The 60,948-nt window shown below is 33.1% G+C and overlaps 2 protein-coding genes, 2 long non-coding RNA genes and 1 other non-coding gene across 5 annotated transcripts; 1 reads left to right on the top strand and 4 right to left on the bottom strand.

Annotated features, from left to right (window-relative positions):
• Nucleotides 1–1,693: 1,693 nt before the first annotated feature.
• On the bottom strand, nucleotides 1,694–7,366 carry LOC122295753 (TMV resistance protein N-like). The gene is made up of 6 exons (XM_043104925.1): nucleotides 6,808–7,366; nucleotides 4,647–5,736; nucleotides 4,179–4,451; nucleotides 3,031–4,086; nucleotides 2,185–2,928; nucleotides 1,694–2,077 (listed from the first exon to the last, which is right to left on the bottom strand). The coding sequence occupies exons 1-6, from the start codon at nucleotides 7,329–7,331 to the stop codon at nucleotides 1,928–1,930; spliced, it is 3,837 nt and encodes a 1,278-aa protein (XP_042960859.1). The 5' UTR covers nucleotides 7,332–7,366; the 3' UTR covers nucleotides 1,694–1,927.
• A 3,692-nt stretch (nucleotides 7,367–11,058) lies between these two features.
• LOC122296876 lies at nucleotides 11,059–17,097 on the bottom strand. Its single transcript, XM_043106672.1, has 2 exons — nucleotides 16,055–17,097; nucleotides 11,059–12,614 (listed from the first exon to the last, which is right to left on the bottom strand). Exon 1 carries the CDS (start codon nucleotides 17,095–17,097, stop codon nucleotides 16,300–16,302), a length of 798 nt encoding a protein of 265 aa, XP_042962606.1. The 3' UTR covers nucleotides 11,059–12,614; nucleotides 16,055–16,299.
• Nucleotides 17,098–18,115: 1,018 nt separating this feature from the next.
• Nucleotides 18,116–20,357, top strand: LOC122295605. Its single transcript, XR_006238176.1, has 3 exons — nucleotides 18,116–18,364; nucleotides 18,548–18,637; nucleotides 20,042–20,357. It is a non-coding gene; the product is annotated as an uncharacterized LOC122295605 (long non-coding RNA).
• LOC122295604 lies at nucleotides 19,993–27,516 on the bottom strand. Its single transcript, XR_006238175.1, has 2 exons — nucleotides 27,275–27,516; nucleotides 19,993–20,178 (listed from the first exon to the last, which is right to left on the bottom strand). It is a non-coding gene; the product is annotated as an uncharacterized LOC122295604 (long non-coding RNA).
• Nucleotides 27,517–51,112: 23,596 nt separating this feature from the next.
• TRNAL-CAG lies at nucleotides 51,113–51,193 on the bottom strand. Its single transcript has one exon. It is a non-coding gene; the product is annotated as a tRNA-Leu (tRNA).
• Nucleotides 51,194–60,948: the final 9,755 nt, after the last annotated feature.

Raw genomic sequence — 60,948 nt, 5'->3', positions numbered from 1 at the left:
ATTTTTACGTATTTTTTATACGTTCAACTGATATGATTGGCCAAAATATTTATTTTATATTAAAAAAATAATGTAATAAATCATATTAATAGAATGCGAAAAGGAGTACGTAAAAGTAATGACTACACAGAATTTTTTATTTATAAATAGGTGCCAATGACCCAATTTCAACTCCAAAAATTGAGACTTTTTATAGAAAAGATGCGCCAATTCTAGATTGCCACACTATTAAAAATGTGCAATGACGCACCATATCAAAATATTATTATTATTATTATTAAATATATAATATATAATCATTTTGATAATATTTATGACAAGTATAAATTGTCTTAGACCTTTGGGTCCTCACTGTATAAATTGGTCATTGATAATATTTCTATCAAATATATTTCCACATTGGATTATTCATCTACTCTCTATGTGAAAGGTCCACATACTTGAATCAGATCGATCCTGAGATTTTCTAGGTTGCGTTAAAGAGTTTGATAGCTAGAATTAAAAACGCAAACTTTTCTTCTAGTGTTGCCATATCAGCACCAAACATTCTTAAATGATGGACAGACTTTAAATGAACAATCTAGGCAGTACTAATCTGAACCAATGTTTTAAAAATCGTTCCGTTCCGGTCGGAATGGCCGGAATTTTTCGTGCCGGAACAGTGACAGGAATGGGATAAGTATCTATTCCGTTCCGGGTCAAATTCCGGCCATTTCGGTCAAATTCCGGCCGTTCCGGTCAATTCCGGTATTCCGGCCGGAATAGTAATTCCGGTTTAAAAAAAAAAAACTCTCTTGTAAATAAGTTGAAAAATAATGAATAAAATTGTACTTTTAGAATTCAAATACCCATTTCCGTGTACTAGAAGTTTGTTACTTTTAATAATCTGTCTATTCTTTAAAAGTGAACTCAAGTTTGTGATTTTTTTTCAATATATATTCATTTTATAAATCTTTAATTCTTCTATATATATACACATATACATATCACACACTTACATATATATGTATTTATTTTATTAATTGTTAGTTTATATATACATATAAATATTTATATATAATATATAATTAATCCTGAAATGGTATACCGAAACGTACCGATACCGAAATATTCCGTTCCAGTGTCTCAACCGGAATGGTCTCCGGAACGGATTTCAAAACTTTGATCTGAACTGCAGCTAAAGATGGCTCCTTTTCAAGCTACGAAATGGAGCTTGGCCCAATTCAAGATTTTGATGAAACAATTCTCGATTACTATGGATTATTAAGCTACAACCAAAGTATCCATAAAAAATCAGGTAAAAGATTTTAGGATTGCACTCGTTGCTCATCTAGCTCTGGTCTTTGTTTCAAAGCAAATACAGGGGATGAACTTGGGGACAGTTGAAAAGAGTTTTGAGGCAAGACAATAAAGATTTCAAATTGAACCAAAAGACTGGCAAAAAAGGGAAACAAAAAGAGAAGCATAAGCCAGCTAAAAGGTAAGATTGGCTTTGTTTGACCATTCATGTTAAATGTATGACGAATGGCAAAGTTAAAATGGTTTCACATCAAGATGCCAAAAAAAAAAAAAAAACGGTACAGGTATCTCCCGGAACAGGTACAAGTATCTACATAATCTTGGAGTTGGCTTGAACAAAATTCATCATAAGCTAAAGCAATAGAAAGAGGAACAGGTACAGAGGCAAGGCATGTACAAGTAATATGTAGATATACACAATTTGATGCATTGCATGACAGCAGTGTTATAATATAAATGAACCGTATAAAAAGAGCTGTATTACTTGTCTTGAACTTCATACAAAGATTTACCAGAAAATTCCAAGTAAATTACCAAAAGAAGAAATCAACAACACTTGCTTATACGTCCTCATCATACACCAATGAGTCGTGAAAGTCATGCCTCTGTCCTAAAACCCGCAATGCAGTTAAACCCCCCAGCAAACCCAAAACCATATCACGAACAACACCGAGCACACAAACAAGTCCATCAACAACACCACCCACACATGTTTCCCCCAAAGCTTTGACTTTTGCCCATCATTTGAGAAACCCTTTTGCACCAACAGCGTAAAATCCTTGTACACGTTATTAATATCATGAAACCAATCCAATAAAACTAATTCAATAAAAAATAAATAAATAAAACCAAACTGAGGAATTTTATCAATGCAAAGACACTGACCTGGTGCCTAGTAAGCCTTCTATGAATTCCCTGGTTTTCTTGGGACGCAGATCGAGAGGCAGGTGCTTCTTCTTCATTTAAACATCCCTCAAAGCCTCTTTCTGCTTCTGCGAAATCACCGTCAACTCTTGCGCAATCATTAACCACATTTGAATTGACCAAGTTTTGAGAGCGCCTTTTGTGTTGTGGATTCCTGTTGAATTCCAAGTTGTTGTCTACGTCATCTCGGCGTCCCTTAGAAAGTTGGATACCATTCGATGAATCTACTGAGCATTCCCCAACTATTAAACTCTCATTCTCTTCATGCTTATAGATTATGTGAACTCCACAACTTTTGATGATCTGATATCGTTCGCTCTCAAATATAAACCTTAGATTGTCTCCTCTTGGGTACCGTAGCCATTGCTCGATAGATTTCGGAAATGAGTAGTTTAGATATACATGACCCCAGTCTCCATCATCCCTGTTATCACAAAAGGAGCCACCATTTATGAAAAAATCTGTTTCTACAAGCCTGTGACCGTTTATAGAAACATAAATATTGGTCGACACCGCTCCAAATTCATTCGTGTGTTTTCCAACAGCAGCACAGAAAACAATTCCTATGATTTTATCCAAATACAAGGGCCCAATAATATCCAATTCACAGGAATGAGTATATGAAGTCTCCTTTGTATGGCTAAACCAATCTGGAATCTTATTCCCTCGAAATACAGTACCACATGAATGGTCCTGAATATGTTCCTGTTAAAACATATATCACATATTTTCATATATAAGCACAAGGCAACCCGCAAACACAAGCACCTACAAAAAAAAACACAGAGAGAAGTACTAGAGATATACCTCGACAAATGAAGGATTTGGCGCCTGACTCCCTATATTTGCATCCAATTTATGGCAATAGGACAAATTAATCCATCTTAGCTCTCGCAAGCCACATGATGTATAGAATTGAAATTTTGTTGGTAGTTCTGGGAATCTTTCCAAGGAGAAACACTGATTAGCATATAGCTCTTGTATATTTGGTGGAAGATGTAGAATTTCTTCAAGGTGGCGGCAACGTTGCAATTTGAGAATCCTCAATTCAACAAAGCTTTCGATACTTGGAGGAAGCTTGACAATACGACTTGCTGATAGATCTAACTCTTGCAAAGTGGATGAGCAATAAATTGAAAAGTTGTCAAGATACCAATTATGAAAAACCAGCGACCAACCATCATAGAATGGGGATGTTGTTAGGCGCAACTTTTTAAGCCTAGTGAGGTACCCAAAGGATGAATGTATTTCATCTATTGCAAGATCTGGATGATTAGCGAGAGAAAGACTCTTTAGATGTTGCAAGTGAGGAATTCTGATTGGGAGACGCACAAAGTCCATGAGGCTTCCTACTATAGATAAATGTTCAATCCCAGTGAAGCATCCATTAATGGATGAATCTGGTTCATCTTCTTTAAGCTGTATACAATAGTCACGGAAAGGAACCACATTTCCCTTTCGCATCTGACTAGGGCCTGATGGTATCAGAGATAATGAATTAATAGCAGGAGTGAGGTGCCCAATAATGGATGAAGGCCATTCTTTAAATGGAATGCCCCCCAAACTAATGGAACTTAAAACTTCCATTTTACACTCGATTTGTGGAAAGTTTTGAAGTTTTGAGCAACCGCTAAATGTAAGGTCTCTTAGAGATCTCAACTTGAGACTCCTTGGAAAACTCTTCAGGTTAGGGCATCCAGAAAGACCCAAACTAACAAGCTTATCGAGGAATCCAACAGAATCATGAACTTCAACTAAATTTTCACATATCTGAATATCCAATTTCTCTAAATTTGAGCAACTTGAGAAGTCCGAAATTCTGGTTAAGAACTTACACCTAGAAAATCTCATTATCTTCAAGTTCTGTTGAAAAACAAAAAAATATGTATGTTAGCCCTGAGGAAGTTTAGGACACATGAGTTGAAAGAATGAAATATCGATAGTAATAAGTATACCTTAAATCTCCAGGTAATGATTTCCTTGATCCAACCTGCATGCATTTCAAAAACAACCAGCTTCCCTCCATGAAAATTGGGTGGCAAATGTTGTAAATGATAGTTTGACCAATTAAGCACTCTTAATTCATTAGAAAGATAATTAAATTCTCCAGAAAAGCGTGCATTATGACTGATAAAAATTCTGAGTCTTTTCATTGCCTCAAATGCATTGGGACTCAGGCGTATCATGACAGGAAGATCCACTTTTATCCCCTCAATATTGTTTGTTCCCTAATGAGAAAATTCATAAGAGTGCAAGTAAAATCAAATCATTAAAGAAATATCACATTATCTATCGATACATATGATATTTTATTTAATATGCAGTTCTTTGCCATTTGTTATGAAAAGAAATTCAACACTTTCCACGTAAGTTTCACCAGTAAAAAGTGTTCAATTGAAAGTGCTTTTAATCTAAGAACTTACAGTATTTTCCTCTAGTACATGGCGAATATCTTCATAAAACCATAATCTACTACGCGCGCCTGGTTCTTTGGATTCCTTTCGGACAATTTCTCTCCCCATGTCTTGTAGCAAGTCGTGCATCCAAATATTATACCCAACAGTGATAAGACACTTGTCTATAAGCTTCGGGATACCATCATTAGGATGGAAATGACAACTCTCAAATATTTTAATGACATCAGCCAAAGGTTCTCCTTTAAAGAAACATGCAATATCAAGAAACATGTCCTTCTCATGTTCTTCCAATCCATCATAACTTACTTGAAGTACACTCTGAATATTTTTGTTGGGTATTTGTTTATATTTATCCAATGCACTTTCCCATTGACAAATGGTTTTACCTTTTAGATTTGAACCCAGCACTGTTAAAGCTAGTGGAAGACCTTGAGCATATTGCATTACTTCTTTAAAGACTTTTGCATAACTGTCAAGTGGTTCTTCTTTCTCGAAAGCATGCAAGCTAAAGAGCTTACGAGCTTCATTATGATCCAATCTCTTTACTTCGTATTTTGAATCAACATTAGAGATATTTAATATATGTTGATCTCTTGTTGTTAGGATAATTCTACTTCCTGAATGAAACCAATCGCGAGCTCCAGCTAATGTTTCTAGTTGGACCAAGTCATCCACATCATCAAGGACTAGAAGAACCCTTATAGAGCAAAGTCTATGTCTAATTTCATTGATGCCTCTATCACAATCACGAACATCCAAATTTTCTCCCAAAATCTCATAAAGAAGTGTATTTTGTAGTCGAATCAAATCTCCTGCTTTTGAAGATTCTCTAATGTTTTTCAAGAAACAACTTCTATCAAATTGATGAAAAATCCTGTTATATATCTCTTTTGAAATAGTTGTCTTACCAATTCCACCGGCTCCCCATATCCCTACCATGCATGTAATATCTTTCCTTCCCAAATTTAAATGCTGATAAATGTCTCGTACACAAGACTCTATTCCAACCGGATACTTAGCAACATTAAGAGGTGTACGATCTACCATTTTTGAGTCTACCCATTTAATGATATCTTGAATAAACTCTGATTCATCCCTATCAATATAAAAGACAAAAGAAATTTAAAGAGTTAAGATGTTTCATTGTAATACACACATAAAGATGATTTAGTAACAATATCGTTTTTTCTTTTTCTCTCCATATGTTACAAAATTACAGTAGTAGTTTACCAGGTTAAAGATAGCCTTTCTTCTTCCTCGTGCTCTTCTCATACTTAAACATTTTAACTACTTTTTTGTTCCGTTCTCGAATTTGCTCTCCCTTAATTCTGAGAAGATTTCAATTGTATTTTTTCACGTTCTTCTATTTCGTTTCTCCTATAAACTTCATGTGAAATTTATAATATGGTAGTACGATATTAAATCCCTTAGTAAGAAATTAAGATTTCTAATTTAAGTATGGTATATATGCATAAAATCAATGCTGAAAAAATGATAACTATCAAATAGTTTTGCATGGCACCATATGATCTTCATCAATTTGCAAACTCATTTGGGATTTGTCTAAATTTTCCCCCATAAACTTCTCCTGAACATCATTGCTATCAATATAAAAGACAAAAGAAACTTAAAGAGTTAAGACTTTTCACTGTAATACGTACACACATAAAGATGATTTACTCACAATATCGTTTTTTCCTTTTTTCTCTCCATTACAAAATGATAGTAGTAGATTAACATGTCAAAGATAGTCTTTCTTCTTCAACTTACATTTTTCATTCTTTATTTGAATTGGTAAACATTTTACTACTTTTTTGTTCCATTCATGTTCTTCTGTTCTGTTTCTCCTATAAACTTCATGTGAAATTAATATGGTAGTATGACATTAAATCCCTCAGTAAGATCAAAAGATTTCTAATTTAAGTATGGTATGCATGCATAAAACTCAATGCTGAAAAAACTGATAAATATCAAATAGTTATGCATGGCACCATATGATCTTCATCAATTAATTTGCAAACTCTCAGATCTGGGATTTGTCTAAATTTTCCTCATAAACTTCTCTTGAGCATCATATATAAATATATATATATATATATATATATATAAAATATATATATATATAATATATATATATATATATATAAGCACAGCTCATTAAAATTACCTGTCCCCTAATTCGAATCCGGACAAATTGGCTACTTTTTCTAAAGCTTCCTTCCACTTTGTAAGCTTTTCTTTATCAGCCTTGAACTTATGTTCAACTCTACCAAATGCTTCTCCAAAATTCCCTTTTTGATGTCGTACATCCGACGGAGGTACATCGTAAAATAGGGGTAAAACATGAATTTGTTTCACCGTTGCCTTGCACTCAAGGATCTTCAATAGCTCATCTAAACACCATCTAGAATCTGAATAGTTCTTAGAGAATACAACGATAGAAATCATGGATCCTTCAATTGCTTTGAAAAGTTCTGGCGAAATTTTCTCTCCTCTTTTGAGATTGTTGTCTATGTAAGTGTTGATTCCCCTTTGACGCAAAGCACGATAAAGATGAGAAATAAAGTTTTGGCGAACATCCTTACCTCTAAAACTCAAGAATACATCATGAATCCACCTAGGAAGGGAAGAAGAAGAGAATGAGAGAGAGGAAGAAGCTCCTAATTGAAAAGCCATGGAAGAAGTGCTCATCCTGATCGATCTGATGTATATGCGAGATTAGTATCGCCAAGAGGTCCAATAATTATAGATCGAGTACGTATTGCCAATAAATAATAATAGAGAAGTGGGTGATCAAACTTCTCGGCTACGTCATGTACCTACTCCAACATGAAGTACAAATTTAAATGAAGTTGCGTGGGAAGTTTCTTGGTCAAATGACATTATCAGCGTGGGGAAGTTTCTTGGTAAGCCAAATTGCAATACCCAAGCATTTACACAGTTTTGAGCTGATCAAGTCCGTCCACATAAAACAAAGATCCATATTGAATAATTTTTATATTTTTCATTGTATGCAAGGCCTCATAATACTAAATTTAATATTTAATACAATGAATTATTTATATTTTAAATAATTTTTTTAAGATTTTGCTAAATTGAGACACAAAATTTACATTGAGGTCTCATTTAAATTGTTATATTAAATATAAATTCAAAAAAAACTTTATTTAAAGATTAGAGTTTTGTTACGTTTAAACGAATTTTCATAGTAATTTGCGTATCAATATTGTTGTCTTTATATTCAAAATTCAAATTGATATAATTTTCATAGCGATCTGCGTATTATTGTCTTTATATTCATAGCGATCTGCGTACTAATATTATTGTCTTTATATTCATAGCGATCTGCGTAACAATATTGCTGCTAGAAGCGAGTGGAGTTGTTTTAAGTGTCTCTTTCCAATTTATCTCAATTTATCATTCTATATATGATGTTCCTTAGCATTTTCGAATACAGCAGGTAGGGTATGGGGACCCGATCCTCCCCCGGTATCTTTCATGATCAGAAATAAACAAATACGTACCATAGACTACTAGACCATTGGCCTATCTAAACTTTAATAATTAATTAGTTATATTATATATAAGTTATATTATATGAGAGTGAAAGTTTGAAAAATAATTTATATATATAAAGTAGTTGTATTATTATCTTTTTTTTTTTGTTTTTTGTTTTTCTAATTTTATGTGAGTGTGGTGCAACGCTGAAGTTGGAAGCTAGTTGCCAAGAAATTACTTCCTCATCATCGTTGGGAATTCATATTTTTTTTATTAAATTTATCTCCTTATTTGTTAGTAGAAGTTAAACCGGCCAGTTAATCCCGGCCGGTTTAACTTCGTGCCAACAAATAAGAAATTATATATATAGTGATGAACTAAAAGAACAATCTACAACATATTTAACTTTACTTAATTTTCCAGACAAGTTGCCTAGAAGTTGCTCTTGATCATTGATCATTCTTTAATTCGCCAAATGCATCTGACCAACTTGTTCAATTTTGCCTTTTTAATTTTCCAGACAAGTTGCCTAGAAGGTCGTCAAGATACACGCAACAATTGCTCATCTATAATATTGGAACTTTCCAAGGGAGGTCCATGCCACATATAAGAGTATTGGCAATGACTTAGTCCATAATTTGGGTAAAGTCAAAACTAATAGAAATATATATTCACATTGGACTAGTCATCTTAAAGTTAAAATAATAATATAATATTATATATTTTATAATAATTGTTTTAATAATTTAATTTTTCCTAAAAATTATTATTTCCTAACGATTTTTTTCCCAACCCGATTATCCAACAAACATATTTTGTCAACCCTTTTTACACCCACCAATCACATATATACTTAGTACATCCACATTTTATGGAGTCAATGATATATATTTCATGGATCAAATTACGGGTCCAACTATATATTACGATTTCTCTGTTAGTTTTAAAAAGCAACCTAATTCCCAATGAAAATGCAAACCCCTTGGTCTAAAATCTTTTTAAAAAGAGGCAGAGTGAGGTCTCAACTTTTTTCTCTTAAACCTTGGAACTCAAAAAATTAAAAAGACTATTTCGAAACTTTCCAATAAGATATCATGATATGCTTTCTTCGACATGATATACTTGATTTTATTTATTTGAATTTTAAAGTTTATAAAAAAGATCTATACTCATAAATTAATATGATTTGATGTGATAAATTAAAATTTTATTAAATTAAAACTAAAGTAAAAGATACTATATAATTTCATATACAACAAAAAATTATATATTTTAGTTTGTAAACTTTATTATTATGAGATTTAGATCTTAACTATATATTCTTGTACGGCTGTCACTCGTTCTTTCTGCCAAAATAGGAATTTTTTTGGTTTGTTGTTTTCTCTAATAAAATAAATAAATAAAAAATAGAGAGAGGATCGAGGGAGGGAGGGCAAAAAATTCAAATTTTAAAAAATTTCTACGATTTAAAAGCATTTTTCATTTTATCAAATAAGCGTAAAACCTTTTTAAAAAGGCAAAGTGAGGGCTTGCTTTTTAATGTCTACATGATGCCAAATTGTAAAAATATAATTTATAAATTTTTTCTTAAAAGCTTTTAAATAAAATACTGATCAAATTTCAACTTTAAACACCAAGAGAAATATAACATTAAAAAAGAGGTTATAGATTCCCATTGAAATTTATAACAAATAATAATTTTTCCCACCGACGGGATCAACGTCAGACATCAATGATATATTCACGAGTAAAAAGCTGACAGAAAGATGACAACTTTTTACGATGCAACGCGAAAGTCGCCAAGAAGTTCCTCCTCATGCAACGAGACTTATATAAGGTACTAAAGGAGCTCCATCATCTGCTCCGATCCATCTCCAATTAATTATACTTTACATTCATAATGATTTCTTCCATCGCATTCCCAGGACTCATTTGCTCTCATTCCTCCTCCAATTCCGATTCGTTAATCTCGCAATTAAATCACGATGTATTTTTAAGCTTTCGAGAAGATGATACTTGCAATAATTTTACCGTTCATCTTTACCAAGCTTTGGTTTAAAATGGTATCAAAACTTATAGAGATGACAAGGAAATGAGAAAATGAGAAAAAATTTTACCAGCACTTTTAAAAGTCATTGAAGAATCAAAGATTTCAATCGTAATATTTTTTGAAAACTATGCATCATCTATATGGTGTTTGGAGGAGCTGTTGAGGATCCTAGAGTGTAAAGAATCAAAGCAACAGAAGGTTCTAGCAGTTTATTACAAAGTCAAGCCATCGACAGTACGATACCAAAAAGAAAATTTTGAACGAGTGTTTGCTAAACATAAAGAAAAGTTCGATGATGCTAATGTTCAGAAGTGGTAGACTGCCTTAAATCAAACTGCCAAGCTATCCGGTTTTCATTTATATTTTTTTAGTTTTGATCTGATTACATCCTTTGACAGTATAATATATATATATATATATATTGAAAAGCTGTAATTCAATAGAAGGGAGGGAAATTTCAGCTCACATTCACAAGTTGTAAATCCGTACCATAATCAGAAATTCCAATACTCCTGACTGAACAACAGTGTGATCGAGAAAAAAAATCCCCTTAATAAAACATGACAATAACAAGATTTAATATATGAAAACACCACAACACTTCAAAAGCAAAATGAACAAATGGACAAAATTCTTCCAACACTCCAGGAGGCACTCGCCCACATAAATTACACAATTCATCCAAATACTTCGCATGGCACTCGGCCACAGCCACAAGACAGAATTTCATGAGCATCACACACCACACTTTACATATTTTATTTATTTATTTATTGTTAAATTAATTGAGTTGTTCTCATAATCCATTCACCACATGCTTGTTTGGAAAAGGTAAATAATAATAATAATAATAATTATAATAATAATAAATAAAAGAAGAGTGATGATATGATAAGAATTATTCGAATTTCACATATCACAATTCACAATTTACATAAAAAATTATTTTCAACGTTGGTCCAAGAGCCACCTACACATGAAGGGGAGAATCTCTGGATGATCACAAGCATCCCGAGCTCTACTGCTTCCCATGGTCATTCCCGTTAGCTGATGGCGTAGAAGTCTTTTGAATGGGTGTGGTGTGTCTCAGGTAGAAAGAAACAGATTATGTGTGTTGCGGAGAGAGAGAGAGAGAGAGAGAGAGAGAGAGGGGAAACCGAGAGGGTGAGACAGAGAGTGAGGGAGGGGAAACTTAGAGGGAAGGCGGAGGTGGGTAGTTGTCAGCCTGAGAGAGTGTGATAGAGACAGAGAGAATGAGAGGGACAGAGAGTAACGGAGATAGAGGTGGATGGAGGGAAAGTGAGAGACGATAGAAGGAGGAGAAGTACGCTGGCAAGAGGTTGTGGGGTGCTCGGCGGGTGGAAAATTTCAGAGAGAGAGAGTGTGTGTGTGTGTTTGACGAACACAGAGTATGCAAAATCCAGTTTTCATACTTTCACTTCTTACCTCAATCTAGTTTTCATAGTATGCAAAATCTCATATATTACTTATATATTGTCAGTAATCATCCTTCATGATAAAGAAGCACCCTGATTTCTTGATTTAATACTCTTCAAAACCTACTTGAGCCTATTTGCTAGTATTTTTTAAATAATTTTATACAACACATTTGACCCTTTTGATTCTTCATAATGTTGTTTGTCTTTGTTAAACTATATATCAAAAACTTAATAAACTCAATTTTCTCTTTCTCTACATATATATAATTAAATCCAATATAATCGGGCCTCTAACTTACTCTAAATCCCTCCATAACATTAGACTACGTGCAAGTTTGTTAGTTTTTTTTTTTTTAATTAAAAAGTTTTCAATTTCAATCCAAACATATTTAGTTTTTTTTTTTTTTTTTTTTGGATAGAAACAATCAACTTCATTGAAGATAAAGAATTACAGACATTTATCAAACTATAAAAATTGAGAAAGAAAGTCTAGAGTACTATCCCACCACATTTCAATATTCTCCACTCTCCAAGCATTTCTAGCAAGTTTATGAGCTGCCATATTTTCCTCTCTATACAAATGAGTAAAAGAAACACTTGTAAAGCAACTAGACAGTCTTTGCACTTCAGAAAACAGATTACCAAGCATAGAATTAAGCATGTTATTTTGTGTAAAGCTTGGACTAACAGCAAATGGTCGCTCTCAATTTTAATATGTGAAATTCCCATAGTGGAACACAATTGCATCCCTCTAAAAATAGCAAGCAACTTCATTGCTTCTGGTTCAGCCACCTCTAGTTCAAGCTTAGAAGCAACCATTAGGATTTTTCTAGCTGAATCACATAGTATAACGGCAATCCGAGCCTTGTGAAGATCTAAAAACATAGCTCCATCAGTGTTGAGCTTAAGTACCCCGGTATGAGGAGGCTTCCAACTGAAGTGATGTCGAAGCTGATTCTGGGATTTTATAGAAACAGATTTATATTTCTGCAACAGTCCCAAAGAATGAGAGATTACATGATGGGGACTTAAACAAATATTATCAAACTCCAATTTGTTTTGCCTAAACCAGAAACCCCAAGCAAGATAGAAAAATAAAGCTAATTGATTAAGATCTTTCCATCAACAACAGTCATCGCCAGCTCTAAAAAACTAGTAGATGTAAGTTTTGCCAAATAAGGGAAATACTGAATCCATGAGTCTCGTAGCTGACCACAACCAAATAATGCATGCAATAGATCCTTAACAGAATGCACACAGAATCAACATGTAGCTACTGGGATCACTTGTTTTTGCACCAATTTATCCTTTGAGGGTAGACTATCTTTACATGCCCTCCATGCAAACACTTTTATTTTATTAGGAATCGGTAGCCTCTACAAGAATTTCCATAATCTTTGTTGTCTCCCCATTGAAGAGCATTCTGTTGTACCAAAGCCTAACTTAGACATAATAAGTTTGTAGCAGCTTTTCATTGAAAATTGACCACTTCTTTTCTGACTCCAAATCAGTTTATCAACTGTACCTTGTGAAAAAACCATGACCTTCATAACGTCAACCATTAACATTGGATTGAAGAGAGTTCTAAGCTTGGAAAGGTCCCACCCCCTATTTTCCTCAAGAATAACAGAGGCCACTACATCATCACTCGGCTGCATCTCAGACTCTAATTCAACATTCAGCGGCCTATGACCTAGAACCCAAGGATCATGCCATAGTTTTGCAGTCTTCCCATCAACAATCCTCCAAATACACCCCTCCCTCAACCATCTCTTAGCCTCCTAAATACCCCTCCATGTATAAGAAGGATACTGCCCCAAGCTAGACTCCATAAAATTGGATTTAGAAAAATATCTAGCTTTGAGAAGTTTGTGAAGAACAGAATTCTCATTTTGCATTAGCCTCCACCCTTGCTTTGCAAGAAGAGCAAGGTTGAAATTTCTAAGATTCTTAAAACCCATTCCTTCTCTTGTCTTTCCTTCACACATGTTTTGCCAACTAATCCAATGAATCTTTCGTTCCTCCTGTTTTTTACCCCACCAAATTTGGCCATTAGACCCTCTAACTCTGAAAAATAAAAATAAAAATAAAATAAAATAAAAACTATTAGGCAGGAGAAAACAACTCATTGAATAAGTTGGGATCAAAAGTGCAACTGCCTTTAACAAGATCTCCTTACCCCCTTGAGACAACAAATTTTCTTTCCAACTTTGTAACTTTTGCCAAACTCTTTGCTTGATAGATTGGAAAGCCCTGGATTTTGATCTACCTACAATAGGGGGTAACCCAAGATACTTCTCATATTGCTGTATTTCACCATTTCTCCATAATAAACAAATCTCTAGTTGTAACTCTAGCCCCACATTACTATACCATTGAAGTTTTTTCCTTATTAATCTTCTGCCTTGAAATGCTTTCATAAACATCTAACACAGCTTAAACCCTCTTATTCTCTGCCACATCAGCCTTACAAAAAATTACACTATCATCCACGAATAGCAAATGATTAATGTTAGGCGCATTCCTACAAATTTTGAGTCCAAAAATTTCGTATCTTAAGCCAACTTTATTCAACAAACAAGTAAGACCTTTAGTACAAAATAGAAAGAGATAAGGAGACAAAGGATCCTCTTGTCTCAACCCCCAAGTATGAGAAATTGGCCCTTTTGGTTCTCCATTAACCAACACTGAAAAGGAAACTGTTTTGACACATAACATCACCAATGAAATAAACCCAGCCTGGAAACCCAACACCTCCATCACCTTTTGAAGAAAACTTCATTCAACTCTATCATAGGCCTTACTCATATCCAGTTTTAAGGACATATACCCTTGTTTCCCACTCTTCTTATGCTTTAAAAAATGTACCAATTCATAAGCAATTAATACATTATCCGTGATTAAACGACCAGGAACAAAGGCACCTTGACTATCCCTAATTATGCTAGGAAGGACAGTTTTCAAACGGTTCGCAATAACTTTAGAAATAAGCTTATAGGCCACATTACGCACACTAATGGGCCTATAATCAACAACAACAACAGGACATTTTTTCTTAGGAATAAGAGTGATGTAGGTGTGATTAAGAGATGGAGGAAAAGCACCTGAATTCAAGGCCTGAAGCACTGCTCCCTGTACTGAGGGGCCTATGACAAGCCAATATCTCTGATAAAAAAACTGGGGACATCCCATCTGGACCAGGAGCTGTGGAGGGGTTCATTTCAGACAAAGCACAAAGAACTTCAGCTTCAGTAAACCGCTAACTGAGTTCCTCATTCATAGCTGGGGTTACTCTACCAACAAGACATTCAAGAAATTCATTAGAACTCCTTGGATTTGAGCTCTCAAAAAGACTCTCAAAATAATCCAACAGGACCTTATCCCTTAGTGCACCAGTTCGCCAAATCCCTTCTCCATCCTTTAATCTATCCAACTTATTTTTTCTCCTCCTCTGAGAAGCTTTCATGTGGAAGTACTTGGAATTTTTGTCACCATTCTTAAGCCACAATGCTTTGGATATTTGCCTCCACATCACTTCATCTCTTTCTAACCATTTTTGAACTTCCTCTCGAGCCCAAGTATGATCTGTGATAAACTCTCCAACTGGGTCAGAAATAAACAGCATCTCCATATGTTGGCGAGCCCGACATAGTTGCTTTTGAACATTACCAAAACAATGCCTACTCCAATTATCTAGTTGATTCCCACATTCCTTAATCTGAGACATAACCCCAACCATGCTATTGCCCCTTTCACCTCTCCTCCAAGATGCCTTAATAATATCCTCACAGGCCTGCTCTCCTATCCACATCTCTTCAAATTTAAACTTCCTTCTAACCTAAGAAAACCCCCCTTCCCCTTCTGTACTAACCCATATAGGAACATGGTCTGAATAGGCCTCCAAACCATGTATAACCGCAACATTTGGAAAATTACCCAACCATGTTTGATTAGCCAGAGCGAGCTCTATCTAATCTCTCACTAGTGCAAAGAGACCCTTCCCTTCGATTAGACCATGTAAATCTATTGCCCTTAAACCCCAAATCCCTTAAACAACAGTCATTAACCACATCCCTAAAAGCGGATATTTGCCAATCTGGCCTAGGCCTCCCTCCCCATTTTTCATTATGGTGTAGTAATTCATTAAAATCCCCAATTACAATCCAAGCCTCACCACTATCTCTACCCAATTGTCGTAACAGAACCCAAGTTCTAAATCGTTGACACACTTCAGGAAAGTAGTAAATACCCATGAAAAACCAAGAACCCTCGACAGAATCATTCTTAATCAAAACATCAATACGACATTGTGAATAGCTAAGAATCGATAGAGATATATCCCTACCCCACAACAAAGCAAGACCCCCCTTCCTTCCCCGACAATCAACTACTAAAAAATTTACAAAACCTAGCTTAAATTTACATACCTCGAATTCGTGAGCCTTAAGCCGTGTCTCCTATAGAAACAGGATGTCAGGAACTTCCTTCTTCATCAAATCGCAAAGGGTTTGAAAGCCCCATGGGTTCCCAAGCCCATGGACATTCCAACTTAATTTTTTCATTGGGAGCGGCGGTGCTGTTGAACACCCACCGCTTATAAATTGGGAGCATTCTGAGAGTCTGCAATCATAGATCCCCCAACACTAGTGCCTCGCTTATTCGGTCTACCATCTCATCCGCCATCGATACGCAAAGCCTTTCTCTTGTTGGGAAGATAGAGCACTTTAGCAGCCTCTTGTTCGGAACTAGATGAGCAAGAAATGAAAGAGAGCCGTTTCCATTTCTTGCTCAAACACCCATCTGGTCTTTCCTTCTTCACTGAGTTCGACCAATTACTTTCTTTCTCTAGAAGACACCCATCTGATCTTTCCTTCTTCTCGGTGCTCGACCGAGTACTATCTTTCTCTAAAAGAGATCGAACTGCTTGGACTGGCCCATCTACTTGAACAACTTGATCATTGCGTTCAACTTGAACGCCCTTAACTGGCACATCCGCTTGAGAGGCCTGAATAGGCCCAAACACTGGAACGACTCGATCTGGCTTATACACTATAGGAACCTGATCTGGTCCATCCCCTTGAACTGCTTGATCTGACCCATCAAGTAGAACCACCTTCTCTGGCCCATTCGTTATCATTGTAACTGTTGGAATAATAGGAGTCGCGGCAGAAATAACTTCCGGCATTTGAACCTCTTCCGCAATAGTTCCTAACTTCTTTCCTCCTTCTGCAACCATTTCAACATGAGCATCCAAACCACCAGTAATCGTTACATCCACTTTTCCAGTCATCGCAATGCCCCCTGACCCTGAACCTTCCGATGGAGGATTATGTCTGCCAGAGCGAAAACTGTCCCGTCTCTCCCATGAACAGACATCGCGAAAATGATCACCATAACTGGTAGCCCGCAGCCATGCCCTTATGGAAGAGAAACTTCCATACCGTCCTGAGCCCCAACACGTACAAAACATATTTAGCTTTTAAAAATCATTTCTTCAATTGATTTTTCTCGGTTTTCGTGAAAACAAATAATACAAAAACAATATAATTTTCATAAAAACCTAAATTAAAACATAACTTTTTGGAAATTATATTCAAATAAATTTTCAAAACTAAATTCTAATTACTTATTTTCACAAACTGGGCAACAAATTAAAATAGCTTAATTTTCTCTGTGTTTTCCCCCACCACTCGTCTTTTTCTTTTGAGTCCTTCTACGTACAGGAGCCGAAAGATTTCCAAGAGAATCTCCTGATCGATCACTATAATCTATTTTTTTTATATATTTTGTAATCATCTTTAACACTTTTAAAAAATATAAAAAAATCACAATATTATTAAAAAACACTTCTAAGTAAAATATATATATATATATATATATAATAAAAACTTTTATCAAGACACACTATTGGAATGATTTATCGAAACATAAAGCATTTCTATTATCTTTTTTTATTTAGTATTTTTCTAACTCAATCCAATTTCTATTAAATCCTTCTCTTTCTCTGTATCATTAATTGCATTCATCAATTTGTTTAATTAACCTCAATTCATGGTACAGTACTTAATGTTGTCAGACATTAATAGTCAGAATTTATGTCTCCTTTTAACCTATTTGTTTATTTATTTATTGTCTTCTTCAATTAATTCTCCATCATTAATTTCGATATTTAATTTTAATAGATTTATTTTTTTAATTTTTGATCAAATTATAAAATAATATACATAGAGTAATAAATACAGTATTAAATGTTCATATGGGGGCATACATTGCCTTAAAATCTTATATAAGTAAGTTACATATTATGCTTATGGCTCATTTATTATTCCAAACAAACTCAGGCTTGTTCATGAATTGATGACCACATTTATTGTTAGAGTAAACTTAACAACTATTACTATCCACATTTTAAGCTTCATCCCCCCTCCCCTCCCCTCCTTCAAAATTCAACTATAAATAGCGTCGTTTCTTACAAACCCTAACAGATATTGCACTATCCCGGCCTCTATATATCTCTCTCATTGCTAATCGTCGATTGTCAAATCTCTATCTCTCTCACTCTCACTCTCTGTCTTTCAAATTCTATAACAATCATTGTGAAACTAAAGCGAGAATCTCCATAATATCACCGGTATGGGCTCTCATCGATGTTATTCATCTAACGATTGCATTATCCTGCCTGCACTCCTTTGTTCTCTTCATTGTTACATTTTCTTCGGATCCATACTATGCTCAAGGTATGTGATCTTCCACTTAGTATCGATGCAAATTACATTGATTATATTAATTATGAGTTTTGGTTAGTATTTATTCATTTCCTTTTTTTATTGAAATTTTTTCATTTGAGTTTAATGATGTATGGATTGGATTTATCATATGAGTACCCTTTTCTTTTTGTTTGCCAAATTTCAATTTTCAAGTTCAACTCCACATCAACACCAAGTGTATAGAGCCAAGCCAAAGTTAGCTCGGATTCAGAGTTGGAAGTCGAAGACAAATCTATGCTCAAGGTATCTAATCTTCCACTTAGTATCGTTGCAAATCACATTTGATTATATTAGTTATGAGTTTTGTTTTGTATTTATTCATTTCCTTTTTTATTATTATTTTTATTTGAGTTAAATGATTTATGGATTGGATTTACCAGATGTATACCGTTTGTTTTTTTTTTTTGTTTTTTTTTTTTTTTTTTTTTGGTTTGCCAAATTTCGAATTTTAAACTCCACTTCAACACCAAGTGTATAGAACCAAGTCAAAGTTAGCTCGGAGACAAATCTAGTAGTACCCAATTTTGAATGCTACAAAAATAGTTAAAGCCAATGAAGAAGTACATCATATAGGGTTTGAGATTGATGAAGCTTACTCGGAGAACAAAAAAATAAATTTCTTTTAATAAAACACGAGGCTAAATAGAGGTGATGAACAAACAGATAAAGAAAAGAAAGATTGTAGATACTCTATTTGACTTGGATCCTTGCGTATATCCAATGTTAGTGTAATTTAAACTCTTTTAAGAATATTTTAAAAAAATCTGATATGTATAACACTTTATTGGTATATTATAATTTTTATATATATTTAATAACGCATTGATTAGGATTCATTAATATGGATATTATACAGTTAATGAAATTTAATATATCATTTATGACATAATTTAATAGGAGTCCTTGATAGAGGCTATATATATGGGTACATGAACTCTCAAAGGTCATACAAACAACATGAATTAAGAGAATGGAGATAAACTTCAGTCGGACAATGGATTATCAAAAATTTTATATGGAGAATGGATTCTCTTTATAGTTGTCTGGTAATATTCCATTGATTTGATTAAAGTGATGTATTCCATATATATATCTATATCTATATCTATATAGAGTGGCAAATGGTTTGGTTTTTCTATTTATCAAGTAGAGTTTCAAACCAATAGATGATCATACAGAGTTACGCGAGTTTCAACAACTCTTATAATTGGATATATAGGCGATCAATGATCCGAGTCAAATTTAACAACTAAATCTTTCGTTTCCTTCATTTATTTATCAGTTACTTCGACCCTGTGTTTCTTGAAAAATTTGTTTAATTTTGTGGGTAAGCTCCAGCCATCTCACTCCATAGGGTTTATTTTCTTCACTTGCACAACACTTGGATGGAATCTTTAACTGTATATCTAGTGGCCCAATTGATATCACTTATGTGCTTAGAACTGATATCAACTTTTTCATGCATAATATCTGTGATGGTGCCTATTGCTGTTTAATTTGTTTGGTTGGGTGAATGTCCAATGCGAGATGGTATAGCATGATGTGCGTGAGGCATATTCCAGAGCACTGGGCTTGTTGTGGCTCAGAGATGAGGGTTATTGCAGGAAGTTCTTCATTTTCTGATATTGATTCTGATACTTTCTCAAGAAACACGCAGACATGCTCGAAAACTTTGAATATTAAACCAAGGCGAAAAGGGGTTGGAATAGAGATTCTGGGATGAGTCTACATGATTCAATTTCCTCTAAAGTTCTCGTTTGAATGATCCCTACGTAGCGCTTTGGCTGCAAAGATGCAATGTATGGGGAGTACGTAAAATACAATTTCGTATAAACATATGCAAAAACAAAAGATGCTGAAGATCATGACTTATTTCCGAAGTAAGTAGTCTAGAAGATTGATATGTATAGAGTGGTTAAATATACGTTTGACTTTCTTAATGAAGTCAGGTTTTTTTTTCCTAGTTTCTATTTTATTTGAAGAGACTTGGCTGCTGTAAGAAATCCGAGTCCCACCTTATATAGAACAAGGAAAAAGAATTTGAAAAAAAAGGATAAAGTTTTGAACATGGCTGACTGCAGGTTGGCTAAACAATATTAGACTAACAAAATAGAGATCAAGGAAGAATTTCTTGAATTTTACGATATAACAAAAGAGGTTGGGCTTGGTTTGTTTTTGCAACACTTCTCAACTCATCTCATTCATCTAATCATTATAATTTTTTCAAATTTCCACACAAATAAAATAAACAATTTAATTTTCCAAATCTTAAAATAAAAATAACATTAAAAAAAATATATTATAATAATATTTTATTCAATTTTTAACTTTATTCTCAACTCATATCATATGCAAAAACAAATGAAGCTGAGGATTGTTTGGCTAATGAATTGATATCAACTCATCTTATCTAATTATTACAAATTTTTCAAACTTTCAAATAAGATATTATAAACAACTCAAAATTTTTAAATCTCGAAACAAGAATTATAAATATATATATCTATATATATTAACAATATTTTATTCAACTTCAACTTTCAACTCTCATCTCATCTCAACTAAACTTATTATCCAAAGGATATGGTGATTTATCATTACAAGCCTTTACAATGTAAATGATTTTTTATTTTTTTATTAGAGTATATAGATCAGATCATGTCAACTTTCTACAATTAGTAAATTTTTTTACTAAAAAGGGACATTTCTAGCATAAATACTATTTAGAAGGATTTCTTTTATTTTTATTTTTATTTTATTTGTCATAAATGTTCTTGTAAATGCTCAATATTATCGTAGTAGTAAGTGAAATGGATGAAAACGAAAAACAGAGAGTTTTCCCATATTTGCAAGATCTCAAGTTTTCATTATACTTTATTCAAGGGAAGTTAATTCTCAGAATTTCTCTCTTAATTGTTTTTTTTTTTTTTTTTTTTTTTGCTGTCTTCCTTATTTAACTCAAATATCCAACTCTAGATTTTCAAATAACCATCTTCCTTATTTACTTCTCCACATTAAGTTTGAGATGAGTTGAAACTTAAGTTTTGTTACCAAAAAGTAATGTATGTAGTCTTCCTTATTTTCTTCTCCATGTTAACTCCAATATTGAAATCTAAGTTTTATAATAGTTGATGGTAGGATATCGAACTATTTGTGACATCATCTTATTCAATGGAGCAAATTGAAAAGGTGCTGGGATTTTTGCCTTTAACATGTTTAAAAGTACATATGTACTTATAAAAACTCAAATCCTAAATCCCTATAACTAATACGAATATATAATTATACTAATAGTAATAGTCTAATACTATTATATAGTTATACTAATCACTGATTCACTATAACTAAAAGTCTAAATCACTATAACCATATATAGTATTAGTATTACTATGACTATATCACTATGACCATATATTATTATAAAGTATTAACATCACTATTAGTATAGTATATAGTATGATTTTGATCACCTATTTTTAATTGATAATAACTTACTCATACTAAGTCCGAATTAAGCGCATAATATGCCAAATTAAAGCTTATGAACCTAGTTTCTAAGCATATAAAATTTATTTCTATAAAATAAGATTTGGTGGGTTAAAGGTTGGCTCAAAGTCACAATCCAAACATGAACTTTAAAATTAGGAATTTGGATCTCTTCTTCTATATGCAGCGAAACTACACCAAATTTAAGAGACATGTTTCTGACATTATATAGAATGTTTTCATGTAGAGAATTCAACCTTAAACATGTCATACCGTAGCCTCTAATGAAAAATCCAAAACACAAACACTCACGGCATATCACCTATTATATACTTTTAAACTCATTCCAAAGCTTCAAACATGTAATCATATTCATATGGGAGAAAACAGAGCTTTTCTTATGTATGTACACTTTTTCCACACTTTTTAATTTAATGGACATAAAAACTCTTATTTAAAGAGTTTCATATGGGAGATTAATTAACTTCCCTGAAATTAAGTGGTAGTCATGGAGAGTTAATTAATAACTTCGACACAACACGGCTCATGGGTACCCACTACTAACAACATATATGTGTGTATATATATACAAATATATATAATAATTTAAATGTTGTGCTAGTGAAGAATAAATGTTATACAGTGAGCGGTAGATAGAGGATCATAGAGCTTTCCCACCCAAAAAAAAAAAAATGCTTCCCAAGAAAACAAAAGACAAGATGCTGCATTTGACTCTGATCATTAATCCCGGCCCTATACATGATCTCACTACAACACATTTAAAACTAGGTCTTTAATACACTATACCATCTATATATATAGATGATATATATATATATATAGGGAATATATAATATTTATGCAATATATCACCTGAGTCGAATCATGATAACTATAACGACAATTACCAGAAATTTATAAGGATGATTCATTCTCCCTATAACATTTTTGGGACTCCACTGTCAGACTAAAGTTTATCTCCATCATCTTTCTCAATTGATATTGTTTGTATGAACTTTTGAGGGTTTGTACTCATATATATATATATATATAGCCTCAAACAATGAACCCTAATAAATTCTGCCATAGATGACACTCTTTAACTTTATTAATTGTATTTATCCATATTATCGAACCATAATTAATACTTCAATAAATATATTAATCAATTCCTTAATTTAGTTTTTGCAATACTATGTCATGATGAATCTAAATCTCCTAGATTTTTTGCTCAAACTCTATGGTTTATAGTTGGAAAGAGATAGATACATAAGTGGGTCAGACAACATTTATTGAACATTTAATGCTGTCGCATAAATTAATTTGGCAGCATTAAATGCTCAATAAATGTTGTAAGACTCATTTTATGTATTTATCTCTCTTCCACTATAGATCCTAGAGTTCAAACTAGAACTTTTGAGGATCAAAAATCCCTATTTGACAACTAAATGTATGTATGTACCCTATTTTTTTAACAAGAAATTGTAATAAAATCCAAGTACTTTTTTAAAGAAGTGTTATGAAAGGATGCTTAATTTTGATCATTTATAGATTAAATAAATGTTATGCGTTTTACAACATTTATTATAGACTATAAGAGTTTTCTAGGAAATATTAAATGGTCATAAATATTATATAACTCATTTTATGTATCTATTTTTATTCTACCCTAAATCCTAGACTTTTAACATAACTCTAGTGGATTTTTTGAGCCTAGCCATGCCTTTTGTGAAGAATATCAAGTATAAACTTTCAGGGTTCCCCCAAACCAGTCCCTTCACTCAAAACGCATGATATTTTTTCAAAAAATCTCTGAGAAATGTTAGAAGTTCAGGATTTATAGTAGTATAAACACAGACACATAAAGCGGATTGTATAATAATTATTGAGTATGTAATGCTGTCTAGAAAACTCAAATAGACAATAATAAATATTGTAGGACATATAACATCGATTGATTCACAAATGATAAACTAAACATCCTAGCTAGAAAACAAATTCTTTACCAAAAAAAAATACTTGAATTTAACATACAACTTCTTATGAAAAATGGGATACTCAAAATACTTTTGGCAGTCAAATAATAATTAGTAAGAAAATGGAGATTGGTTTATACTTTATATTGACTAAAAAATTAATTAGTATTCCTTTATATGGATAAATACATATATATCAAGTTAAAGAGCATATATCAAATATGGCTGAATTTATCAAGTGTGAATCCAAGTACAAATCCCCAAAAAAGTTCATACAAGCAGCATGAATTGGGTAAGACAAATTGGAGCTGAACTTTAGTCAGATAAAGTGGATTACCAAATGTATTATATATACATATATTAATGTGTATATATGTTACATAAAGTGTCAAACATACTGAATTTTCTTAAGCATATATAGTTCGGAGTCAAATGCAGTATCTTAAATCCCCCCCCCCCCCCCCAAAAAAAAAAACACAAAATTCCTTGTTTATTCAGAAAATTAGTTTAACTTCGTGTCTTTATCAGGGAATTTTTTTCTTTTTTTTTTCCCTGAGTATCCTTTATCTTGCACTCTACAGAATGTTTTTCTTCACGGGCACAATACTTCAATAAAGTCTAACTATTTGGCCATCATTTTTTTAAAAATTGTTTTGGACAAAAAAATTGCACAAGATGCTAAATCTATGTATGCATAGTTTAGGATGTTTAAAAATTCCTAGATAACATGTAATTTAAATTTTTAACTTATAAAAAAAAAAACATGTAATTTAACTTTTTATAAAATCATTACCCAATTATTATCTAAACATAAAAATAAACACAACTTTTACAAACCTCAAAATAAAAATACTCTTAAGAAATACTACAAACAAATTTCCAACTCTACCCATCAACTTTCATAAACTAAGTTTTTCATAACCAAACATGACATTAATCTCACCTGTTAATGATACACCTTGGGGAGTAATGATACACCTACAACACTTTTGCAACTATTTTACTCCTCATTTTCAATCAATCAACTCCAGCAAACCACTCTATTAAAAATAAATTTCAATATTGCAAAACGGCTCTCCATTTCATATAAACTTGTAAAACAGTTATGAAACGGTATTAAGCAGATCATTTCCTTACTTGTTTCGATCATGTGTTTGTTGGAGTCTTCATGATCATTTCCATTTGAATAGAAATAGTCATGAATCAGTCTCCATTAATATTGGAAAAGAAGCAAATATCAAGCAATATAACAATCAAATCAATAATTTTATAATTGTATAGTACCTATCAAACTATTCCTAAACATATTACGCACATGCCCTTGCACGCGCGCGCACACACACATATAGACACACGTACACAAACGTACAAGAAATTCCTAACCAAATTAATTTCAAGCGGACACAGTATTGTAAGATTCGCTCTAAGTCTCTCCTTAACATATAAAGTTCATGAGAATCCTCCACACACTTCTTTGCTTTCCCAGCTTCTTTGATGAGAGTCAGAAATTAGCATGAGCATATGTATTTACGAAAAAGTTCATGTGGATTCCAATCACAAGTAAAAGAACAAACATAAAGATTTACAGAAAGCATACTTTGATGGCCACCAAATAGTTAAAGACTTTATTTAAATGCAATGTCAATGAAGAAAAAAACCCTATAGAGAGATAGATATTAGAGCCTACCAACGAAAATATACAAGTTTCTCAAAAATGCACAAGATTGAACTAATCAGTAAATAAATAAGAGGAAAAGAAAGATTGAAGATGTTGCATTTGACTTGGATCACTGATCTCCTATATTATGACAGTAACTGATCAACTCTTACAAGACTTTATCATCAATCGGCTTGGAACTATGCTTAATTAAGAGAAGAAAACATGTTTATTTACGACTTTGTGTACATGTGTGTATATCTTTGCGAAATACATCACTTTAATCGAATTGGTGGATTACCAGAAGACTATAAGGCAGCTGGGATTTATTCTCCTATCATATTATTAGTAGTCCACTCCCTGGCTAAAGTTTATCTCTATCCTCTTACTCCAGTCATGTTGTTTATATGAATTTTAAGGATTTGTACACCCATATATATTGCCTCCAGCTATGACCCCTATTAAACTCTGCCATAAATGATCATACTCTTCAACTCTATTAATTGTATTTATCCATATTAGTTAAATTAATGGCTTAATAAATATATACATCAATTCTACAATTCAAGGGATGTTTGGAAACATTTTCCATCTCATCCCATCCCATCTCATCTCATCTTATTTCCTTTCCAAATATCATTCAAACACAAACAACTTTTTCAAACTAATGATTACAACTTTCCCAAACTATCAAACTTTCAAACAAAGAGCAATTCAACTTTTTCAAATCCCAAAATAAAAATTATATTCTAACAATATTTTAACTTTATAATATTTTTTATTCAACTTTTTCTCTCTCATTTCCCAAAACCCAATGAATATTTAATTCAAACTATTTCACTACTATTCACAAACCATCTTACTACTATTCACAAAATTCTCATATCATTGCATTCCCCAAATATCCCCTCATTCGCTTGTAATACTACTTGACTACCAATTTTTTTTAATACCCCATTTTTGAAAAAGAAATTGAAATTAAATACAAGTACTTTTTTTTTTTTTTTAAAGTTTCCTGATAGGATGCTTATTTTGTATCAATTAGATATTAATATTGTAGGACATATAACGTTCGTCATCAAAATAAAACATCCAAGTAGAAAAAATCTTTAAAAATAAAATACTTGGATTTAAATTCCAATTCTTGATCAAAATGGGACACTCCAAGTACTTTTGGCTAGCAAATAGTATTGTTGGAAAATGAACGAGATTGATTTATATTGACTAAAGCATTCATTAGTGTTCCTTTACAATGATAAATACAAATATATCAAGTTCAAGAGTATCATGTATGGAGGAATTTACTACGGGTGATTTTTAAGAGGCTATATGGGCTATGCAAATCTTTAAAAGTTCATATAAGCAACATAAGAGTGAGATAGATAATTAATTGGAGAGGAACTTTAGTAAGATAAAGTGTATTACCATGTATTGGATTTTTTTAAGCATAGTTTCAAATTTTCAATATAGGAAATAGTGCTACAAGAGTTCCAGTTACTCTCATCATTGGATATAGGAGATCGATGATCCGAGTGAAATTCAAAATGTAAATCTTTATTTTTCCCTTTATTTATTCGAAAGGGAGTCAGAATTAAAGTTCCAAATTTTGAAGAATGGTGTTAATTTGGCAAATCTAACCTAGAAACCATTACTAGAATAACAATTTCAACTAAAAAAGAAAGGAAGCAAATGAATAATATAAAATAATAATTAGTGTACATAAATAGTAATTACACCAAGGATAAGATGAAGATAAGAGACCTTGAGCATAGCGTGAATCGAAGCAATCCGTAATGATAATGAACAATAAGCGGACGAAGGAGTGTGAGCAAGGCAATCCGTCGGGTAGAATGAGTTGAGTGAGAGCACAAACCAGTGCAGTTGTGGCAATCACCCTCTTTGATTTCATGGCGACTGTTATAAAATCAAAGAGAACGATAAAGATTTGGCAGCCGGCCGGAATGTGAGGAATGAGAGATAAAGATGTTGGGATATTAAGATAATTATTAGGGTTTACAGAAATGAGAAAACGATGCGATTTATAGTTCATTTTTAAGTTTTTTTTTTTTTTTTTTTTTTTTTTTTTTAAAGGCATTTAAGATTAAAGTTCTTCACGGTCACCGAAAAATCTAAAAGTATCCCGAACTGTAACTTTTTTTTATTCATTTTTTTAATCATCATAAATATTTTTTAAAAAAAATTAAAAAACATAATATTATTTTAAAATATTTCTTTAATCATTAAGAAAAATAAAATAAAAAAAATTAGTACACATTCAAAACATATATTCGGTAGTATTTCTGTTAGATAATTGTTCGACTTGAACTGTCGATATGCAAATTTTTATTATTACATACTAGGTAGGAGTCTACGTGCAAGACTCGTATTCTCCCGTTGAAATTAGTCCGGTTAAGTTTTTAATATATATGATAAGAGTAATTTTATATACAGTCACTTTTACGTACTTTCTATATACTCTATTGATATAATTGACTGGATTAATTTTTTTTAATACTCAACTAATCATATCATTGGAGTGCATAAAAGAGTTCACAAAAATGATTGCACATAGAATTTTTGATGTGACAATATATAAATCTCAATAAGCATATCAATTAGAATAAAAAACGAACGAAGAAAAACAATAATAAATAAAAACGATGGCCCGCCATATTCTCTCATCAACTCGTCAGCAACCTTCTAGCTATTTAATCCATCATTTTTCAACTCTGATTTGCTACTGTTGAAGCTCATCCATCTCTATTTCCGATTTGTGCTTTTGGATCTTCAACCACTGCCCACGCGCTACTCACGGTCAACCATCACCACCACCATTATCTTTACTGACACCTCTAAGCTTTTCCCTAACTATCCCATGTCTTCGCTCGTCTCTATTCAAAATTGGATATTTTGATACTTGCCGCCTTAGCCTAAATTGCATTGTTACATTGCTGTGTCACCGCTTCTTACACATCCTTGATCCTTCATAAATTATATTTTAGTATTGTAAGTAATTTTTCAAAGAATTTTTTGAGATTTAATTATATTGTTGCACTAATAACTTTTCTGTAATTAGTTAGTTATGCCAGACTTGGAGTCCGAGGAGTATGGGACTTGGGTTGGATTTGAGGATGGTTTGTTTATTGAGATGAATTGTGCTTGCGTGTATTATATTGTGTTTGGTATTATGATTTTTATTACATGCATATTTATGCATTGTACATAAAAACTAAGTTTTCATGTGAGAAAGGAATTTGAGTTGACTTGTGATAAATGATTGGTAAGGATTGAAAGAGATGAAAAAGAGACTGTAAGGATGGTAGTAAGCAAAGACGATAGTAGATTATCGCTTGTGATTCTCACCTATGATGCACACGGTAGAGATGATGAGTCCCGCCTGCGATTTCCACATATAGTGTACTCTGTAGGGATGGTGGTAAACATGAATGGTGGTAGTCCTGCCTAATATTCCTGCCTATGGTGCATACGGTAAGGATGGTGGTAAGCAGAGATGATAGTAGTCATGTCTGCGATTCCTGCATACAGTGGGAGCTATAGGGATGGTGACAAGTAGGGATACTGATAGTCTTGCCTATGATTCCTGCATTCAGTACATGTCGTAAGGATAGTGGTAGAGTCACGCATGTAATTCCTGCCTACAGGCACAAGAAGAATGAATTCTAAAACAAATATTATCTTGGCAAACATTAGCAGTATTGAGCTCATATTTGATCTTTATCTGAGATCCATTTGTCGAAAATAATCTTTCAATAAATTTTTCATAATATTTACAAGAAACCATTCCTTCTTAGATACAATTCATATATAATCTGAAATCAATCATGGCAATCATAAAAAATTCAAATTCATGGGTATATTTAGTATATTATAGCATATAATACTATAGTAATAATATATTATAGCATATTATAATATATATTATAATTGTATTATAGATTATAGTAATATATTATAATATATAGTGATATAGTATTAGTCTAACTATTAATATGCACTATATAATATTAATATAACTATTAACACAATTAACTATAGCGATATAAAATGTTAAAATTTAATATTATATTAATTAGTAATTTATCATATATTACAAAACTATTTTAATATAAAAAATTAAAATATATATTTGAATCAATCAGGTCTGATTTTAGAAAAAGAAAAATCGGAACCAGATTGATTTTAACCGGTTTTATGAAAAATATAACTGATACCGGACCAAACCAAACTTGGTACCAGATCAAACCCACCGATTCGGTCTAGTCTGGTCTGGTTTACCAGTTTACCCCATTTTTTTTACACCCCTATTTATGTTTGTTCACGTATTTTTGTTGCTCACTCAATCCCTAAATAGATTGTAGACACAAGAACAACCAAACATATAACTTAAGATCAAGTTAGGTTCATAGATTATAGAATAATACCAACTAATAGACATAGGGGTGCAAGACTATCAATCCAGACTGAAAAAACTGACCGAACCTATAGTCTTATTGGTCGTTCTCAAGGGTGGACCTGATTGAAACCGAGATCAACCTAATGTTGTAGTTGTATAATTAATTATGTAATTTTCATTCAATGAATCATCATTGACCATATATACAATAAAATTATTTAATATTCATTAACCGCATATAAAATGTTAAAAAAATCACTTAATTTTAATTTTACTAATTTAATTAATTTTTTTGCCAAAAAAAGAAAAAAGAGGAAAAAAAAATATCCCTGAACCAAAATGGACAAAAATTTTCGATCGATGACCTCCCTCGGATCGAATCGAATCGATTACCCTCCTAAGCAGACAATACATTATATTGGGTAACAGAACTAAGGAGGAAATGCTTGAACTTGGCACCTACTAACTTAAGATGCATCTGCATCACTTGTTATTTCTTCATGATGTGCTATATGGTGTTCAATGTAATCTATTTTCAGTTATTTTATATTAAAACTTGGTTTTATTTTTCACTTTGATAGCCCTCAGCTGGACTTTTATTTGGATAAGACTTTGTATGGACATGGTTTTCTTTCAAATGGTTTTTTTATTATTATTATTTTTTTTTATGTTGGATTTAGATAATTCATCATTTTCTTTTATGGCATCAAATGATGATGATATTATTTATAATTCATTGAAAAGACATGGTAGATTAGGCCACATAAGAAAAGGAATGGCTCGACTAGCTAGAGAATGCCTATTGGGGTCTCTCGCTAATATAAGTCTACCTATATATGAGTCTTGTTTAGCTAGTAAGGCCTGTAGGAATCCTTTTGAAAATGCTTCTAGGGTATCTTAACTGTTAGAGCTAGTCCATTATGGTATTTGTCGACCTATAAACGTAAAGGCATGCCATGGCTCCTCTTATTTTCTCATGTTTCAATTATGTCTATCGGATCTCTCATTGCTTTAAAGCATTAGACTACTTCAAGCACTTTATAACTGAGGTTGAGAATAAAAAAGAAATGAGTTTAAAAATTCTACGAACTGATCGAGGTCAAAAGTATTTATCTAAAGAGTTTCAAAAACTATGTGAATAAAAAGGAATACATATGCAATTAACAATTCCTTACACACCATAACAATATAGTGTTGTAGAAAGGAGGAATCGTACCTTATTGAAAATTGTTTGATCAATGATAGATAGAGCTGTAAATGAACTAGTATGTTCGATAGCTCGCTCGGTTAAACTCGAATCGAACTCGACTCGTGAAAAAAAAAAAAAAAAAAAAAAAACTCGTTCGTTAAAGTAGAAACTCGCTCGATTTGTAAATGACACATACTCGACAAAACTCGACTCGACTCGACTAAGGCTCGTTTAGGCTCGCTCATTTATACTCGAGTTGACTCGTTAGCTCGACTTGATTAAAACTCATTCATATATTAATAAATATATACATACACCTATGCATATATATATATATATGTATTAGCTAATAATATAAGCATACCACTTTTATAATTAAATATATAATATGTATTATAATTATTTATGTTTATATAGTAAATATACTTCATAGGTATATTTTATAATTTGTATAATAATTAGTTGATAAAATTTAATAATTTCATATACTAGTATGTGGAGACCATATATGAAATAGATATATTCTATCATATTAAGTGTATGTATTAATAATATATGTAAGCATATAATATATTGTTATTTTAGATAAATATCAACTAGTTAGATATTAATTATTTATAAATTTTTTAAAATTTTATAATTTAATAGAGGTTCTACTTGTTAGTTGTATAAATTCAATATTAATTCTTATTTATTTATTTATTTAATTTATTAATTATTAAATCTTATTAAAAAAATAATTCAAGCTCAAGCTCGAGCTGGACTCAACTCGAACTCGTTTGTGGGACGAGCTCGAGCTCGAACTTGAGTTGAGATTTTAACTTATCGAGTCGAGTTCGAACAAAGAATTAAAAAAATCTCGAGCTCAAGTATTTTGAGTTGAGCTCAAGCTCGGCAAGCCAAAACTCAGCTCGGCTCGGCTCGGTTCAATTACAGCCCTAAATTGATAGCGCAAGTTGACCTGTCCATATCATTTTGAGGGATGCTCTTTTAGTTGTTGCCTATATTTTGAACTGTGTGCTTTCTAAGTCCGTTCATTCAACCCCATATGAATTATAGGGTGCAAAATCAAATTTGGAACATTTGTAGCCATGGGGTTCTATGTGTTATGTTCACACCACTTCTTATAAACAAGGGAAACTTGACTTTAGAGCAAATAAACATATATTCATCAGACATTTAGAGAACTCAAAGGGTTATGTAATTGTCACAACCCCATCCTATCAAGAGAGAGACCGTGATCTTGTATCTATTCTTTTTCCTATTATGACTGTATATTATTATTATTAATAATGCCCATATTATTATTAGTATTAGTATTTTTTTTAATAAGGTACAATAATACGTGACGGGCTCAAATGCACCACGCATGAACTCTAGATTTTTAAACTAAAAGGAACACCTGATAGACATACATTTACATTCATTTATAAAAGACTTTCAGAGTCCACCATCCATTCATCTAATGTAACTATTTTAAACAAAAAGTAACTTAGCCCCTACATTCCTTACAAAAGAAAACTAACTTAAAGTAAGAGGGGTTTCCATCATCCCACCATAAAATATACATTATACCTGAAGGTATCTTGATTAAAAGTTAAACCAAATAAACATTCCCGCGTGGGATCAATTATCAAAACATAGGAGAACATATGTCTTCACAGAAAGGAACCAAACTACCTAGGGACTACTAAACATTGGTCCCTTCCTCCTTAACAGTTTCGTCTATACCTGGACGTTTAAAACATACATACAACATAAGTATAATAATCAGTAATCAGTACATCATGATGTTAACTTAATAAGCATCTAGTATTTTCTTTTGAAAACATCCATCCATAAACCATTACTAATTCTAACAATACTTTCATGCATAAACAGGTTAAAAGTTTAATCATGTTTTCATGCATATGCTTTCTTCATGATTTCATGCATACACTTACTTCTTACTACCATGCATATACTTACTTCATACTTTCATGCATAATCTTTACTTCTTATTTTCATATATACTTATATATCATTCTTTCATGCATACACTTAATTTTATCTTTCACTTTCTTTTGATCGACACACTATTACGTCCCGTGTGTTGAGATTAGCGGTCTTTTTGGACCTGGATTCCACCCGTGGCCACAGCTTAGGAACCCCTTTTCCATTAGGGGGCAGCACTGGGTGCACTATCAATACTACTTACCCGGCATTGCAATCTGCCCATTTTTTTGGTGCCCTTTCCATTCATATAGCCATTACATATTTGCATATATAAACCTTCGTTCATTTCTTTTCTTTCTTTGAAATCAAATATTTTCAGTATCTTTCTTAGTCCGATGCATATGCATTTATTTTTGAAAAATAGCATATCATATCATGCTTATATATAAGTAGAGCATTAGTTATTTCAAGGAGCATGTATGAAAATTCCATGACTTAAAATCTACGTGCATGCATTACCATATACACATACAAATAATTATAATCGATAGGATACTTAACAGGGGCTACCAAGAAAGGCTTGTACATAATATAAGTTCAATTATTTTTTAATTAGAGGAATGTTTGGAAAGAGATAGAAAGATATCCTTTCACAAGAGAACTTGGTGTGGGAGCATGGTCATAGCTACTTATCTCGATCCACTTCAATCCCTTTAATTTCAGTAGATCCTAATCCAATAAATTACAAGTGTGTTAATACTCATCCAACATTCTTTAGGCCTCATTTTAACGAGAAACTAAAATATTATAAATCTAACGTTGTTTTCTACCCTTAACGTTACTTCAAATAACTATCCTCTTGACTAATCCTTACAAGAGTAACATAAGAAAATAATTAACCTAGTTAACACATATTATTTAGTTAAGCATAACATAGGAAATAACTAATATAGCCCATTAAGTAATTCAAATCTTTAACCTCAAAATTTATAATTAGATCATTTAACACCCCTTTTAAAACAAGTTTATAAGATTACATATAGCCAAAATAATCTTAATACTTCTAGCCTCCTAAGGAAGAAAATACAACACCACTTTCAAAATAAACTCTCTACACAATACTCATACCAAATTTATTCCAATAAGCATTTAAGACTTTAAATAAGTTCATTTATTAAAACCCCTCTTTTATTTCAAATTTACATAAAAGTACAACACTCATAAAATCTCCTTATATATATATATTTGGTTACTCAAAATAGTCTATAAATATATATATATATATATAAGTCACCACGAAACACAGCCCATAAGCCCATACATAATTCGGTTATTCAAAATAACCGAATTATGTGTCTATATATATATATATATACACGAAACACAACTTTAAAACAGCCTCATATATAAGTATATACATGAACACAACCTCAAAACAACCTTATATATTTATATACATGAAACACAACCTCAAAACAGCTTTACATATATATATATACATGAAACACAACCTCAAAACAACCTTATAGACACTTGGCTAAGCAAAACAAAACACATACACATATATATACGAAATCACAACATAAAGAGATGAAAAAAAAAAAAAAAAATTGGACACAAATACCACACATGGTTCTGTTGGCCCTAACAACACCTCAAAACCATATACATATATGTAAGATAATTCATGTATTTCAAAATCCATATATTACCCATACTAAGAAATGAGTTAAGAATCTCTTATCCCCAACTTCTTCACTTCTTGGAAGATGAAAGCAACTTGGAAATCTCAACTATAAGCAAACTCAAAGTGGTATGGAAAAGAGATATATGGTACTGTTTGGGGAAATAAATTTTTTTCTTCCTTTTCAAAATCACACGGTTTAAGTGATGGGAAAAAATCTTGGTTTTCTCTTGAATTAGAAGATGACGGAAGAAGGAGAGGAAATGAGAGTAGGCGTCGGCTTGAGGAAGTGATAAGAAACTTACAATTCTCTTGACTTCTAACCAACGGAAATCCTAAGAAAATAAAATGTTTGGTCAAAGCTTATCTTGATTAGATGAGGATTGGACGGTTTAGATCAAGCCTAAGGAGATAGTTATTGCACCTACCTCAATCCAATGATGTAAATTCAATGGACCAAATTCATAAATAATTTAAAGTTAAGGACTTAAGAGAAAATATATTAAGGGCATTAAAATCATCCTCTCAACTCATTTTAATAATTCACATAAAATAAAAACACACCCATCTTAAAATAAAATAAAATGAATTAATAAAATAATAAAAATCTTTACATGAAAATATTTAACTTAAGGAATAAAATTAAAATGACATAAAGACCCACGTAGTAAGACTCGTGTATTACAGTAGTGTTTGGTGAACATCCTAGCAGAGAGATAACAGAAATAGAGTTATGTGATATCACATTTCACTACAAGAATTGTTGTCTTTAGCGGTGTTAAGAATAGTCACCATTGGTTGCACAAAATGTCGGCAATTAGCAACCCCAGCATCAATGGCAGGAAAGAAATGTGGCCCCTATGTTGAGGTGTCGTTTTCCTGTTCTTGCTGCTAAATATCCTCTATTTGCTGCATTTCCATTACATAGCTGATGCCTATCTCATTCACTGCAAAAGGCCAAAAACAACTGCGACGTTTAAAGATATGCTGGTGATTTGCCTTATAAGGCAACATTGACGGTATGCTGCAATAGTTGTTTTTGACGTCGCAATTGGTTAAAGACAACAATATTATGCCCGCTAAAGTAAGTTGCATAATAGCCACAAATAGCTCATGTTGGGTTTTAATTTCCTTTTTCCATCTCTTTGTGTTTGCTACAATAAGTCTTGGACAATGCCGCAATAACTTAACCAAATGATGAGTACTATAAGAGGTTTCGTCAATGTTGTAAAACGCTGTATAAGGTCTTCTTATTTTTTTCTCAAAATTTGTATTATTCCATAATGTTCTTTTGGACTAATTCTTTGAGAGTTGGTTTGTCATCAATCCGATGGCCTAAATATATATATATATTAAAAAACTAGTATAAAATAGTACTAGTAGTGATCTATAGTGGGCGGGTGGTATTTAATTAATATCCATTTCTTGTATATAAGAATAGACAATTTAGAACCAATATTAATTACTAATGCAGTTAAAACAAATTGATGATGATTCTAAAAATTTAGTTCTTATAATTTTTTTTATAAGTACTTATAATAACTTCTCATGCACATAGTTATAAACACATAATAATTGGACCCCTGATAATTAGACATATAAATTAATATATTACTTACTTTACACGAAAAGCAAGCCCATAAGGAACATGTCACATAGTATGTTTGAGACTGAAACAAGTAGAACTTATATATATTCAACTTTATTATAGCACTTCACATAGTTTAAGGTTGATAATCTCAAAATACCAACACATGGATTCAAGGGCAGCAACTACCACCCCATTACATTGATACATCCCTCTGGAATAGGTAGAAGTGGTGCTGCTCTTGGAGTGGTGCATTAATCCATGCTATTGTCAATATACCAACATTATTCCAATTAATCTATATTAGTTAACAATCGGAAAGTCTCACTTTCCATTTACAAGAATATGAATATGGCAAATTGAGTATTAAAACTTCAACTTCATACCAGCTTAAGTCCTTAACTTGTAATAATTGATGGTGTTGAGGGTGAGTTGGGAGACCCCCACTGCTTGTTGGAATTTTTATAATCAACATGAAGTCTATGTTTTCCATTTCTACCATTTTATATTCCCATTAGATCCAAATATAAACTTGAAAAACCTGCACCACCAATCTATGAGACAATTCTGCACTTCATCTTCCACCGCACATGCTGTCACATAGTTTCCATCAACCCCACTGATGTGCCATTTTACTCATCAATTGGTACCTTAATCTGTGCATTAGTGAAACTAGTAAATACACTCAATGATTGACTAATACTAGTAAACTAAATTACAACATTTGCTAGGGAACAATTATCATGAGAATGCAGATTGGTAATAATTGTTAATCATATTTTCTTTTGAAGAACAATTAGCTTGAGAGAGAGGGCTAAGAAGTAATATGGAATCAGGATGTGGATTGTTGACATAACCTTTTTTACTCAACATATTATAAGATATTGTTAAATTCCTAAGCAAACCTTACACCCACCTTGAAAATTCAGGAGAATAACTGCAACTCTACTACTAGTAATCTAGCATGCATCGGATCCTATCCTCATGTATTGTATTCTACACATGTATCAGATTAAAATTTCCTACACTTAACCATTATTTTTTTGTTAATATACTTAAACAACTAATGTGACAAAGAAAGTTTAATCCAAACAATTAATTTATTTCTATGAACCATGATTTTTAGTTAGCAATAAACTATAATAGAAATCCTAAGTCTAAGGGAACCTCCCATGTAGGGGTAAAACTGAGCCATGTATTTTTTCATATTTTGACCACAAATCAATTATAGTTCCTAACAGCCCCATAAGATTACAATATAACTTCTACTAACACATTGTAAACTTCTAATGTGGCCACCAATTATTAAACATTGAAATCAACCAATTGTCGCAAGACATATATAACATGCTCGGTCTAGCTTTTGCTGTCCATGATTATATTTTAACATTATGTGCAGCAGTCATTTGGGTTATTTTGCCAGCCAAGTTCTGATTTTACATTGTAGAGTGTATGGATGACCAACTCCTCCTCACCTACAACCTCCTAACTGTCTTCATTTAGAACCTGTGATTACAATCTGTAGTAAGTAAATATGCATTTCTATCCAGAACTAAATTAGTCAAAATTATAAAATTCTTAAAACAACGTACCTTAGTTGTGCACACACTAACACCATCATTTTGTCCATCTATAGATCCCTTAATAATATAAGTTTCAAGAAATTTATATTTGTACTAGGACATAGGCTATATATTCCTGCAGTTGTTTGTTATATAAAAATACATAATGAACAACCAAGATGCACTTAACCCCACACTGGTCCTCCCTCCACCCTTGTCATTTAGTTAGCTCTCTAAAAAACTTATATTCAGTGTGTAGACTCACACACCATTAACCCAAACAGATTATCAACCTTACTGTCAAAAAACTTGAGACATTTCCCTACCACCTAACTACTAAAAATTTTCAAAAATAGACATCCACAAGCTGCATGTAGCTTATGGAGTCAACCACAGAGTGGGTGAGATTGAATCTGAGGAGGCTGGCTCCTCAGATTCTGATGCTAGCTGCCCATGCGATTCAGACCACGGTTGCCTCTATCGCGTTTCTAAGCATGGCTGCCTTTTCGACATTAAGGACATCAATAATTTTTTAGTTTGGCGTTGCTTCTCCATCATCTTCTTCTCAGATTCGCGTTGCCTCCATTATCTTCCTCATATCTTCCTGTATAGCCTCTAGTTCATCTTTATAGATTTGAGCATCTTTCTTATGTTATTCTTACCAATTTCGTATATTTCTTATCTTGTATATGATCATTTTCTTTTGTAGAGTTTGGAATTACCATTTCTCCTAATCCTCGTGCATATCATGCTCTTTGACTAAGTACCGACCTAAATATTTCTCTCGCTGCTTCATCCGTCCGTTTTTCAAGCTCTAATGCATCCATTCTGCTGGTCATCTTATTCTGTAACAACATTAAAACATCTATGAGTATGTACATTCTATTCCCATATTCACGATATCATCATTATTTCAGTAGTTATACCAAATATGAAATATTACTTCCATCTCTGAAAATAGTATGTTACTCACATAATTATGTTCTGTTGCTGGTGTCACGAACTTCTCTTTCTTCTTTGACTAGCGAGTGTGTTGATAGAAGTCCACTACGTTGGTCCTGTCTACTCGCTAGATAGTGTATGGCATGGAAATTGTAGACAAATGACTAACACAAATAACAAAAATAGTAGTTACCATTTCTTTAACTACATAATCTAGCCACACATGATAATAGGTGAAATTACATCCGCTAACATCAAAAAGTAGAATGAATAAACATGTGATAGAGATAGGCAGCTTCTAGCCTTGCTACTATAAACTGAACTATGGCAAATAATCTGAGGCATTTGCACAAAGATATTTAAATAAAGGCTGATATATGACTGCTCAAGTTTTGTATTACTGTAGGGCATACATTTGGGGGTATCTTTTTATGTAAAAACAACTGATCATGATGTAAAAACAACTGATCATGCACATAACCGACGGAAACACAAAATGTCTGGGACAACCATCAACATGAAGATTAGTTTACTAATAGAGAAAAGGAATATCAAGTGTGAGCAAATGCACAGGATGCCCCACAAGTACAGATATGATTATACATTCTAGTTCTATGCAAATCAGATGATTGGAATGCAATTTGGTGAACATGATAATTAGTGGATTGTTATAAAGAAAAACTATATACTGAATTCAAATAATGTGACGCCCCTAGATTCCGCTTGAAATCGAGCGAACATCTGAAGCGTTGGGACATGCAACATAATGTTACATGTCCCCGTTTATGACATATAAGATGCAATGTTCCTAATATGCATCTAACATTATACAATATTCACAACGGATACATTTTTTTTTCTTTACAATACTATACACCAAACTAAATACTTGAAGCATACTTCATACATAAAGGCATACTAAACAGCCATAATCACAACACTAGTCTAAAATTGTTGTGATCAAAAGAGTACTGGAGATACAACTCCATAAGTACAAGTAGTAACCTAAGTTAAATACTATGCCATCATTGATGTCGCACCATAGCCTAGTCGACCGTGTTTAGTTGGTCTGATTTCGATTCTCCTTCAGATCCTGTAACAAGATCTACCATTCGGGGGTTAATGATGCATGCATGGCAGTAAAAGCATGAAGCATAATTAAAGTCGTAAGTAAACATAGCATAACTTGACATATAGTATGGCATAACTGACATAAATTGAACTAAAGAGTGAATTGAACTTGACTTGACATGACATGAACTTGATCTTAAAACATAACATGGACTAGCAACATAACATGAATGTGAACTTGAAACATAATATGGACTTGAAATATAGCATGAACGTGAACATACATAACATAAACATGAACTTGAACTTAACATAAACTTTAGCATAAAATGATATAAACGTGAACTTGAGACATAATGTGAACGTGAACATAATATAACATGAACGTGAACTTGAATATAACATAAACGTGAACATAACATGAAATGAACATAAGCTTGAAACTTATTGTGAATATGAACATAACATGTACGTGAACTTGAAACATAACATGAACGTGAACTTGAAGCTTAACATGAATGTAAACTTGAACATAACGTAACGTGGAACATGACTTGAACGTGAAATACATGAATTTGGAATCTTGTTCAATAGACTTAATTAATAAAGTGACCATATGGGTGCTACACGGGTCCCCTTGAGCCGTGTGTCCCTGCCGATTACCGTATCACAACACAGGTATCTACACCAGCTGTGAATGCGTTAATACGTACTCCATAGTTGTTGTGGCTCCACATATTCTACATGTCACAATTGTTGTGTCTCGTGTAATGTATGTTCCACATTTGTTGTGGCCACATACTTCATGCTTCACAATTGTTATGGCAACATGAATTGTTTGTGCCATACTTACTGTGAACACATGTAAAATAAAATATGACTCCATCAGCATTAGTGTCTAGCACGCTCCGGTGACTAGCTAGTTAGGCCTTATTCGCAACCTGTTGACTGTATTTCGTCAACCCATGGCATTTCACACCTATTTAGACGCTCTAGCGTGAACAAAGGAGTTTCACTAGGATATTACTTCATTCTAGCACTTAGGGTCGTGATTGACATGAATAACTTAACTTGAACGTGATCTAAAACTTGACTTAACATAAACTTGATCTGATTTCTTTACTTAACATGGCATACTTGCAATGGTGAATATTATATGATATGACATACATGTAACCTATGACATACTTAACATAGCATACTTATAACATATAACAATACGTGACATAATAGATTGCGAAACAAATAAATATTCTTGACAGAATAAATCATGCATAACAGATAAACATGTAATGACGTGGCATATATGATAGCATACATACATAAATTGTAATTCTCTTACCCATCATACATGTACAATAAACTAATAATAAGTTCAAAACTAACTTACCTCGATCGTCGCGTTTTATAAGAATAAAGCGCGAAACACGAGAAAAATATAAGAGTGTATTCTAAAAGTTGGACATTGAATTACTAACAATTAGAAATGTGTAAAAGAGACAACTTAGAGTAAAATTACTATTTTACCTTCTACATGTGAAACAATGACCATTTTACCCCTAACTTAAGGATTTCACATCCTAACTCTAAAAATTTCTAAAATTTACATTCCTTATATAAATTTTTTCCTAAAATCAAATATCAACTCAATAAAATTTTAAAAATTTCACAACTATAGAAAACACACTATGGCCGAAACATCTATAAGCCATTTCTCTTGATTTTTGTTGTAATTCCTTCTAACTTCAAAACTCATGCTTAACTCGAAATTTCATAACAAGCATCTTCCTATCCAAAGTTTAAAACCATACTAAAATATCTATTCAGGAAAAACTAATAATCAACATCAAATTTTTTGTAAAAAGATCAAAACATTTGAATCACAAGTTTTGACCCTAAATCAAAACATTTCCAAGAATTCTAAAAAAATCAAATCTTACTTCTAACATATTCAAAATATCATCTTAAGATCAATCATCCTTTAAATCATCAAACTAAAGTCATCAAAATCACAAACTAACACTTGGAGTTTTTGGCTTTACACTTAGTCTAAAAACATAAACTTTTTCCTCATCTAACTTTGATAAATCTCTTGATCAATGGCTTAAGAAGGTAAGATCTTCGAAATAAAGCATCACATGGTTTAAAAAATATGTCCTAAAGAATATCCAACCATCAAAATTAAAATCATATGGCTAAAAATCAAATAGACATGGATCTAATTCAAAAGCATCAAATCTTAGGCCTAATCGAAATCCTCTTGCATAGAAAAATTATATTTTTGAAAATAATACTAAATGTCTTCAAAATAATATTCTAACATGAAAATAAGAGACTTGGGATCATCATATAAAAATATCAAAGTCTTTAGAGTAAGATCAAATCTCGAAATATTCAGACTTTCTTCAAATAAAAACTGTTTTTCCACTTCCAGTTATCAAGTTTGTAGATCTAAGAAAATATATCATCAAAAACTTTAGTCATGCAACAAAATCTCAATGGAAACTCATAAACATATGCTAACAACACTCCATAAAATTTTCAGACCAAGATATGCCCATTAGCTTGGTCAAAAATTTCAAAACATAACATACTCTCCAGTTTCAGGCCCAGAATGAGCTTTCCATGGTTAAAAATACTTTTAACTAACCAAATGATCATGGAATGATATGAATAATATATCTACAAAAACTATACTCAAAGAGGAAAAACTTTTATGAAAGAGTCATCATGTGAAAATACTTTAAAAATGTAGAAAAGCTCCACAAAAAAAGACCCAGAAATCTATCTGAGAGAGCTCTTTTGGGTTTCTCTCTAAGAAAAGGGTGAAAAAGTGATTAAATAGAAAGAAGTGTGTTTTGCACGATGCTAGACTTTTTGAGGAGAAAGATATGGACTTGAATGACCATTGATTGGAGGTAGCTATGTAATATAAAGTGGAGAATAGTGAGGGGCAAAGTACTGCCTACAGAAGCTGTGAGGTATTGAGGTTGAAGAGGTAGATTCTCCTTCACATCAAGGCATTATTAGGTGCAACCAAGGGCAGTGGATGGTCTGCCATGTGGGGGAGGAAACTTCTTAAAGGCACTATTTGGTTCCGTCTACTTACTAGATAGTGTGTGGTATGGAAATTATAGACAAATGACTAACACAAATAACAAAAATAGTAGTTGTTATTTCTTTAACTACACAATCTAGCCACACATGATAATAGGTGAAATTACATTTGCTAACATAAAAAAGCAGAATGAATAAACATGTGACAAAGATAGGCAACTTCCAGCCTTGCTACTATAAACTGAACTGTGGCGAATAATCTGAGACATTTGCACAAATATATTTAAATAAAGGTCGATATATGACATCTCAAGTTTTGTATTACTGTAGGGCATACATTTGGGGGTATCTTTTTATGTAAAAACAACTGATCATGATGTAAAAATAACTGATCATGCGCATAATCGACGGAAACACAAAATGTCTGGGGCAACCATCAACATGAAGATCAATTTACTAATAGAGAAAAGGAATATCAAATGTGAGCAAATGCACAGGATGTCACACAAGTACAAATATGATTATACATTCCAGCCCTATGCAACTCAGATGATTGGAATGCAATTTGGTGAACATGATAATTAGTGGATTGATATAAAGAAAAACTATATACTGAATTCGAATAACTATTGACTGGAAAAAGAAATATTAGACCAAAAATATGAACAATATCAATGCATTCACCAGCAATAAATGTGATTTATTAATTTAATTAACGGAAGAAATATAGCTGCTATTGCTATTTCCTTCTGACTTATATAAATCATTTACCTTTTCCTCGAGTACACTAACAAATGACTTACATCCCGACGTATGATTAACGTCGAGTTTCTTGTGACTCTCTCTATTTCTAGCTGACATTTTCTACCATGATAATGCCAATGTTAGTTATATTTTTAGAGTGAATTAGCACAAGAATATCAATTATGTCTAAACTCAACATATACATGTATAGATTCACAAATTAGTTTTAATGGATACCTTGAAAGTATCACTTCCCATCTCTCACAAAGTTTACTCCATACTATTGGGTTGACCATACTAGTCTTGGAAGCCAATGCTTCCTCATGAGTGGCAAATTTCATATACTTCTTGTGCAAATCATGGTGATAAGCGTTAAAACGCTTACATAGGGCTTTCCAAACGGCTATTTGACGGTTATTCTTCTCCCAATCCAATTTAAAGTCACCCTACACACTTGAATTTGTTAGTAGCATACTTGCATTTCTATATTCATCAAGCAAGGAATTTAGAATGTATGTATAAACTGTCTTACCCGGATGCACTCTATGAACTCATCCTCGGGCTTGGGTACATCTGTCCACCTTGCATGACTCATGTCTACATGGTGTTTTAATATCCATGTTATCCTTGTTGTGAACATTCCGACATTAGAACAACATGGTGCCATCTCCCCATCATTAATCTTCAAATGTATTGGCCCGTGCTTACGAAACTTCTCGAGCTCAATGCATCTGGCTGGGCACGTCCACATTTCTTCTGTGCTGGGGTGGGTACTGACACTATTACATCCTCTGTGGCAGCATCCCCTAAACAACCAGCCAGATGTTTCCAATTAAAGTTTAACTTGTAAACTTATCTTAAGTGGCAGCCAATTGATGTAAAACATTAATGAAATAGCTAAGAAATACTCATAATTTTTCTTATTGTTATCAGCAGTTGTAATCCTTGGTCTCGGGATCAAATAAGGCCGGGAAGTCTCATCCTCTATGGTTGGAGATTCTGTAAGAAGATTAAAGGTTGGCCCCACAACTAGCTCTGAGGTGCATTCTCTTAGGATTGCATCACGTGATTAGAATGGAAATCTAGGATGCACTCCCCTTCCTCTCTCCCATCCTCGGACACTTTGCCACATTTGTTGACCTGAGTAAAACATATATTTGCAATTATAGGCAGCGATGTATAGACAGGTATGGATTGTTAAAGTAAAATTCAACCAACCCCACTCATACAACAATTGGTAAATCTAGTGGTGTGGAGGAAAAATCAATGTGTTATTGAAATTGTACATTCTTCACCCATGTTGGTCCTCATTTGCCTCACTTTCCTCGCAAATTTGTGGCCTTAAATAAGCATGAGATCGATTGTGTGTGAAAGTATTTGTTTACAATCTCAATATGCTTTCAATTGTGACTCCACGTCCTACACTGGAGCAACATTAGTTTAATATTGAAGAATTGATGTCATATCTATTCAAATAAACTGTAAGCAGTTTTAAATCATAAGGCTAGGTACACACATGGCACATAAATTTAAAGTATTGCCTCACACATGGCACAAATGAGGACATTATTCACCATCTTCATTTTGTATGCTTAGTAATCATATTATTGTTGGTATAGAACTTTGAACTCAAATCAAATATTGTCAAATCTTAATGACCAGCAAAATCAATTCAGGGAAGAGTATGTCATTTTCATACATTCCAACATGAAACATAACCAGTCAAAAATAGAACACCAATGGCAAGTTAAAATGCATATAATGCACCAATGTGATGAGAAATACAAACCCTTTTATCTTTCAAATCACTAATTGCAAATGGACTTCCTTCATAGAATTTGATGTATAAATGCATTGGGTAAAAAGCATTTGGAGTTTCAAAGTAATTTTTTTGCAATTATGTTCTGTAATAGACAGAATAACCATCAAAAGCGATATTTGGAACTAGAAATATAACTAACATTAATTCTTCTTGACTAACTACCTTACTGTGGGTTTAACTTAAAAGCAATTTCCACACGCACATCACCTATATAACCATGCATGCAGATTTTGAGGTAATGATGCTGTAAAGAATCTATGTGCATTTTCTAACCTAATAGAGTTTATCCCTAAGAAATAAGCACCAAACGTTCAGGAAAAAATTAAAAAAAAAATAAATGGGGCAAACGCATCAATATATGAATACTATTTGGACTAAAAAGGAAAAATAACAAAATTAAAGCTTTGCAAGAAATTAGGAAACCACGTGTACTATACCTTTAACTAGACTTTCTTTGCAATGCAAGAAAGGGATATTATATGAAGTGCACGAGGCAACTCACCCACCAACTAACCCAGACAGCAATGCAAAATCAGACAACAACAATTGCTATCATGCTATTCTTATGGTGAATCCTTCTGATTGTTGAAAGGAAGGAAAATTTTGAAGGTATTAATAACCTCTAATCAACTAGAATAATGTCAATGCTTTGCTGGAGTGGCTGGTGATGTAGTGGGAGATTTCCTTCATTGATAATATATCGAAGATAAGAGGTGAAATCGTAAAACTGGAGATACTGCATGCAGATAACAAAGCTGGGAGTTTTTTTAACTTTTAAACTTTATGATTTTTTTATGGGAAGGGTGCAAATTACTGAGCTGTGTATATAAATTATAGTTATACCCTTAAAAGCAGTAAATTTTTACAAGTCTCCCGCCTTTGATATGCGGCATTCTTTTATTTTTCCTCTTTTGTACTACATTTTCTCCCAACACATTTTTAAATGTTTAAATAACTTGTTGTGAATTTTATTGAAATTTCATATTTCAGTAATTATATAGAAAATTAAAATTGACCATTTTCTATCAAATTGTGGAATCTGCATAAATATTTAAATATTATTAAAACTTATGACTCCATGTTCTAGTTTAACTTTTAGAACTAGGTGTAATAGAAATTGTAATATGAAGTAAATTAATCTGAAAAAGTTCATTCCGATCACTTTATAAAAGACAACAAATGGCAAAATCTAAAAATGCATTGGTGTATTTGAAAATTCAGCTCTAGACCAATTTGTCCATAATACAAAAAAATAATTTAAAATGGTTGGCACACCATTGATGGTACAACAATATTATAACATATGTGCAACTCCTGAAATGCAGCAAGCCTATATTTATCCAACTCACCCTTCTTTAACAGTTCTATTTGTGAGGTAAATTCCAGTAGTTGCACTAAAGTTAATAGAAGTAAATTAAATTACCCTCTGTTTCCAATAAACCACAAAATCGGTAGTAAGTGAAGTGTATTTTCCAACTTATTGTTCGGCCATTTTTCAGAAAAATACACTGCTTTATAAACCTGCTTGATGAACTTCCATTCACAATAGGAAAAAGGATGCCTTGAGTAACCATCAATATTATTTGCACCAGCATTCCAAGTAATTACGAACATACTTTATAGCTGTTTATATATACCATTTTGCAACTTGCTTCTAATCTCAACCATCATGTCCTATACACACTATTAATTTCATTCATAGAATTGCATCATGATTGGAGGCCATTTCCATTTTCTAACATTCATTCTTGCTGCTTTGTTATATTGACAATCAACAACCTTAAGATGCTATATACCAGTAAGTCAATTTTATATTCGTAAATATTATGTCCTCTTAAGAGAAAGATTGCGCGGTCATTAGTCATTTATGTATTCTAACTAAGGTAGACACTTTTTTAAGATTTTGGGAGGGGGGAGGGGCATCATGTGACGCCCCCAACTCCCATATATGAACACGTGGAAATCGAGCTGTTGGGATGGTGACAACATGGGTCACGCATCCTATCGTCAAAGAAAATAACACAGGGGATAAATAAAGTTAGTCGATTAAGTACCAGATTTTGTTTAAAAACAAGCTCGTTTAAAAATAAGCGTACTAAAAATATTACAAGTTCAACATTGTTTCAAATCCAAAATACATAATATAAAGGCAAGTAAAATAATTTCCAATAAATATCTAAAAGCATCAAATCAATCATTTGGCGGAGCCGCCTCCTCAGACTCAGTCTCCTCATCATCTGCATCCAAATCTATGGTAATAAAGACGGTACCGCAGGTAAGTAACAATTCAAACAAACCTCAAGATAAAAATACACTGGGAGTTAAAATTTCAATAGATCAATCTAGAAAGTTTCTTGGTTTGTCTCAAGAGACTTGCATTAAAAAAGAAATTCTAGAACGATTTGGTATGCACAATTCCAAACTCTTAGACACTCCAATTGAGAATGGTTATACGTTAAGTCTAGAACATTACACTAATAATGATGAGGAAAAAAAGAGATGATCAGAGTTCCTTATGCATGTGCAATTGCAAGTCTGATATATGCTATGTTTTGTACACAACCTGATAATTTATTTACAGTTGGATTGGTTAGTCATTATCAGAGTAACCTAGGACTTGTTCATTAACAAACAGTTAAAAGTATTTTTCAATACCTTCGTGGGATAGTAGACCTCGTTCTTTGCCATCAAGGTGGAGATATGAGATTGAAGTGTTATAGTGATGTTGATTGGGCTAGTGACAAAGATGAACAAGAATCCATGACGGGTTAGGCTTTTATGCTTAGCGGGTGAACTATTCTTTGTTATAGCAAGAAACAATCATGCATTCCTCTCTTCATGATGGAGTCATAGTATGTTGCTCGTTCAGCAATTGTACAAGCAGCTATTTGGTTGCGGAGATTTTTTTAGTGCATAAAGATTACGGCTCTTGCATATGATGCCGTTAATATATACAGTGATAGCATGACAGTTTTGGCATATGCCAAGGTTCCCAAATACTATAGTAGAACAAACACATAGATATTTGTTTTCACTACATTCAAAATGTTGTTGTGCGAGGTGTGGTGATCCTACAACATATCTTTGCTATCAAGATGGTAGTTGATCCTCTTATTAAGGCTACTAGTAGAAGTGTTTTCCAAACTCATGTTAGGAGTTTAGGACTTCATCAGATTTGATATATTTTGTATTGAGGATAGTTTAAACTTTATTGTAGATTTGACACTGTTAGTATCTATTACATTGAGATTACTATGTTTATTTTATATTAATAATTATTCAATACTAAGTGAAAAACACGCATTATAAAGATGTCACAAAGTAAAGATCAGTCTACTCACATAGATGATCACCTTGATGCTTGAATAGCGAAGAAGATGAGACAAATTGATTACTTTGGCACTTGGAAAGCGAGCTCCACTTGCCAAAGCAATCAATTTAAAGAATATCTTCTTAACTTGGCTTAAACAAGACTTTCAAAAGTCGTATATAAAATATTTGCATAATTTCATAAAACTTGATTGAAACATAATGTGAGATCTTAGGCAAGCACTAGATGAGTGATTGTGCTAAAAAACTCAAGTTATAGTGCCTATGTGGTAACTAGATTAAGATTCCTACGATGTTTGAATGGGCTAAGTGATAGTTTTGCCACAACATTGTATGTGCTATTCGCAACCATATGAGGGAGTGATAAGTAGATGGGTTCCTACTTCATCACTTTGTGAGTCCAAATAGATCAATAAATGATCTATTCCTATGCCCTTAAATTTGGAACTATGTCATGACATGAAAACTTGATATTGCTATTTTAGCATGTTTTCTTAGGGTCACAAATGACATGGACTCGCAGAGCATGTTTAGGAAAGCAGTAAAGTTTAATTGAATTGACATGAGTGTCTAGGAAAGATTGTTAGGATTCTTACTTGTTATTTTATGTCTCATGCCCGAGTCATTGTGTCGTTTTTTACTCGATATAATCATGAGCTTGTTATATAATGCGAGACCAAGAATTGCTTTGAGTTATAAACTTTTGAGGGATTAAGGACCCTTGACCTAATGAGATCATATAGTTTGGGGCATTGGTAGTGAATACCCCATGACTCATGTTGTGTCCACATGAGTGGGGAAGTTATCATTAACTCTCCACCACTACTACTTAACTTCAGAGAAATTAATTAACCTCCCATGTCAAAACTCTTTAAATAAAAGTTTTACGTACATTGAATTCATGAGTACTGGAAAATGTGTACATACAAAAGAAAAGCTCTCATCTCTTTTTACAATCTCTTAGAGAAACCATTGAAATCTCTTAATTTTGAAGCGTGAAATTTTTTAAGAAATTCTAATAGCCTCCTAAACGACTTAGAGGTACAATCATAACAAAAATGACGTGGGTTGTAAGACAAGCAAAGAGTCGGCTTTTGAGAACTCCGCTCCTTGAAGGAATTTTAATTAACCTTATTTAACACACACACATTATTTATACATATATATGTACGTATATATATATATATATATATATATTGAGGACCCCCTGTTTTCGCTTTGTTTGATGTGTTTGATGTGTTCGATTGTTTTTGTTTTTATATTAGCAAAAGGGGGTTAGATCAGCACAGATTTAAGGTTGAAAGCTTTTAAGGTAACCGATGATAGTATTACTATGTTTATCCAATAAGTTATCTGTCATGAGGGTCCGGCGATGGAGTCCAGCGATGTTTTATTAAACCTTTGAGCTTTCTTAGGAAGTTTGTTTTCCGTGAAAAGCTTTGGTTTCTTTGAACTTAGCTCATTAATTAATCTCGTGTACAGCATAAACCACACGTGCAGTCGTGCCCTCAGCAGAATGGAAAGCAAATTCTTCCTTAGGGATAAAGCAAAGGGACGATTATACTTCGATAAGAACGGAAGACATCATGGTCACCAGGAGGTGGGCTTCCAAGCCCTCTCCATGTTCTTCTTCTTCTTCTTCTACATATTATAAATTGCGAGATAAAACCACAGAGTGTATCTGCAGTGCCTGCTTACTGTGCTTTTGCTGCCCTCTAGCCGTTTTGTGGGGTTGCATCAAACTCCCATGCAAGATAGCATGTCATGCTGTGAAGCATATTCCAAAGCACTGGGCTTGTTGTGGCTCAAAGACGATGGATTTTGGAGGATATTCTTCATTTTCTGACATTGATTCTGATACCCAATCAAGCAATAAGCAGACATCATGCTCTTACACTTTGGATGATCGATCCAAAGACGAGAGACTCATGACACAGACAGCTAAAGGGACGTTGGAATAGAGATTTTGGGAGGGAATTATGTGCCCACATTATATATGATTCTCATTGTATATATATTGATGCTGGTTTTTTTGTATCGAAAAATGGACGATCCCTGCTTGATCATAATCATCATATGGGATTTATTACTATTTTATTTTTTTAATTTTTTCTTGTAATTTAAATAAGTGCTTCTTAAAGTTCTCTTCTACTGCTTGGAAGATTGAAATTGAAAGGTAAAAAACAATACTGGTAAATGTTCTGAACAGTAGAGCTTGTGGTTGCAAGAAAAAAATAAAGAGAGGAAAGGTAAAAAAGGAATGTCAAGAATGGGATTCGAACCCATGCCCTTTCGGACCAGTACCTGAAACTGGCGCCTTAGACCAACTCGGCCATCTTGACTTGTGCATTTTCTTAATTACATACTTAATTAAGTTTTAGTCCTAGAACTATGCAAAAAAGAAAAAAATAAATGATATTTTTTGGGTTAAAAGTACAATACTCCCAAGGATCTAAATCTAGGGCTCATCGTGGGTTGGATTTGGGTTGACTTCAAAAATGCCCAGCTAGTATAAAGCAAGTTTGGGCCACCATTAACTTGAGATCAAAATCCAACCTTTGCATCATCTCATTTAAGGGAATATTTAATTATAAGTATAACTGTACATTAATATGTGTATCAATTTAATGTGATTAGTTAAAAAATAAATTTGATTGAAAATAATATTAATTTAAATTTTGAATATGAATAAATTAGTATTAATATGTAGATTAATACGCGATTTTATTTATACATAGCAAAACTCTTAATTTAAATATATATATATATATATATATTGGGGTCCAACTCTATGATGTTTGAACAAAGTGAATACTAAGGTCCAATTCTATGATGTTTCAAGTGAGAGTATTTAAGAATTTTGTAAATAGTAGTAATACAGTTTGAGTAAAGATCTTTTACTAGATTTTGAGAAATGAGAAAAAGAAAAAACTCAATAAAAATATTATACAGTTAAAAAATTATTTAAATATTATTTTTATTTTGAAGTTTAAAAAATTAAGTTGTATTAACCACAAAAACTACAATTAGTTAATTGAAGTGGTAGTTGAACATTGGAACCCACCATTATATAATATAGAAATTTAGTGGGTGTGAAGCGCCAGCCCCAACTGAACTCATGAAGTCAGGAATATTGCATCAGAGACAGTCCCAACAGAATGGTATTGTATGGATTTTAATGCCTTTTATTTTTATTTTTATTTTTTATTATAATTCTCTGGCACAGTTGCAAAATGTGCTTAGCTAGTTCTGAAAACCATTTTGGGGGGATGAAATATTGATGAAACATGCATGTTTATATTTTATTAATCCCCACTAACAATTGACAATTGTCTTAAAAATGATGCCTGAATGGATAGAAAATACTTATATTTAATACATGATCTCCATTAGTGCAAAGATGTTGCATTAGGAAAAGACACCCTTCTGTGTAGTTGATGGAGCATCAACTAGCTTACAATCTCTACCATTGCTGTTGCTACATTTGCATAGTGCAATCACCTCTTTTTTTCATTTAGACATTAAAGCATTTTTTTTCACAACCTCGGCCTTTCGCAACTGAAAAATAGGTAATTGCACGTGTTCTAGATCACAGATTATGCAGAAGCCAAGCTTTTGTGCTCTTGGCTACAAGAAGTATAGAGAAGAACGTACAAGAGTAACAACAGCCGTGCATGGTTGAAGGCTTGAAACAGCGCCATGCATGTCCAAGAGCAACAAGCTTTGTGCAATCAGAACAACTATTACAAAGACTATATATATATAATAGCAGTTAAATAGATCAGTAATTGGAATCGTACGGCTTTTTCTCTCTTTCTTTCGGGGTGGTTGTGTAAGAATAGTGGTATAAATATTTAAGAAACTTATCCACCACAGGCTGTACCGCATTCGGTAGCACACCCACCTCCATAATACTGGGTATCAGATGCAGAAGCTTTTTCCTTGGAAACACCATTAGCACAAGAGAAGATTATGACTGAGATTAGAGAAAGGGTAATTACCAAAGCTGCCCAGAAAACTAGGAAAGCACCCCCGGTATTATTACTATTATCAGCAAGTACACGGCCTCCATCCAAGTTGATAACCTCAATTAGTTCCCTCATCATCTACTTCTTCACCTCCTTCTCTGGTCTGGGGTTAATGGGTTTGCTTTTAAGGAAGTGAGCATCCTTCACCATTTAGCTAGGCTTCTTATATAAGCTACAAGGTCAAGCCATTACCCATCCTCCATTAACAAATTAAGTGGAATCCGGCCTCTCTCTCTCTTTCTCTCCAAATTCCTTTTTAGAAAAAGAAAAATCTAAAACTTCAATACACAATCTTGTAGCTTTTTTTTTTTTTTTTGTCTTTTAGTAGGTCGAGTTTATTTCGTTCCAAAAATGTAATGTATTGGATCACTAGTGTTGTAAGCATATATCGGGTTTATGACGTACTTCTAGTTGTATCATGTCACAGTAAAGAATTAGATCAGGTTTTTTATGGTACATATGGATGAATACGTACAGATAGCTCAAGATGAGTAATGGATAGGCAGGATAGCTCAATATCAGTAATGCTAGTTATGAGTCTAAGGGTGGGTTTGGGGAGTGAGATGATACGTGAATTTTATGAATAGTAGTAAAATAGTTTGTGAATAGTAATGAGATAATTTGAGTTGAGTATTTTTTAAGTTTTGAAGAATGAAAGAGAAAAAGTTAAATAAAAAATATTATAAAGTTTAAATATTGTAAGAATATAGTTTTATAATATTATTTAGAGTAATTCTACATACAACCGTGAAGTATTTAAACACCGCATAATCGTTTTGAAAAATAGTAGGATTCACTATTAAAAAATTAATTTTTTTCATGTGGGTCCTATGTTTTATTTATTTATTTCAAAGCGATTGCACAGCAGTTATATAATTCACAGTTGCAACAATCTTTTCTCTATTATTTTTGTTTAGAAATTTGAAAAAGTTTAAATTGTTTTTTATTTTTATTTGAATGTTTGAAAAATTTGTAATGATTAGTTTGAAAATTTTGTATTTGAATTATATTTGGAAATAATATGAGATGAGAGAAAATGATATTAGATAAGAATTTTATATCTCATCCCATGCTCCAAATTTGCCCTAAAATATATAAGTCTTGTGTAAGTCTTTGTACAAAAAATAAGTCTCATAGCTTTGTACTTTTTCTATACTTTTTCATGGTAGGGTTTATTTTTTTACAAAATGATTGTTTGATACTTGTATATTTAGAGTTTGTACAAATCATTACTTGCTTAGAGATTGTGTATGTCTATAAAATAGACACACATATCATATATATAAATATATATATATATAATGACAGGCAAGCAACCTATTCAAATTACAGCCGAAGGTGGAAGTAGCTAGCTAGTATGGAAGATTGCTTTGAAGATAGATGCAACTAATCATCAAATTAGTTTAATTAATTTGTCAATTGTATCTTTTATAAACATTCGATTAAGAGAGCCAACCCAAAATTTGGGAAATTAAACCGAGCTAATTTTGTTACCTCATTCACTTTTTCAGAGATAATCAAGTACTTGTGCGCCACACGAATGAAATCAAGCTTATCCTAATTGAACTGATTAGGGAGAAGGGAATTATATTGTTCATTAACATGTAGATATATGTACATTTTTTAAAGCTTTCTAATATGTCATGAAGAAATTAAAGATTAAGGTGGTTGTTTTTAATTTTCTCTTCTTCTAGCTAGTGGTTGATCAAGCTTATCTTTATGTGTACAATATTAATATACTATTGGATGATCAGCTGTACTTGTACCAGTTTTTATTCCAAATCTCTTTAATCCCCATCTTTCGATTCCTCCTCCCTATATCTTCCTTAATTTAACTTTTATGCTCAAGAGTACTAATTTCATTGATTCTCTTAAATTTCTTGCACCAGAATTGGCAGGCAAAACCACGAATTTTGACATGAAGAACAGTGGGTCAATATTGCCACTAAACAAACTATAATGGCCTCTGGGAATAACCCTTTTTATATCCCACTCTTTCTTGTCATAAAATGGATATCTGTGTGGGTGGAAACCTCCATTATTACATAGCAATTGTCTTTTAGATGGATTGATCAGCAGCCGATGGAATCATGAATATGGTGGTGGTGGTCTTTGTTATAGATGATCAGTCTATATACTGATCGACTCAGCACTTAGCAATTATATCAAAATGACCCTCGCGTTTTACAATGTCAATAATTCAAGACTTTCCATGATCGATCTAGATCTCCATCCCTGGGGGAGGCTGCAACTGGGCCGATAGAATCTCTAGAATAGTAGTACTGTTTCATATCTCAGGGATTAAAAATATATATAAATATTGGCAAAGTGGACTTCTCTTGAAGCCTGCATCTTTCTGAAAAGGAGAACAATAATAGCAATAAAGTAACATTATTAGGTCCGGTTGCAAGTTTGTGGAAACCAATAAGGAATTGGTCATGTTAGACTTCATGTATGCACTTTTCTTACATTTGTCGATCGCATTCAGTACCAGTACTGCAATATCTTTTTATGCATCATCCGTGATGATTATAAGATCACCTTAAATGTAAAATTCAATTCATGATTTTTAAATTTGCAAGTTGCATTTTTTTTCTTTTTTTTTTATAAAAGCATACTACATTCATTAATAACGGATTTACAATTGGACCTGAAACATACATTGCAAACCAACTACAATATTAATAACTCCCCAGTACACAACCGTGACTGACATGGTCTAGTCCATGTTGTAAACCTCTATAGACTCACAACCTGATAGACAGCATAACTCTGTCTAAGACAAAGTTAAACAAACCTCATACTCCATCTAAGGCGAAGTAGAGGATACACTCTATGGACAAAAATCCAAGGGACAATGTGTTTTTTTGGTTTTTATTTTCTAAAACAAAAGATAGTACAAAACTTAAATAAAGCGATAACATAGTGGGAAAACCAGAATGACAGATCTGCGGATGAACAAAAGTCTTTCCACGCCTCTATAGTGGCACATATGGGCCACTTGCCGATGGTTTGGAGGTGAGGTGAGGCCGATCTAAGAGTTCGAGAGGTGAGGAACTTGCTGCTACGACACGTGTAGCCCACGCATAGGAATAAGCCAGGTGTGAGGGTGATGCGTCGACATTTTTGGTGCGATTCTGCATTGCCTAGTAGATCAACGATTGAAGAGTGGTGTGGTGGGGCGCGTGCCAACTGATGGTGGCCAAAGTACAATAGATCTAAGAAAACTGAACCGATGAAGGGAATAGAAAAAATACTACCATGAAAGCATATGCACACCTAGGTAGCGGGAAGGAAAAGGAAATGGAGAGGAGAGTGGAGTTGTGGCTCTCACCCCCTCTCCGGTGAAGGCTATCAAGAAGGTGGGGATGGGTTTTTTCTAGAGAGAAGTCAGACCTTCTCTTTCTGTAAGTTGTCTTATTTGACTTTGGAAAGTTTTCATGCACATGCACTCATGCACCTTATTTCTTTTTCTCTCTATGAAAATCATTCATCCACTATGTAGAATGTACCCAAGCCTCGTTGTCGTCGACGGCGTGGTCATCCCATACTTTTGTAGACATACTAAAGCCGTTGAATCTGTTGCCTTCATCTGGGATCCCAATGGTATCTTCGACTTAGATCAATGGTGCACCTGGCTTCATATTTTTGGAGAAAGAACTAGCATTGGTGGAGAAACCTATTAAGGACACTTTAGTGTTGAAGTTTGCCATAGGTCAACCATCCTTGGATAATATTCAATTGCATATGGTAAAACGATGGGGTCTTGCTAACATCTCAACAATTGGAATATTTGATAAACGGAATATCATGGTACTTATGTTGAAGATTGAATTAGATTTTGAGAAGGCATGGAATAGGGAATCAAGAGACATGGATGGCTTCAATTTCAGAGTTTTCAAATTGTTTCCATATTTCAATGGGCGTGAGGAACCTCCTTTAGCTCTAGTTTGGGTAAATTTTCCATCACGTCCTTTGCATTTTTTTTAACTTCCATATTTACGCATGTTCTTGAGTGCTATGAGAAGATTTTTGAAAGTAGATACTCCCACAATCAATTGAACTCGACCTTCTTGTGTAAGGGTGTGTATTGAAATGAATGTCTCAAAATCATTGGTTGATGGTTTGTGGGTAGGTACTTCAGAAGTCAGTGGGTTTTGGCAGTCGGTAGTGTATGAGAAGGTGCTTGCCTATTGCACCAAGTGTAGGCAAAAAGGACACCCACCAAGTGTTTGTAGAAATGACTCTAAGACTAATCAAACCCCTATAAGAAACAAACAGAAGGAGAATAATATGAGTCTGCAGTATATAGTTAAAAACCCCCATAATAGTCAGAATGTGAATCAAAAATCTGCAACCCATGAGGAGTCAAGTCAAAGTAAAAATGGGTTGACTGAAATTGAATTTTAAGATACGATGGTTCAGCCCTGTTTGATGGTGAAAATAGACAACGAAATGGTGAGAAGCAATGGAAAAAATGAGGCTGGGAATGGAATTAAAGGTTAGGATCATACTGTGGCAATCTCTACCAAGAAGTCCTTGGATAGTGAACCTAGAGAAAATGTGCATGGTATTAACATGGAAATGGTGGAAATTGAAGATATTACTATTGAAGAAAAAAATAATGCAGGAAAAGATTTTGACAGAGGTGCTAAAGGTGCAAATCAAAGTTCCATCCAATCCAAAATTATCTCTCACAATAGCCACCCAGAAATTGCACAGAGGTCCAATCATTCCAAGCATAGTTCAGAGGCATCTTAGAGAGTCCATCTCCAACTTCCGAATGAACTAAGTCAAGGGGCTAAGTTTTCTGAAGTTTCGGACTTTTATAAGGTTGATAGTGACTTGCATAAAATGTTACTCAGATTTAGAAGAGGAGATTGTGACTCCTATCTCAAACTCGTTTAGCTCTCTTAAAGATCTTGGTGATGAGGAATAATTATTACAAGCCATATTAAGCACACAATAAGGGTATAAATCTAATTCTAAAAGGAAGGCTCAAGCTGTAAAGAAGAAAGGCAAAAAGAAGAAATGCTTGTCCCTAGTTGACGGGACCATTTGTACTAGTTCTACATGATTCCCACAACTTTAGCTTGGAATATACATGAGATTGGTAATATGTCCACTGTTGGGAAACTGAAAAAAATTTTCCGGAAATTTCAACAAAAAATTATTGCCATTTTTTAGCCATTCATCGGCTTTAGTAAGGTTAATACAACTACCAAAAAGTTGAATATGTAGAATTTTTTATCCAATGAAGAGCAATTATGTAAGATTTGGGTAATATGGCACGATGATATTGAATTTTCTTCAATCTCAATTCATCAACATGCCATTACTGGGATGATTACTTATGGTTATTTGTCGTTCATGGCCTCTTTTATTTATGCTGGATGTGGTTATTTAGATCGAAGGCAGCTCTGGACTGAGTTACAAAGTATCTCTGTGTGGATTCCAAAATGGATGCTTTGTGGTGATTTTAATGTCATAAGGAGTAATACTGAAAAGATTGGGGGGAGAGCTAAACCTCAAATAGTTATTGATGATTTTAATCACTTTATTTAGACCTATAGTTTGTTGGAACCTATTGTTGAAGGTTAAATATACTTGGTGTAACAGGCATGAGGAGAAAGCAAGAATATGGACCAAGTTGGACAAAACACTAGTCTCCCATAGATGTTTAGCAGATTTTCGTCAAATTTATATCTCGATTTTGGCTAGAACTTATTCTGATCACAGTCCTCTTATTATTCAACCCAAGGAGATTGCCCGTAGATATGGCCCCCCTGTGTTCAAATTTATGAGGAGGTGGTGCAATCACATGACTTTTGATTAGCTTATCCATGACAGTTGGAATCAACCTATATATGGGGAAGGTCTTCTAAAATTTGCTGCTAAAGTCAAAAGGCTAAAACTGATTCTCAGAACCTGGAATAAAGAGATTTTTGGTCATGTGAACAATCATATTCAAAAAACTGAAGATGATATCATGAAGATCGAAGCTTAGATGATGGTTAACCATAATCATGATCTTGAGATACAACTTGAGTCTAAAAAAAAGGAGCTTGAGCAATTTTTTATTTAAAAATTAAGAAATTCCCTTTCAACAAAAATCTCTTTTTATTTTGGAAAATGGAACCTCTCTTAACTCATCTCAAGAGATTCATGAAGAAGTTGTTCATTACTTTCAGGCTGCTTTAGGCACAGAACGGGTGCAAGATAACAATACTTGGAAGGATCTAATCCAACCCATTTTCACAGTGAGGAGAATGATTTATTATGTCAAAGTCTAACCTTGGACGAAGTAGAAACAACTTTAATTTGTAGGATATTCCAGAAGATAGTAGCACTGGACCTGACGATTTTGGATCTTTTTTTTTTTTTGTGGTCTTGTTGGGATGTTATTAAGGATGATCTTGTTGAGGCGGCTGCAAATTTTGTTCGTAGGACTCATCTCCCTCATTTTACTCATCTACTTTCATTGTGATCATACCTAAGGAGGAAAAGCCTACGAGCTTTGCTAAGTTTAGGCCTATTAGTTTGTGTTATGTGATTTACAAAGTTTTTTCCAAGAGTATTATCAATAGACTAAACCCTTTTCTTGCTAAAACTGTTTTAAGTGAGAAGGAGCTTTTATCAGAGGGTGCAATATATAGGAAAATATTACGCTTACTCAGGAAATGTTACACAGCATTAATGCCAAGGTTCGGGTTGGCAATGTGATGATTAAAGTGAATATGTCTAAAGCATATGATCGGCTTGAATGGAGTTTTATTTTTAAAGTCTTACAAGCGCTGCAATTCTTTGCAAAATGGCGACAACTGATCTCTGATTGCAATACTACATCTTATTTCTCCATTTTAATGAATGACACCATTAAAGGTTATTTTCCATCTTTGCAGGGATTAAGAGAAGGGGATCATTTGTCCCTTTATTTGTTCATCATCGCTGAAGAAGTTCTGAGTCGTTTAATTAAGAAGAGTGTTGCATATGGCAAGATGATTGATTATAAAACTCATAATGACTATCATTGAATTTCTCATGATCTTCTTTATGCTAATGATCTCATGATATTTCTGAATGGATCCAAAAAATCTTTGAAGGTGTGTATGGATACTTTACAGTTGTATGATAATATTCCTGGTCAAAAGGTAAATCATACTAAATCTGCTATGTATTTTGCCAAACAAGCTTCCTCTTCCCGCAAAATGATTGGTCTTCATACCTGGGCGCCCCAATTTGTACAGGAAGTACACAAGCTTCTCATGTTGAGTCTTTAATTCAAAAAGTGCAAAAGAAATTAGCATAACGGAAATGGATGTGACCAGCGCAGGGTTATGCCAAACTTAATGTTAATGGAAGTAGTCTCAAGAATCTTGGAAAAAGTGAAGTCGGATGTATCCTTAGGGATGGAAATGGTCACATGGTTTTTACTTTTGTCAAATTTTCTAGCGTAAGTTCCAATAATAATGCTGAGATCAGGGCCCTATTTGATGGTTTTAATTTATGTGTACAAATGAATATTATGCATATTGAAGTTGAAACTGATTCTAAGCTGATGGTCAAGTGATGGGAGCAAGATGACCAAGTCCATTGGAGGAGTCACACGTATTGGCATAAGGCTAAGTTGAAGGCTAGTTCGCTGGTGATGAGGATCTCTCATTCCTTTAGGAAAACGATCCACGTATATGAGAGATAGTAGATTTGTACAAGTTTGCTTTCTTTTATTTTGTTTTGTCTTTACCTTAACCCGTTGTTTGATTTTTATGCAAGTATGTTTTTAGGTTTTTCTTACTTTGTTGTTAATATAGGTAGTTCAAAACTGTGTGCAATGTTTAGAATGTTATTAATATTGTTTTTATACTTGTGTTTGGATTTTATGATTATATGTAACCTCTAGGTATTTTAGTTGTAACCATGGTATTTTTCCACCATAAGTGAAGGCTATCAATAAAATTGGGATACCGTCCTCTTAAAAAAAAAACTAATATTATTATTATAAGGGTTAAATATTTAACCAAATTAGTATCAAATAGTTATATGACTTTTGGATCAATGGTTGGGTCTTT

Source organism: Carya illinoinensis, chromosome 15 (assembly GCF_018687715.1).
Source record: "Carya illinoinensis cultivar Pawnee chromosome 15, C.illinoinensisPawnee_v1, whole genome shotgun sequence".
Lineage (NCBI taxonomy): Eukaryota > Viridiplantae > Streptophyta > Magnoliopsida > Fagales > Juglandaceae > Carya > Carya illinoinensis.
The sequence above is the reverse complement of the archived record's forward strand: the minus strand, read 5'-3'. Positions and strand labels throughout refer to the sequence as shown.

Coding starts and splice junctions, on each gene's coding strand:
- LOC122296876 (XM_043106672.1), bottom strand. CDS start 17,097: ATGTTTTGTACGTGTTGGGGCTCAGGACGGTATGGAAGTTTCTCTTCC.
- LOC122295753 (XM_043104925.1), bottom strand. CDS start 7,331: ATGAGCACTTCTTCCATGGCTTTTCAATTAGGAGCTTCTTCCTCTCTC. Junction 4,087..4,178: donor TCATTACCTGGAGATTTAAG/GTATACTTATTA, acceptor GTTTTTCAACAG/AACTTGAAGATAATGAGATT. Junction 2,929..3,030: donor CAAATCCTTCATTTGTCGAG/GTATATCTCTAG, acceptor ATGTTTTAACAG/GAACATATTCAGGACCATTC.